This window comes from Zeus faber (genome assembly GCF_960531495.2).
Source record: "Zeus faber genome assembly, chromosome: 1".
Classification (NCBI taxonomy): Eukaryota; Metazoa; Chordata; class Actinopteri; order Zeiformes; family Zeidae; genus Zeus; species Zeus faber.
The window spans coordinates 28,919,773-28,989,406 of record NC_137193.1 but is presented as its reverse complement, the minus strand read 5'-3'; the positions used below and the strand labels follow the sequence as shown (position 1 = coordinate 28,989,406).

The window sequence follows — 69,634 nt, the reverse complement described above, 5'->3', positions numbered from 1 at the left end:
CGCCCGACTTCTTCTGCCCACGCTGGGCTCTCGCCTCCCGGGCCAGGATCTCAGAGACGTCCCTGGGCACCAGGTCGCCTGTGGAGCTCCTCCGGGACATCCTGGACGGGTCTCGGGAGCCCCTGGAGCTCCCAAGGTTGCTCAATCCAGTTCAAGGTCAGCAGGGGTGGTTCAAAACTCCACCCCACTCCACTCCACCCCACCCCTAGTCCCTCACACTCAGGTCCCTCTTTAGTTTTGGCCTCACTCTGTCTTTAACTTCTCTCGGTGTCAGTCATCGTCCGGGGCGATGATGAGATGCTCGGGGCCACGGCGAGCTCCATAGTCTGAGAGAGGGATCACAGTGAGAAGACGGGAGAGGTTAAGAAGCGAAGGGAAAGGCGTGAGAGAATGGAGAGTAATTACAATGGAGAGATTAATTTGGGGAAAAGCCGGAATTCATGAAGGATTAGCACTGAAAATGGACGGACGTGGAGCGGGCCCACGTCAATTGCTGGAACGCACTGTTGCAGAAGCGCCAGCGGGAAATGTTCCACCAGCATTCCCACAATGTTCTCCTAAAATATTTCGTTCTGTAGCCCCCCCCCCCCACACTCTCTTCTCCTTCTCCACCTCCTCCTCTTCTCTCTCTCTATTGTTCTTCAGTTATGTGCCGATGTACAGTACGGCACAAGCCCTGGAGAGAAGAGGAGCTACACTGAGTTTCTGCATGTGTGTGTGGACAACACACGTGGTTCACATCAGCAGAAACATATGTGTGTGTGTGTGTGTGTGTGTGTGTGTGTGCGTGTGTGTGTGTGTGTGTGTGCGTGTAATATGAAATTATACCTCAACTGTTAGAAATGAACTAAACAGGATACAAACTATAACAGGACATTGACTTGGAATGCATAGCTCACACACACACGCACACACACACACACACACACACACACACACACACACACACACACACACACACACACACACACACACACACACACACACACACACACACACACACACACACAAAATACACTCATATATTTTTAGTCTGGAGTGAAATGAAACACAACTTACCCTGCGTACTTGCTTTTGTCTTCTCCGCTTGTCTCTCTTCTCTGAACCCAGCCTGCTGTGAGTACGCCTGCCTGCCTGCCTGTGTGTGTGGGTGTGTGTGTGTGTGTGTGTGTGTGTGTGTGTGTGAATGGAGCTCCATGCATCTGTGAACACTCAGTCCCTCCCTCTGTGGGACAGCCAGCCTCTCCTCGCTTCTCCCCCTCACAGCACTGTCAGGGGTTAGCAGCAGAGCTATATTCTGGACGCTGGCCTGAGCAGATTTAGGGTTAGCCTCTGACTCTCATCACAAGCCGACTCACAAACTATCTCTCCGACCCAGAGAAGGAGGCAGAAGCTCTCCTTTCGTAGGCTCTCCTTGGCGAGGATCAAGGGCGGTCGCTCCCTTCTTCTCCCCCGAGGAGGGGAACCCCAGGGTGGGGAAGCGTTGCGTAAAGCTGGGAGAAAACAGAAACAGTTTTGACCTTTGACTTTGCCAGAAAAGCAATGGTACGCCGAGTACCCCCCGAAAATCTCACGCCTCGAAATTCATTGGCCACCATCCAGTTCCGTTAAGCTGTAGGCTCACTGTCTAGGTGTTCCTGTCGAGCGGACGGCATCATAAAACTTCTCAGGAGGGTCCAGTTGTAGGACATGAACGGTTAAGCCTGTAGGTGGGTGAGTCCTAATTTCAAAAGTGGAAACCCGACACCACTTGTTAAACCTGACAGACGGACGCGCACACATCATGCACATTTAGCCACGGCCAGACAGGTAGAGCTGGTCACAAGGGGCCCAATACCCGGAGGGCTCATCCAGCCAGAGTTTTGCTCAGGATTCTCAAACTTTCAAGACCAAACTTCTACATTTCACAAAGGATGGAGGACAAGAGAGAGAGAGAGAGAGAGAGAGAGAGAGACTTACATCATAGTTGTGTGTGTGTGTGTGTGTGTGTGTGTGTGTGTGTGTGTGTGTGTGTGTTTGGAAGTGTGAACTGGGGTTTTTGTTGGAAGTGGTGATGACATACAATGAGTGCGTGTATGTGTGTCCTGGGTCTGGCTCATCTGGTTTGAGTGTGGAATGGACTCTCCGGGGTAAGGGCTGGAGAGGAAAAATGATCTGGGGGGCGGGGGCGGGGGTGGGCGGTGGGGGGTTTGGGTGGCGGACACACCTGCGTCTACGGCCTTTAATACAGTTATTCTATGGGCAAACAGCGGACTTCATTTGACGTCAATTCCCCCTCATACGGGTTTTCCTCAAATTTGAACACACTTCACAGTAATTCATGTGCTTTGCTTTGGTTGGTCCACAGCTGAGCTATAGGTCTAACTGGTTGTCCAACTGCCCATCTGTTGAGGTTCCCGGACAGACTTGGTCGTACTTCACACGCCTCAGCTTCTTCTCGTCCTGGCCCCGCCAACTTTTTCAAGAGAGCAAAAGACAAACTTGATGATACGGTAATAGTATGGCGTGTATTGATAAGATAAAGCCTCTTTGAAATAGGTGGACCATAACTAATAATTATAACTTAAATAATAATAATCACCAAATAAGTCAGACATTAAAGGAGAGGGACCTGAGTCAAATAGAATCGATAAATAGCATCGATAGATAGATGGATTACAGAACCTTTATAGAAAGTTATATGTTAATAATCAAACCAAGAGTAAAATAATAAAACTAAAAGTCCAAGTGTATGAAAAATGAATCGGATCGGTACTCGCAGATAATTAAGGATTTAGGATCCAGAATCAGTTTGTAAAACATGTTCAAACTGTATATGACATAAAGTTCCATACATCAGCATCTTCCCCAACATGCGACAGACAATGGTTGGAAAGATGCAATCGTTGGCCAAATCCAAAATGTGCACATTATATTATATATATTGTTCATTAATCTGTACAATTTGGCAGTTATTAGATGTATACGTATATGCATTAGATGCATTTTATTTAATATAATTCACAGATTTGTGGGGGAAACAAATATAAATATGAAGCGCAAAATGAGGGGTTGCCTTGCAGGGGATTAGAGACTGACGTGAACGCAAGATTTCAGCCAAACTGTTCAACTACCGTTAAAGTTTTCCTCAAAACTGTGTTAGACAGTGAAACTGCTAAATGATTCAGTTTGTGTATGATGAGTTCTGATGCAGCTGTGTGTGTGTGTGTGTGTGTGTGTGTGTGTGTGTGTGTGTGTGTGTGTGTGTGTGTGTGTCCAGGGAGGGGCTAAATGAGTCATAGTTTAGTCCACTCAAGCCAAACAGATTGAAATGTTTTAGGGTTTCCATGACGATCCCATAGAAAACTGCCACCGAGAGGGAATAAGGATGTCTACGAGAGATGTGTGAGCACGGGCCTGAGCACATGTGTGTAAGTGTGTGTGTGTGTGTGTGTGTGTGTGTGTGTGTGTGTGTGTGTGTGTGTGTGTGTGTGTGTGTGTGTGTGTATTTGTGCCATAAAAGGTACAAAATAATTAACTAGCAGAACACTAGAGTATGAGTCTCCTGGGAAAGCATCCGATCCTCCCCTTCTCTCTCCCTCCCTCTCTTTTACTTGAACTTTACTTCAACCGTCCTCATACAACCTAAAAAGATAATGTCATAGCAAACGGCAAGTTAAGTCCCTTACAAATCCATGATAAAAACAAGGGCCACTACCTCCAAGGGCAATATGCGGTTACATTTACTGTGGACTTAGAGACGAAAGAAGGTTGTTTTTATGCTGCCGCAACCAGATGTGTTCACCCTGACGTTCACAATGGTTTCAAAAACGATTTCCAAATTCCGCACTCCCATAAGAGCGACGAGCTGCCGAAAGAGCCTGTGAATGTGGGTTTGTGTGCTTGTTTCGGGTCTCATGTGACTCAAAGGAGTGAGGCAACAGGGCAGGAAATCCAAACTGGCGATAGGATAAGCCCTCCTCTCCCGAACCGGCATTATCATTCCCGACCTGCCTTTGTCCCACGATGGACGCATTCTTTCTGCACCAGCGAGCGCCTCTCTCTCTCTCTCTCTCTCTCTCTCTCTCTCTCTCTCTCTCTCTCTCATCCCTCTCCTGTCTCGCCGTCAAAAAGACGAACAACAACGAAGCAACACTCTCCACGGGCAAACTTATATGTCTTAACGAACAACTCTGTTAATTGAGTCACGTCCCCTTTCAAACGTTTGAAAATGAAAGTCTTTACACCCGGGCTCCAAAAATCATTAGAACGTAGAAGACCGCAGACGAGCAGTTGAACGCGAGCATCCAGAACAAAAGAACTGTTCTTGGCAGTGGGCAGGACCATATTACACTCCCTGGGAAGTTATTTATGACACCTACCAACGGAGAAAGGAAGGTAAAGGGGGGCGGGGGCACACAGCAGGCTGTACTATAGAGGAGGCCAACATCGAGAGATTGACTGACCGTGATAGTTTTAGCACAAAGAGGTTGGTGGGAAAGAGGTTTCATGGTAGTACTCCAAACCGAATAAAGCCCTTTTTTATTAAATGTTGACAATAATCAAAATTCCACAATATTCGATTTAAAAAAAACCCAAAAACATTCCAATGCCATGACTTTCCATGTCCGCTGGCTCAGGGTTACCATTGTTGCCTCATAGCAAGAGGGTGGGTTCGAACCCAACGGGGACCTTTCCTGCTGATACCCTTGACCAGGGTATTGGCAGTAGCGCTGGAGTTGGTACCGTTGCCTCTTCCCAAATATGGAGAAATGCGAGGAGGAAGGTTAAGAAGCCAAACCTGTGATCCCTGTTCCGCACCACCCTCTCACCCTGGCCATGCCTCAGAACATTACTGTTGTAGTCCATCTGACTGGAGGGCGTTGTGGAGGTACTCCTTCCTTCAGCTATTACCCCAACAAGCTCCACAACACAACACCCAGAAGATGAGGGGCGGGGCTGATAAGGGGGTGTTGGGTCAAATTCATTAGCGGGGGAGAGAAAGCTGAAGCAGACATGGCATCGTAATCGGTATCGGGTGATCTGTTGGGCATCTGATTGTGACTATCAGTGTACTGAGGTTTAAGAGCCAGGGTCAAGAACTGGCTTTACACTTCAGGGGCAGGGTCCAGACTCCTCTTGGTTTGCCGTGTTGTAAAGACGTGTTGGCTGAGCAGAAGGTTGCCATGAAGAGACAAGACACTGAAGCTTGAGACGATACTTCTGGAAAGAAGGTAGTCTCTGTTCACCTTGATGCTGAACTTCCTGTTGAGGCCGGCACAGCCGTTGCGTCATGCAGGGAAGGACTGTAGCCGATTATCAGGCCAGAGGTAGGCCTTTAAACACACAAGTTGCTGGATCCAGCATGCCCCACATAATAATGCCACTCCAATTTACTTCGGCAATAGTCGTTCAGTGGGTTTTGGAGAAATGTTTGAACTGCCTTCCTGCAGTTAAGCGCAACCTTAGCAAAAGTTGATAAGCTGCGTTTGAGAATTTCATCTATAAAAGTGCCGTACAGTATATTCTACCAGTGACGTATCGCAGAATTGGTCAGATGATGTTTTTGTCAGACTAAAAGATCAAACCTCAAGCCTCAATTTCTGGCGTTGTTTCGATTATTGGTCTCAGCGTCATTATCTGTTGAATTCCCGCCGTCAACACAATCGCACAATTGGACCGTCACCATTACGGTAATTCAGTCTCAAAGGGAAGATCACCGATCGCTGGTGCACAAGGAGAGTCGAGAACGACAACACGGGGATGTCGGTGCGAGGAATGAAAATCAAGTGCCGATAAAGTATAGCGACGGCTGTGCGTTTTTATTGTGCCTGCGGGGAACGCTGTTGCCTTCGAGCGTGACAACGATCGGTGAGGGTGGTTTGCCGTCTTGCAAAGGCATTAGTCCAAAAAAAGTAAAGTGCACGTTTTCATCTTTTTTACCTCACAATTTTAGCACGCGCCGTCATTCCTCCATCTGTCTATCTGCAGAGCTGGACAGGTATGTCATTAACTTCCACACACAAACGACCACCTGCAAGAGCACACAGGCGCGCACACACACACACACACACACACACACACACACACACGCACACACACACACACACAAAATTAACCCATAATAAATAGCTCTTCCAGAGCATTCTATTGCTCTGGTTTTCATTTCTGACACTAAACCCTATAGCTGACCTTTACTTTGTTAAGCACATTTTTGTCTATTTCTCAAATTTACTGCTTTGCCGAGAAAATGAAGCGAGGTAGAGGTGGAAATGTAATGTTTGTTTCTGATGCTTTCTGGACGAATAGAAGAGGCAGGGGATTTTCCAGCTCAGGCCAGTGGCCTGCCGTCCATCAACATCATCGTTCAACCGCGTTTAGGTCTTTGTCTGGGCAAGTTGAAGCAGGTCTTGTAATAGTTTTATTGAGGGGATTAGATCTTTGCTCGAGAAAAGATGGAAAAGAGGGAAAAAGAGAGAGAAAATGAAAGAGACAAATGAGGTCTATGCACCAGATAACGATAAATGACAAAAAAAGGCTATTGCAGGGGCTTAGAGAGAGTAAGGCTGCAAGTATTGACTTGTTAAAAATATAAATATGAATATACTGTAGGTGGATATTTCTGTATGTGATGAATAATACTAATACTTTGATGACAAGTTACAGTGTTCTTATTACAGTGTTATAACAGTACTGTATATGCACAGTATACAAACAGCAATTACTAGATAAAAAAAAAAATTATGACAATCTTAATTGCTTCATTTTTTTTTCCTCAAACTGGAAGAAATTGCAGCAAAATGGCATCCAAACACTAAAAGGACACCAGGCCGACTATGTGGACTGCTCATGGAGCCCCTCTTGTACAATAATGCAATTTAGAGTTTACACGATGGTCGGAGCCAAAACACGCAAGCTGTACAGGGAACCATCTGGAAGGCTATCCATACGTGCACCCTGACACTCAAACACGCACGCACACACGCGCGCACACACAGAGTGGATACGCTTCAAATGGAAACCATCTTGGACTGTCTCAGGCAGCGAAGCCTTGGCATGAGGTTCAACTGAGCTACACATTGAGTGGGTCCAGTAAACCATTATCAAATTTGCTGCATATTTGGCTTGCCTTACATAGTGTGCTATATGCAGCACATACAGCCGGCCCATGTGTGCTGTAGGCCGCTATTGTGCAACAGGGTGGGTTTGAGGTAAAAGAACACTGAACATGTTATGATAAGGGTGAACTCCTGCTTCCCAAACATGAGATGAAGCTGGAATTCCGGGGAGGGTGTGGCTGCAGCTGGGTGTAGGACAAAAACACACTCACTTTTTCCATCTTTCCACTGTCCACCGCTGCATGCTCCTGTCCTCTGTCCCTCTCTATTTTTGTTTGTTTTCCCTCTCTCTCTGTTTTTACTCACTCCTGGGGATTGCTCCGATGAGACACTGACGTCACAGAAACAGGAAGACCGACGCGATCCCTTGTCACTTTAGCGATATTTAAAAAAAACTACACAATTGCTCCTGGATTGGAACAACAGAGGATAGAGGGATGAAGAGATGATAAGTTAATAAAAAAAAAAAAACATACGGAACAAACGTCATTCCACATGTGAAAGATGGCTTCGCTTTTGGCCAACATGCTGCATGATCAAGAGAAAATATGTCGCTGTTTGAAAAGTCATGAAGTGTAAATGCACCCATTAAGACTCAACTGTTAAACACCTACCGCCGAGAGAACCTCTCACCAAGATGCAGTTCCTTAAAAGGATGCAATCCTGCACAAACAGGCACACACACACACCAAATGACTCACTGCAGATGTGCGGTGCTCCCTGTTTGTACATTGTAATGGTGGGATCAGCCAGTGGACTGTGTGTCCAGTTAACCCAGTAAATCCTTCTACCAGCCCAGCCCGGCCCTCCGCCCTCCAGGGGTGCTTTCCCCTATCTAGCTTTAAAACGAGTCAAAAAATGACACACACACATACACACACACGCACGCACGCACGCACACACACACACTAACATACAAAAGTATCCCAAAATGGTACATAATACAATATAATATAATATAATTTGATATAATTTGATATAATATTAACCTATTTGGCCAACATGATGAGAAAGTCATGAAGAAAATATAAAATATACATACATACAGTATACTTTTTATATTATTATTATTATTATTATATTTGAATGAATTATTTTGATCAAAAATGTTATGAATTCATTTTGAAGAAATCATCCGTTGGCAGGCTGCACCAGGTGGGTCTCCCAGTGGTTTTGTTCAGCAACAGTAAAGAGAGTGACTGTTGACGGCTGTTTGGCTGAGCAGCCGTGACCTCATCTCTGCCAAACTCCTGTCATCCTTCATGTCATCTGCTTTCGTTCACAGGGTCTCGATGTGGGAACCAGGTTGCGGCAACGGCGGGAGGCTTACCGAATAATAAAGACACTTCAGAGAACGGATGACTGTTATTCCTAATATGGCACAACCCTATCCGACCCATTTTTCCACTCTATAAAAGTGTTTGAAAAAATTATTTGCTACATTGTTTTGAAACTATTACAGTGGTACCTCGACTTGTAATTCGTTCTATAGGAACGGTCGTATGTTAAAACAGTCGTATGTCGAAGCAATTTTTCCCATATAAATTATGAAATCATGAAGGGTGAAAATAAACAAAATTCACACCACAAACACAGTTAATATGGAAAAAATATCGATAAGCCACGAAGTACGTGCACACACGATGTAGGTCGCCCGCTGACTGACTGCTGACTGACTGCTGACTGACTGCTGACTGACTGCTGACTGGCCGCCGAGGCGCCAACTGCAAATTTCCATGGTCGTATCTTGGAGCAGTCGTAAGTAGATGCAGTCGTAAGTCGAGGTACCACTGTATACCCTTTCAGAGTAAATTTATAATCAGATCATACAGACTCTTGTCTTCTGAGGAAAATAGAATAATCTAATCCTCATCCGGCCTCAAAAACACATGGGCATTCAGCTCATGATATTACTGTACATAATACCATGAGTCGTTAAAAGCCAAACTTGGAGAAACAATGGGATGCTGATGGCAGTAAAAACTCACGAAGGCACTCTCTTTTACAAAAAGATAAACAGCTCATCAAGTCACTGTCATTAAAAGGCACTTAACCAGAGTGGGAGGGTGACGACACAGACACTCTCAAAGCAGATACAGGGCTTTTGAGAATGGTCGTCAGTTCAAAGCCCCACTGCCTGCTGGGACAGAAAAAGGAGCTTTGAGAAATACTACAATAGCTACCTGCGCCCTTGAGCACAGCACTTAACCGCCTGCTGGTCCTAGTGCAGCCATGTTACAGCTGCCAAAGGTGGGATGACCTTGGTTGGACTGGACGTGTACTGGGAATGTGTGGAGTTCCATGAAGCGTGTTGAAAGCAAGGCACGACTGGAAAATCCTTTCCAGAAGGAGATTCGTGGGGTTTTTCTTTTTTGCAGGAAAGTACTTCAATATTACTCCAGACAATGTTCAACGCCGCTTCCAATAGTGGAAATGGCAAAGCAAATTTTGACTCAAGAATACTGAATGGTCTATGGTTTCTAGGAGGAAACTGAATTTTGGTGTTGAGTTGGTCAGACATGTAAACAAGTAGAGAGCCTAAAAATAAAGAGAAGGAGAGAGAGAGAGCGGGAGTGTAAGAGAGAGGGAGTAGGAGGACATAAACAAAAGATTGTTCCGCAAAGTTTGCAGGGATTGTGCGGAGTGGAGCAGATATGCTTCAGCATGACAGTCCAGAACATGGTCATGGTCTCAGTGGGACATTCAGTCCTCAACCACGGCACCTCCCAAATATTTGGTCTCCTCTCTCCTCCTCCAACCATGAAAATGACCGAGACCCTCAAAGGGGGGTAGCTAAGGGTGTCGCTCTCTCACTCTCCTTCGCCTATCCCTCGGGATGTCTTAAAAACTGTTTGTGGGGGGTGAAACAGATCACCCCCCTGGACGAAGAATTAGCGCCTCTCTCATGAGGGGCTCGACTTGCCAAAACCGGAGAGTCACGGCGGTCGAAACATGGGCGGACTGCATGAGCGATGACATCAGAGAATCACCCGAGATCTCCTTCGCGGAAACACTGAATCGATGGTGCCAGAGACCTGAACTGACCTCACCGTCTAATAGAGGGTGAAGTGTAGAGCGCTGAGGTCGGTTGTGTAGACTCAGTCTCACAAGTCTCAGACGCAGTCGTGCCTGTTCCATGGAGTAAATTGGCTCTAACAGTGAGCTAGAGAATTGCCCGGTGCTCTATTGAAGAGTGCCTTATCATTCAATCCCAATGGCAGATTTGTAAGCCTGCGGCCAAGTGAGAGAATACCAGAAATGGAACAGAAGTAACGCATTGAACATTATCATATTATCACATTAGCATATTATCTGTGCCATCCAGAGAGATGATATGTATTTATATATGTGTAATAACGCGTTCTGTGCCATCTTAATCCCTGTTTGGACATTAATGTAGACAGAAAGTCTAGGTGGAAGGAGAGACTGCCATCAGACTGAAGAGCCTGTCAAAACAGAGATGTTATAATGCGCATAACAAACTTATGGAGAGTCAACAAAGCCGCTGGTCCTCACATGTGAGGACCTCTGGGTATGCTATTCTGCCATCTATCGGTGTTCCGTAGAATAATCCTGAATCCTAACAGACATTCCTAGAACCTCCTTCCCCATTTGTGTTCCTTAAAATTTAGCCATCACCTATTTGAATTATTGCCATTTGTCAACTTTGAATGTATGTATATCTTTGAATGTAACTTTGAATGTATGTACAAACATATATCCAAAAAGCACACACACACACACAGACGCGCGTGTGCACACACACACACACACACACACGCACACGCACACGCACACACACACACAAAGAGAGAGCAGAAGACCACCTGTGATCCGTTGTGCTGGGGTCAGAAGTTTATGGGGAAAACCAATCCTCCTATGTGGTGGGGGTGGGGGTCAGTCGTTAAAGTGCAGGGAGCTATTTAAAGACGGCTCGATAATGAAGAGGTATGAGCAAAATCTTGGAGCGGTGTCCTGCCTCAGCACGAACAAATGAACCACGACTCTCCCTTAGAGCAGCAGCTGAAATGGATGCTCCAAACTTTGTAATTTCTCGAACCCATTGGTATGAGAAAGGGGGTTTAGGGTTCTAAAATAGCCTTCGGCAGGTTACTTTCCTGCCCATTGTCATATTTGGATATTGGGAGTCTCTCTTTCGCTCTCACGCACATACAAAGAGAAAATAGCTTTGGAGAACAGCAACCATTCTGCATGGTAGACCACTACCCTATGGTAGACCCCATGGGAAGATAACAACAGCCAGGGAACCGTGGCTCTTCTTTCTCCCTGCCCCAGTGTTTATTAATACACCTAAACAAATTCGATGTCGCCATGGCCACGCATAGCTGCCCACTGACACGTTGAGAGAGGAGGCAGGCTCAGCGTAAGTCTACTCAGCCCACCCCTCTCCTGCACATTCTCTTCTGCCGCTGTCTTTGTCGACCTGCCTCCCTCCCCGCCTCACTGTTTTTATCCCATGGATGCCCAGCGAGAACGGAGAAGAAAAACAGATCTGCACCGAGAGGTAAGTTCCTGGAAGTTTTGACGTTGAGCGAATGGTAATGAGATGTTGAAGACTTGGGTTTGAGAAAGTTGGCGGGAAAAGTGTAGAAACGATAACAACTCCACCAGCTCTCAACTATGCACCTTTAAACCATCCGTCTGTGAGCACAATGGAAGTAATTGATCAAATAAGAGCAAATAGCAGGTCAGCCTAAGTTCAAAGTCTAGAAAGAGCTTGATTTTGTTTGTGGAAAAGATGGGAAAAAGTTGTTTTCAAAGTATGTGTCAAAAAATAGGCCACTGTCGCGAACTGTTGGATGGTGAGCGGTCGTAGGTATGTGCCTTGTTCCCATGCTGGCCTTCCGACAGGACAGCTGGTGTCTCTGCCCTGCCCTCCCATGGGTCCCGCTTTGTCATGCATGCCATGACAGCTTCCAATTCCTCTGCATTTGTGGTACATATGGGAAAGCCGAAGCTTGTTAATTCCAGAAGAAAACTAAGAAAATGGGCCTCTTTTTTTCAACCGAAAAGGTACAGAATAAAAAGTTACGTTACGCTATGAATGTATGAATAGTTTTTGGCCAGGAGGCAGCAAGTCACAGTTGTCTTACCTACTCTTTCTGCAATAGAGTAGGGATCTAATGGATGTTGGATGATACTATTGGGTCCAACTGATCAATTTGCTGCCAGAGATATTGTGGCCAGTTTTCAAGAGATAAAATAACAGCTACATTAATATCCAAGGGGTTAAATGAATACTTGTTTGGTTCCATGATATGTTTTGATAATGTGCCCTGTAATGTAATCCTTGTCATGCCACTCTGAGCTGTAGAGAGGCAAGGCGCCTATGCATGTTAGTAGTAGTGTCCCCATGCAGAGTGTACTGTATGTATGTAGAGTTACATTAGTGGTTACACAGCGCTTATGTGAATGTCATGGAGTGTGGATGTGCTGTGTGTGTGTGTACATGTTTGAATTTGTGCGGTTGCTTGGCAGACCACAACCCAACTTTTGGTAATTTCCAGTGAGGGCAGGCCAAGGCAGCTGTCAACAAGTAACATTCCCCTGGTGAGGTCTGCTTCTGCCCCACACTCCATGTCCCCTAAGTGCTAACGGCAACGACATAGCTCAAAGAGAGGTCCAGTATAATTACAACGATTCATCAGACGTGTCATCAAAGGCCAGGGCTGAGCATTTGTGACATTTTAAAAAGGATCATTAATGACCACAACCATCTTGTGTGTTTAATATACAACTGGCAAGTGTCACTTTAGTACTTTTATTTACATTGAAAATAAATTCTTCCCCTTAGAATTTCTCCAGTTTGTGAAATCAAATCTGGAAGAACTCAACACAAGTATAAATGTCTTGATAATAGTGATATGTTTTGCAGTATAAATCAATGGAGGACGAGTCGAACAACACCCCATCCAGAGAGTTTGAGCCTCTCTTCATCAAGGAGGACGATGGGGAGCAGGAGAGGGCTCCCAAGGAAGGAAGACGTGACTATAACACACAAACGCAATCTGGATTTTCATTCACGGAAGCACAGCTACGTCCATGCTCACAAATTCAGCCGTACCTGAGAGAGATGGACGACTTGCTGAAGAGCTGTGAGGGACTAACTGGCATCCCATTTGGCTCCCGTCTCTCTCCCGGTTACGTGGACACACAACTGGGCAGTCAAACTCACGTTCAACTGAAAGAGGAAGTTAGGACCGACGGGTGTAGAGTCACATCTCCTCAGCCATACCAACCCACAACCTACATTGACACGCGCATGGACAGTACTGGACCGGAGCTGGGACAGAACCATCAACGGGACATGAGCTCGCTCGCTAACAGGTGCGAAGGTACTCAACAAATGGAAATCGGCCTCACTTCAGCTGGCACCGAACTGAGTGACACTATGGAAGAGTACCAAAGCCAACTGTTGGGGATGCTTGCCATGCTTGAGAGCTGTATGGGAGAAACCGACATGGACTTTGACACACAAGAGTGCGCTACGGATGCGAACCACGAATACATACAAATCAGTAACCAGAGCCATGGCACCTACAGGACCACAAAAACTGAGCTCATAGAAAGTGGTGGGACAGCCAAATCAACCACAACGCACAACAGCGTAGAGGTGGGGGAAAGTTGTGCTACATGTGAAGGCCCAGGCAAACCCATGGTTATGTATGAGATGGGGGGACAGGAAAAGTTGAGGACTGAAATAGGGATTTGTGTGGACTTCAAAGCAGATTTTCTATCTGTAGAACCTCAGTTAACATTGTCAGATCCACAATTGCTGACAAACAAATCACAAAATGAAGCACCCAACTCTGAGGGGATGCACACAGAAAGCATGTGCACTGATGAAGAGACCCACAGTGGGAGAGGAAACATCGCCAAGATGGACATAGGAGACACTGACTTCCCTGCTGGAGCAAGACTAAAGGTAGAGATTGAGCTGACTCATCAGAATCCTGCTGCAGATGAATTCCTTGCACTGGGCTCTCAGATGGAGAAGTGCATCGAGGAAGTGGGGCACCTGGAGAGCAGGAGGGATGAACTGCTGGAGGAGGCCCTGGAGCTGAGGGAGCAGAAAGAGGAGAGAAGAAAGCCCGAGGGGAGCACGGGGGAGAAGGAGGCGACAGATGAAACAAACGACAGGAGTGGAAGGAAAGTGGCAGAGCTGATGGAGGTGCTGAAGAGGGAGGAGGAGCAGCGTAGAGAGGAGAGGAAGGTGGAGGTGAGCGCCCTGAGGGAGCGACGGTCAGAGGAGGAGAGGAGTGTGTGGAAGGTGAATCTAGAGAGGCAGGCCCTACAGGACGAGACCCTGAGGCTGAGGAGGAGGCTTTTTAGCGAGGCAAGGAGCTGCGCCCACACCCAGGTCATCCTGGCCAACAGGCAATGCGAGTTGGAGCAATATAAGGCCGAGGAGGTAGGAGAGCGATAAAGCTTTCACAACCACTTTAAAAGGCCTATGTTGCACTCATGAATTACTTGGTTTATCATTACTTTACCGTTTGCTTGAAATAAAACATGCACTAACTAGGGCAACATCAATTTCATAATTCTGCCGACTTCTCCCCATGGTCCAGGAGAGATTGCAGTCCCTGGTCCTCCAACTGGCTGACGAAGGCTCCCAGCTCCGCACCACCCAGACGGAGCAGCTTTCTGTCCTATGGACTCAGCTACATGCCCAGGCTACTGGCCAGACCTCCAACACCCAGGAGGAGCTCAACCAGTGCAGGAGGCATTCCTGTGGGGACATTCAGCAGTATCTGCAAGGTGGTCTGAAGGCCCTGGAGGACAGGTACTGTCTGTATTAGGAACATTGACTTTGCTCTGGTTAAAATGTTATTTTAAGTTGTTAAATCAAAAGAAACGTATTCAACTGTTATTCATTAACAATACATGGACTAAAACCTTGTAACAAAAAATTTCCATCTCGATGCTTAATATCCATGTCCTAGGTTTGAGCCTATGTTGATGGCCCTGCTGAAGAGGAGGGAGACTACAGCCGGAGCCATGGTGAAAGCAAGAGAGCAGGCTCAGGATCTCAAGGCCCAGCTGAGGCCCCTGATGGAGGAGCGCCAGAAGCTTGGGCTCCAGAGGGTCTGTCTGGAGGAGAAGCTTAAACTAATGCACATTCAGGGCAAAGAGCACATAGAGCAGTACAAGGTACGATTTGTCCCGTCTTTGCCCATTAGTGTTTGTATATGACTCCTGAAACATGCTATCCCATTTTGACAGGAGACAGTGTTCAGTCTTGAGGAGAGCAGCAGAGAGTTGAAGACAGAGTTTAGGCTTCAGAAAAGGAAAACCCAAAAGACGGAGGAGCTGAAAGACAACCTCACCAAACAACTTTTAGTTTACAGGTAAAACAATCTGAAATCTGATGTGATTATTCAGGATTAAGCAGACACTAGACACCTCAAAAGGGTTTATTTCCGTCATAGCCCTGACTGAAAATGTTTCCCTTTCCCCAGGGCTGCCATCGAGGATCACATGTGCGACCTTAAAGAGAAAACATGACTGCATATTTCTGATATAAATCAAACTAATTGTTTACTTAGCTTAGGTCTTTTGTTGACTACTTAGACAATTTGAGCACAGCCACATGAAAATAACTTTCGACCCATCAAGGGACAGTTCCTTAATGCAACGTGTCCAATACACAACAGAACACTGGCTTTCTGAACTACAGTTAAATATGAGCCAGCTGGCACAAGGGTTTTGTTATGAATAAAGGGTTTACGTTTTCATTCTAACCCGAGTGTTGCTGATGAGTTATAAAGTGAGCAAGAGACTGAAAAGAGGTTGGCGTACTTATAAGGGCAATGGGACCGACTGAAAGCCTGAACACTGGGACAGAAAGGAAGACTACATCGCACCAAACTCACACCAATAAAAGGTTGGATTGAATTCACGGTGTGACGAGGCATTTATAACTTTGCAAAATGCCTAAATTCTTTCGCACGGTGGTTTATGCACAAGTTCCTCGCTTACTGATGTATTAAGAACATCATGCATGCCGCTAGAAGTAACGGGAAATATTCACCGAAAAATTGATGGAATTATTTTTTATTAAGAATTCACTCACTGTACAATTGCAAAATATTGGACATATAAAAAGTTCAACTACAAATAAGCTACAACACAACATTTATCAGACACGAGCTATAGGAATACCTAGGATGTGGAGAAGTGTTATTAAAATGGACACTAATGCAGATGTTTCCTTTAGTTCTGACTCATCTGATCAGATATCAGGTTGTGTGACATTACAGGTAAGGCTGGTGTTATAATTTATACAACAATCAATTGGATGACATCAGACTTCAGGCCCCCCGCCTTTTTTTTCTTTTAATTTAAACCACAAGCTTGCACAGGCTGCTTGTACTTCACAAATCTTACTCATCGACTGAGGCCAAATTGCATTATTATATAAATTACATGGGCGAACCAATTTGATTTAGAAAAATACATATTCTATAACGTTGTACAAAAAGATGTGGCGGGCAGGAAGGGAAGAGGTTCCTTGGGTAATAAATTACTTGTTTTATCCTATGAGAGTTTTTCCACAGACAGTATTTAAAATAAGTCACCAGAGTTAAACATGAATACATCTTTCCTGTGTCTTGAGACACGAGCTGCCCCGCTGGTGGAGAGGAGCAGTGGGGAAGAGGTAGTTGAGCGACTCGATTGAGATGGCCCCTCGGCAGTGTATAAGAGGAGGAGGAGGGGGAGGAGGGTGAAGAGCAGAAAGAAATTGTAGACGTTACACTGTGGCTTCAGGGTCGGCTGAACCGTCGGGGTCCTCATCGTTGTAGATGTTCTCGGCCTATGGGGACAAGCAGTGTACGGTCACAAGAGTCTTCAACGCACCCCTTGACACAGATTAAGTAATTCACACATCAGCTACTGCTAGCATGGCTTCTAGTTGCAAATAACTTAGCCCGACACTATAATATTCAACAAATGCATATTGGATTTTGTACATGTAGGGGAGGCAATGGCTTTGTTTTCTAGCTCACCATTTGCCAGACTTGCATTATGTTGTCTTCAGACACGGAGCATATGACCCACGGCTCATTGGGGTTCCAGGAAAAATCTGAAATCTTGGCTGTGTGACCTCCGTGGATGAACTAGCCAAGAAAGAGGGGGGTAACATCACTCAAACCAAACCTTTAATTGTGTACCTCAAAATACTTGTACACTTTGTATTGAAAAACATTACATTTTAGGGCATCAACAAGTCTTACCAGTAGTTCAGGGGGGCCGTCCTCTGCATCCTCTGGTGATTGCTCCTCTCCAATTTTACTACATAAACAAAGAAACAAATCATGGTTTAACTATGAATATTACATGGCTGAAGTGATTCATTAGGAATAAAAAACAAAAAAACAAAAAAACAAAAAGAGGACACCCATCACAATAAAATCATTTAAGTTAACACAACTACATTAGTAGTTAAGTATGTAAGTACAATACAATTTTATCTTTGCCAGCATTACACATAAAAAAGTCAATTTAGTTAAATAAGCCTGACAGCAGAAAAAAAATTAATTTTTGTTTTAGCTTCCATTGTAATTTGTTCATACAAAAATCATATACCTGGTATCTGATGCATGTGTGATCACTTTTTGAATTTCAGCTTCTGTGTTGAACTAAAAAAAACCTAAAACTTCCAAGCAGTGATGATGCATATCTATACAAGCATGATTTGTGGAAGACTCAAATTACTTAAATTGCTTTCCATGGTATAGTGGGGGGAAAAAAAAAAAGAGCGATTATGTCAACATAAAATGTAATGTACATAACAAAACTATAAAGGAAGGAATCTCTGTATGTCTTTCGATTATCTCGACAACTGTTCATTGAACTACTTCACACTTCGCAGGTGTACTGCTGAAGACCCAAGGACATGAAGTGTCCAATTTGGTGCAATTTGGACACACGCGATAATAATAGCAATAAACAGCAACCCAGTGGGGCTCCAGGGCTCTGACGGAGTCACAAAGAGTGCCTTTCCCCGGTGTATGACTTTGACGGATGTTTCATCTTCCATTGTGGAACACAGGATGGAATCTTTGACACATTGTTAAACTGTTCCATTAAAATGAGTTAGAAAGTCGTACACTTTGAACGGGCATACACTAGTAAAATAAAATGTAAAATTTCAACAGTAAGTGAAATCATAACTAAGCATAAAATGTACAGAACAGCAATAGTTCTTGAATTAGAACGCAGGAACCATGACAGTATGAACCGACTGTGTCCGCTGTATACCTGAGGTCCCAGACATTGAGGCGGCGGTCAGTTCCACTTGAGGCGAGGATGGTCTCGTTATGAGGCGACCACTGGACCTGCAACAGCCCATCACAGAGCTTGAATCAGACCCATGTGAATAGTAGCAGGAGTGGATACAGGCAGGTTGACTACACACCACACTATTGAAACTCAGGTTATTCTGGTCGCCAACAGTGGTGGTGCAGCAATGCAACTGCATCTATTGGACAAAGATCTCTCATAGCACAAATATAAACTTGCTGAAATAGCATTTTGTACACTGTGGTATAAAAAGGGTGAAACTAAATTTGCCTCTTTGTGATTTTACTTTAAGCTCTCAGATTATTTTGTATGCAAAAGACAACAAATACTTCCATTCATTGTCCAGTCTAATAAAAGCTGCAAATATGTGTAGTGAGGCAAATCTCTCACCTGGAAAATCTCATCTTTGTGCGACTCGAACGAGTGCAACTTCAGTTTCAGGTTCCTCAGGTCCCAAAGGGCCACAGTCTGTTAACAAAGGACATACAATCCATCACTAAATTCCTGATGCTGAGCACCATCGTGGGTACTACAGCATGTGGCGGGGGGTGTTGCATTACCTTGTCTGCCGAACCCGTTGCGAGGATGAACTCGCTGTACGGGTTGAAGGACAGACAGTTGACCTCCGCCGTGTGGGCGTCCACGGCATGGCTGGGCTTGGACGTGTTGTTGGAGCGAGTATCCCAGCTTAAGAGAGACAGAAAAGAGAAAACATGAGCTGCAATGGAGAACAGCATCAACCATGGGACTAAAAACTCAACCCTACTGCACTCTTTACATCATGAGCTTCTGGTCGTCGGCAACAGAGCCAAAGAGGGACTCGTGCAGCAGGTGCCAGGAGACGTCCTCCACCACGGCGGTGTGGCCGGTGAAGATGGTCTTGGCGTCCACCACCTTCCCTTCTTTGGGTACTGCGCTGATGTCCCACAGACAGATCGTCTGCAGATGAAAGGCATGAGAATCCCAAGTCACAATTTTAGCCTAGTCTTTTGTGTTTACTTTATTCACATGCTGTCCGGAATCCCAACTATATTGACGGGAAAGATAATGAATGACAATTTTGTTCAGCCCTCACATGGTCATCTGAGGCACTGAGCAAGCAGCCAGACAGGTTGGGATTCCAGGAGAGTCCGTAGCCTTCTTTCTGGTGTCCTCGGAGACGCAGGTCAGGACGGCACTCGCCAGAAACATCTGTGGGTCACGGCAACAAAACAAAGAACGCCTATATGCTTTGACTTTAAATATAAACAGATACAGAGTGCCTGGAAGGAACTCCGCCTCTACCGCACGGATTTCACAACATCAACAACCGACATCTCTATCATGGGTCTGAGCCGCGTACCGGGTTTGGAGGGGTGCTTGGTGTAGTCGAACACCAGCACGTCTGACGTGGGTGTTTTGGTGGCGATGATGCAGGGGTTCTGGGGCATGTAGCGGGCACGGTTCACCTCTCCCTCGTGGCTGATCTTGATCTCGATCTCAATCTTGCCGCTCACGGAACCAAACCCTCCGAACTCTGTGACGAGGAAAATGAAAAAAGAAACTTGGCTAGAACTGTGAAATAAAGGGAGGTTTGCAGCCTCCGAGTAGTTTTTCCTCAGGCTATCAACATAATAGAAAAATGGTCACAACGAACCATATAGCTTTTTTAGTTGTGGTATTCTGGTACCTTTTCAAAAGTAATTAATGAGTATAAGTAATAATAAATAACTTGACATTTATCAACAATCTGGAAGTAGAGACAGTGGAGCAATTTCGACAGAGAAAAAGGTTTCGCACTTCGGGTTTCCATATGCCGTTTCACATTGTAAAACTGGTTTAAAATATATAGTAAGGTGCTTGGCATTGTGTTGGACACAGCAAAACCTGCCATTTTAAAAAGGACATGGAAACTCAATGTTTCATCCTCCCCACTAAATTATTTCTAAATAAATATCTTTTGAGTTTAAGGTTTCGGAATATAAATATTAATAACAAGTGTTTTACTGCACTGGGGAAAATTCATGTTTTGGACAAAGGAGAACAACATTAAAAAAAAGACATGAAATCACAACAAACTAACATTGCCATACAAGAACTGAATAAATAAGTGATGGTTTGTGTTGGCATGAAAACAATTTAAAGGGGACCTATTGTGCTCCCTTTTAAAGAAGTTAATATAGGTCTCTTAGGTCCCCAAAACATGTTTTTAAAGCTTTTTGCTGAAAATATCACACAGATTATGCACTCTAGCAATTTGAATATGCATCTATACAACCCTGCTCAAAAATGGGCTGTTTTGTGAGTGGAGTCACCCTGGATTCTGTGAGCCAATGGTGATTGAGCTTGACTATGGGTTATGTTGTATGAAGTATGTAAACTCTGAATGATTTCACCTTATCAGTCTACCAAAATTTGTTTCTGAACAAATTTGAGGCAGGAAATAAGCAAACTAGTTGCCGAATTTTCACTCATATTAGATGTACAAGGCCTTATTAAAAAGTTTGTTCCTACTGTACTTTGGTTGCCGTGCTCCAAGCTTGTGGGACACACCAGGACTCTGATGTGGGGATTTTTTGTTTCATGTAAATGTTGGAAAATAAAACAAATTACATCTATGATAAAAACACAATATTTTTTTTATTGGTTTTGTTTGGAGAAACGCACAGCGGAACACGTGCCACAGCCTATAGTTTACCGCATACATTTTTTTTTTTTTTTTAAATAAACAAAACAGAATTATTTTTTAAATACTTACATTTCCACCGTCTGCAGTTTCTTCTTTTAAAAGATTTGTTTGTTGAGTTACTCAGATGGGAGGCAGCTAATTAATTCTAATTCTACTGTGGGCCCTCTGACGTACTAAGGGATGAAAAATCTGAACGGGGTGTTTCAGGACATTTTTAGACAAAGGCTGACCACAAAAAAAAACAAAAAACAACTGAGTGGGTTGTCTTATTTCACAGATTGTGTGTCAGTAGAACCATCAGACCAAAATGTATGTGCACAAGCACTGAAAAAGTGAGTTTTTCTTAATAGGTCCCCTTTAATGTTATAGGCATTAGGTTTGGGAAACAGACTTAGCTGTTTTGAATTTGCCATCCCTCTCTAGAAGTCCATTAACTCTGACATTTTAACTAGAAACGTTATGGGTGCTCATGCCCACTTACCACCTTTCTCACTGTCGTAATGCGATGCGTCGAACTGGGCGTCGTCATTGGGCAGCTGGACGCTGGCGATGACCAGGTGGTTCTGTTCATCTGACGTGTGAGTACCCAACACTAGCCGATGGACGCTGTAATCCTTGCCCTCTGGCCTGAGAGGGGGAAGAAATACAAGGCTGTCAAATATTCAAATTCTTACCAATGACAACAATTAATAAGAACTACAAATATCTAAGCCTCCAATTGATCGCGCGTGTACCTGGAAACGTCGGGCAGCCACTGAGCTGTGAGACTGGGCCATTCCAGAGCGTGGGTCATGACCAGGTCGTAGAGAAAGGGTGTGTTCTTCTTCCATATTTTATACTCTTCGTTGATCACCCTCTCCTCCACCGCATCATCAAAAGCACCCACTGGAAAAGAAGACCAGCAACTCAACACATAACAGTCAGATAGATATTTCATTAGTGAGTGCTAAGTTTCACTCATTTTTTAGAGGGCGATTGCAGAGTTACAGCAGCACACATCTAAACAAGTGTGTGTGTGTGTGTGTGTATATATATATATATATATATATATATATATATATATATATATATATATAAATAAATAAAATCTCATTGTGATCTATGACGATAAGTGTTTATTTCCAGCCATGCTGGATTCAATTTACATTTCCCTGGCATAATTTGTCATAAAAGCGATTGTGTGAAATGTTTATTACGTTAAGATTTGACAAAACCTGGGGGAACATAACAGGTTTATCACATCACAACTATCACATATTTTTCCAATTACTTCTTATGCACTTCAGCACAAAAGGTTTTTTTTTTTTTTTTTTCCAAGGGATTGCAGCACTTAAATTTTCTGAGGATGAAATTCAAGCACCGGCGACCAGGTGAGAACCCTGCATTAAGCAGCGCCATAAAAAAATGTCAATATCAGACTAGACTGTTTATATGTATATATATATATATATATATATATATATATATACATATATACACACACATTTTTTTTTTATCTCTTCCTTTTCCACTCTATTGCTTACATTTGCGGCGTTACCAACGTTACCAACGTCGACTGCATTTGACGCCAAGGAACGCAAAAACGCAAAATGGCAACTGTTTTCACATCGATTCCTGACGGGTTCAGCTAGCCTTCTGTTAGCCCGCCGAGCTAACCGGCTAGCGAAAACCTTCGCGCAGTGGTAATTGTCCGCAACGACGCGAACTCGTTTGTCCTTCGCTGCCGTTACCTTCCTTGTCCGCCATTGCAGCGAACTTGAGCGGACGATGGACCGGCGAAGAGCGGGAAAAGCGGGGAAAAGCGGGTCGGACGCCTGCGTCTTCTGCGGCAGCCTTGTTCTGCCTCCGCCGCGTTCAGCCACACACGCTAAGCTAAGTGGCTAACTAGCTCCCGGTCGGCGACCCGATGTGGGCGCATTGGCGCGCTTGGTCCAAGCGAGCGGGGGGGGGGCGGGGGGGGGGGACCTGCAACCAATCAGAAGGCAGCTTGTTGGCTAGTGCCGTCCGTGAATTTATGTGATTAAACAATCGAGTAAAGTGCTCTCCTATTGGTCAGGCGGCCCCTCCTCGACTCGGGAGCCGCGGCCGTCGGGGCCGTCATGGCGTCCGTCCAACGTTTGTTTCTGTCGAAATGAATTATTTGGGCGGTAGAATTCAAAGTGTAGATCTCAAACAAAAAAAAAAAAAAATTCCAGAGCTAACTATTTTAAAATATAATTATTATGCCAGAGAAATGTAAACCGTCAATCACAAAAAAAAAAAAAAAATACTTAGGTCGAAATAATCGATTTGACAGAATACAAAGTGACAAACACACAGAATGCCTTGGCCCCTTTCCCCCCCCCCACGTTCATCGAGCTGGAACTGTTATTTCAGGTGTGAGTTGAAGACGAACTCGCTCACCCGCTCTATTGCCGGAGTGACTCGCGACGACCGACTCACCGACACGCCTCGTTCGGTACGAGCGCGTCGTTCGCGGGTCGCGCGTCACGGCGCGGCTCGTTCGCCCGCCGCGCGTCGGCGTTGTCGACGCGGCGTGTACGCGGGTGGGCGCTGCACAGCAAGAGCAGCCCCGCTTCGTTCGGCCAGTATGTCTGGTGCTGGTATGTCCCGGGTTCTGGAGATCCTCCGCTCGCTCTACGCGCACGTTGAAACCCTGGATGGGTTCGCTGGCGCCGTCGTGTATAGAGAAGGTCACCAACCGACTCTGGTCGAAGAGTCCGACTCGAGCCGCTTCAAATCTTTCGTCCGGGAAGTTTTGGTGTGCACCGATAAAGCGTTAGAGCAGGTGCCGAGCTGCAACCAGGTACGGTGGAAGAAGTTCTCGTCAAAAAAATGAGAGGCACGCCGCTGGTTTTGACGTCTATCCATCCGTTAGACCCGTGGTTGTCAACGTGAGGTCCGCGGACCCCCAGGGGGCTCCTGGCAAAACGATTAATAGTTCAGCATCAGCGTTATTTTATTTGTAAGAGGTTAGATCCGTTCGACCGTGTAGAATAATGACTGTTTTCATCCTATTCCCACTGTTATTTTCCTAACTATGGTATGGACAGATGTGGAGGTTTGGACTCAATTGTATCTAACAATGAAAATATCTTTAGGTCCCAGAGACCAAATCCTATCAAATGGCGTAATGCATTTCAAGTAGAGGGTCCTTGATGTGGAAAAAGGTTGGGAATCACTGCGTTAGAGCAAGTCGGTATTTAATTTGTTATTATGTTGTCGTCGTCCCCCTCCCCTCTTTTTTTTTTTTTTTTACGTCTACGTATTCTACAGATCTGCACCCTGCCCGAGCTCCTGGCTTTCATCCTGAACGGCCTCAAGCGCAAGAGAAAGAGAAATGTCCTGGCGCACGGCTATAGCTTTCTCTCCGTGGCCCAGGAGGAACGGGACGCCGACCAGTTCAAGTTCCAGAGCGAAGTCACGCAGAGCGCCGCCTACATCCACGGCAGCGACCTGTGGAGGAAAGTCTCCAAACGTCTGGGCACGGACATGACCAGGTACCTGCTGGAGAGCTGCGCCATGTTCGTGTCGGTCCCCCCCTCTTGTGCGTTCCAGGTGTGCGGAGCGCCCGTCTATGACCGGGTCTCCGTGGCAACGGGCTCTATGCTTTTCTGTCTTCGTCCGCGGCCCGGGAAAAACCCCGTCGGGAGGTCTTGCGCAGCGGGTTGGAAAAATAAACCAAAAGTCAGGACTTCTTTACAGACTATTTCAAGGACTCTTCACGGGAAAAGTGGCAAAAGAAAAAGGGACTCGATAGAAGAAGATGGAGTCGATTCGGGAAAGAGGATGCGAGTAGAGCCAGGTGGACTGGCAAAGGAAACCCTGCAGGGTTGCAGTGACACAGTGGGGAGTGAGCAGCGCCCCTTGGTGGCAGTTGTTGTTCCCAAGAAGCCAGTCGTGTGCAGCAGTAACGCCAAGCAGCCTGTTGAAATGTTTAGAACCACGCCTCCACTGGAGGCCGGGCCCAGCTGGAGATCGGGCCTTTTCCCGCCGCTTCCACCTTCCCAGTGCTTCATCCGAGCCCAGGGCATGATGTACAGCGGGAGGGGCATGCGTGGCTTTCTCCTGAACAGGAAGATAAACAGCGGAACCGAGGCTCCCAGGAGGCTGAAGGGGCAGGACCTGATGAGGATAGTCTTCTTTGAGGGTGTGTCGTATCTCAGAGGACAGACGAGGAAGCCTAAGAAACTTCCCCGTCGCTTTTTCAACAGCGTGCCTCTGTTTAACCAGCTGCTGCGGCGACACAGGGGGTGCGCCTATGGCAGGATCCTGCAGGATGTGTGCCCGTGGGTTGAGGCGGGAGGGGAAGGACCGGAACGGGGAGACTTGGGCTCCCTGCTGCCCCAACACTGTCCCCCCCAGCGGGTGTACCTCTTCATCAGGCAGTGCCTCTCCACCGTGGTCCCTTCGGAGCTGTGGGGATCGGACCGCAACAGGGTCACTTTTCTCACCAGGGTTAAGAGCCTTCTGCACAGTGGCAAATTTGAGCGTCTCTCATTGGCTGAAGTCATGTGGAAGATCAAGGTGAATGAGTGCGATTGGCTAAAGATCAGCAAAACGGGTGAGATTTTTTTTTTTTTTTTCCAGATATAAGTCCATACCAACTTCATCCACGGTCAGCTGAACCGCATTTGTTGCTCTTTAGGTCGTTCTCCGCCCAGCGAGCTTGCATATCGCACACGTGTGCTGGGGCAGTTCCTGGCCTGGCTGCTGGACGGATACGTTCTGGGTCTGGTCCGAGCTAGGTTCTACGTCACGGAGAGCATGGGGCATAAGAACTCTCTGAGGTTCTACAGACAACAAGTCTGGGCCAAGCTCCAGGAGTTGGCCTTCAGGTAAGCACGCGCTCACAGGCTTGAATGGTAAAGCCGTAAATACTCTATTATGAGAGCCAGCATTTTTTTTGGGAGAAGTTTGGAAAAAATCTCTGCTACGTCATTGATTGTCTCACACTGTTTCCTTCTTTATTGAGCTTCAGACTTTTTTTTATGGTTTTCTGACTTTGCTGTCAGCAAATGAAAAGAGAAATGTGAGCAACCTTCATAAATGGGGACTATACTGTAAAATATATGAGCTATGTCAGATATTTCCATGAAAGGAAATTGTAATATAAATGTTAGGCCAGCTGTAATTGGAAACAATCTGTCAAATTATTTTTTTAGGGCTCACATCTCCAAGGGCCAGCTGGAGGAGCTCACCCCGGCGCAGGTGGCGTCCCTCCCGAAAACCACCGTTATTTCACGCCTTCGCTTTATCCCAAAGGCGGGCGGCATGAGGCCGATCACGAGGGTCGTCGGAGCCGATGCCAAAACTAGGGTACTTGTCGAATCCTGTCGTGTTTGGATTTTTCGGTTGGAATTTGTTGTGTTCATGGGTTTGGGTTCCGTAGATTCACCAGGCGCAGGTGCGGGACCTACTGGAGGCACTGCGTGCGTGCGTGCACTCCAAGCCGTCGCTGCTGGGCTTCACGGTATGGGGCATGGCCGACATTCACAAGGCACTGAGCACATTGGCTGCTGCCCAGAAGGAGAAGCTGCAGCGCCTCTACTTTGTCAAAGTAAGGCTCTATCCCCGCCGACCCCAGCCCCGGGACTAGAGCTGTCACGATTCTTACATAATTGCCTGATCAAAATTATTCTAGCACATAGTGATCTTTTAGTAAAAATGTTAGATTTCACAATTATGTTCTGTCTATCTAAATTTAAGCAGAATTTCAAACCAATGTTAGAAATGTTGCAGTAAATAGAATGTGAATCAGGTGAATTTCCATAAGATGGGTTGAAATTCTACCCAAATTTCAATGTTACAATCTTCATTCACAATGCTAAGAAATGGCTCTTTTGCACAGGTATTGTATTATAACAAGTTTGATTTTATTCCTCTATTACAGTGCCATAAAATGAACAAAAAAATACTTATTTGTATGACAGTCAGTTAGTGATAAACTAGACTAAAATGTCATGATCATGACTGCCCTACCTAGGACTTGCTGTATAATTAATTTTAAAATATTTGTGTATTTGAGTAGCTGTACTATTGGGGCATAATCATCATAATTTCACATTATTTTCCATGCTTTCCCCTTGAAGTATTGTGTGCGTATTGTGTATTTCAGATGGATGTGAGCGGCGCCTTCGAGAGCCTCCCGCACGCCAAACTGATCGAGGTGATTGGCCAAACTCTGTCCCCGATCCAGAAAGAGCTGTTTGTGCTACGGCGCTATGCCAAGGTCTGGGCCGACACCCACGAAGGCCTGAAGAAGAGCTTCAACAGACAGGTATTCAACACACACACACACACACACACACACACACACACACACACACACACACACACACACACACACACACACACACACACACCTACCTACCCACCCAACACGCACACACTACATACTTCAAACTGTATTGCTTCAAGTTATTTGTGCACTTCTTAAAATTTTAAGTCAGATTTCATGGAGGACAACGAATCCATCAACATGAAAGGCTTGGCGATGTCATTGCAGCAAGAAGGCAAAGTTCACGATGCTATACTAGTGGAACAGGTGAGCGAGAGAGAGAGAGAGAGATTATTTTAGTTCAGGATGACATTATTCCAACGTCTCTTTACAATTCTCCTCTCCAGCAATTCTCCTCAGACCTTAATGGCCAAGAGGCCATGGAGTTCTTCACTCAAATGCTCACCAGCAGTGTTGTCAAATTTGGAAAAAGGTAATCCATCTGCTTGTTTTAGTTCTTTTGGTCTCCAGTTGTTACGATATTACAATTGCGAGGTTGTAATGCAACTGCACTTTTTTTTTTTTTTTTTTCAAAAAGTTAAATACCGAAAAAGAGATTCTTCTAGACCTATGCACTTTTATCATTTTACCTGGCTACCAATACAGTGCAGTCTATTTTTTTTTTATTGATTTATTTATGATCTAAACGGGAAGATTTAAATACAACAACAAATAAGACTATATCCATTCTTCCATTAAGAGAAGAGAGTAAATAAAACAAATTAAAGTAATAAAAAAGTACATTTGAATAATAATAATATACACCTTTTTTTTGGTTAAAAATAATGAGGAGGTTAAGCGAGATGCTATGATAAATTACGTGTTAATGATGAGGTAGAGTCTTTAGATTACTGGTATAAAGTATTATGGAACCCCATCTGGCCTTAAATTGAAGTGAGTGACCCCTTCAAGACTGTCCTACATGCTATCTGCTGGCCAGTGGTACAGTCTAATTTTTTTTTTTGGTTTCTGTGTCTTCCAGAACATTCCGTCAGCGCAGAGGGATCCCACAGGGTTCAGTCGTGTCCAGTCTCCTCTGCTGTCTCTGCTATGGCCACATGGAGAACCACCTGTTCAAGGGTACAACTCTGAATCGAGGGTAATCTTTGAAAACAGACTTTTAATTTTCTTTTACTTGATGTAGTGACCCATCGCTTAAGGTAGAGAGCAGTGTTTCACACTAATTTGTGTTCACCCTCTCGTCTCTCTCCGCATAGCTGCCTGATGAGACTTGTGGACGACTTCCTCTTGATCACCCCCGACCTCAACCAAGCGCAGACCTTCTTCAAGTAGGACTCCCCTCAACCCCTTTGAAATGTCCCTCACTTGATACCTTCCCTGCCTAGAGGGTTACAGTGTTCCCCTCCCTGTCCCCGTGCAGGGCCCTGTTTGCCGGGGTGAAGGACTACGGCCTCGTGGTTAACCCCCAGAAGGTGATGGTCAACTATCCGGTGTGTGGGGGCTTTGCCTCCCATCCCGACATCAGAATGCTGCCCCCTGGAGGCCTGTTTCCCTGGTGCGGGCTCCTCCTGGATACTTGCACGCTGGATGTGTATAAAGACTACTCCAGGTGATTTGTTTTATCCACCCACATGATAAAGAAAGCGTAAGCATCCGTATTTTTTAATAAAAAAATTATTTTATTGTAAGTTGGAAGAACGCGCCTTGTACTTTGGACCGTCTCATACAGAAATACCTTTACAGACAACTCCCAGACTGTTAGATGTGCTTATGTATGCTTAGGTAGCTATTGTGTTCAGTCTAGAACATATTGTGCGTAATCACCAGGTGCGTTGCATTGACATTTCACTGCATATACTGTATGTATGAAAGTATATATATGTATGTGATGAATAAACCTCTTGAATCTTGAATCTTCCTGATATATTTTGTTTGTAAAGCCATTACGTTTAGCCCCCTTTTGTCCCTTGAACTCGCAGCTATGCAGGCCTGTCCCTGCGGTACAGCTTCACTTTGGGCTTCTCCCGCTCGGCGGGACAACAGATGAGGAGGAAGCTGATGACCCTCCTCAAACTCAAATGCCACACCATCTTCCTGGACCTCAAGGTATGTGACAAAGAAAGGACTTTAAACAGCTTTTTTAGACTTTAGGCTTTTTTTTTTTTTTTTTTTTTTTAATACCAGTCTGTCACAATGTATGTCAGACCACCGTATTAGGTCTGCTGTTAGCTGGGCTGATCCTGGGGCACTAACAGAAAGACCCCAAATGCTTTGACTCCTGCTGTGCTGTTGTCTGGCATTGGTTTTTGTGTAGCAGACCCTTAATCAGCCTATTGAACAGAAAACACAACTTAGAGGTGGATGTCAGTTCCAGTGCTCATCACTCCTTCCAGTCGCCTCAAGAAAGAACTGTGTTTACGACCCACATCACACAATAAACAAAAAGTGATCTTCTGTCTATTAATGTCCCCTTGTAGACCAATTCCCTGAACGCGGTCTACAAGAACATCTACAAGCTGCTGTTGCTTCATGCATACAGGTAGAGTTGGCGTTTGCATTATCGCAGGTTTTTACAGCTTTTATATTACTTCAGCCAATGTCATCTATAAGTAGGTTGAGCGTTTGAGTGTAGATCTGCTAGTCAACAAGTACAGAATGAGTGGAAGATCCACAGATTCTCCACCTTGCGCCAAAACTTTACTGAATCCTGTCCTAAGCTGCGATTGCATTTTGTCCACAGCACTATCAACACACAGACGGAAGTAATTGACCCGGCCATTCTTGATTATCTGCCTCTACCAACACACTCAGTGAAATTTATTGTCTGCTCTCTGGAGATATAGAGCTGCAGTTCTAATAAGCACGACGGCTGTTGTCAACCCGATACCTGTTTCCACCAGCTCAACAACAAGGGGCGACCCCAAGAATTGGTATTATCTCACTGGCCACCGCTTTGTGTTTCCTATTTGTTGTTCTCAGGTTCCATGTGTGCGCTCAGAGTTTGCCCTTTGGCCAAGCAGTTGCCAAGAACCCCCTCTACTTTGTCCGTATGATTTGGGACATGGCCGATTACACCAACCAGCTCATCCGGCGCTGCAACAAAGGCAACGTCTTTACTTACTTCACTTAATTATTTTTTTACAAACTGAAATGCTTATTTATTTTTGCTGCTCTCTCTCTCTCTCTCTCTCTCTCTCTCTCTCTCTCTCTCTCTCTCTCTCTCTCTCTCTCTCTCTCTCTCTCTCTCTCTCTCTCTCTCTCTCTCTCTCTCTCTCTCTCTCTGCTTTTTGGGATCAGGAGTGGGTCTGGGCAGCGGGGAGCATACAGGCGTCCTCCAGAGGGAGGCGGTGGAGCTGCTCTTCTGTCTGTCTTTCATACTGGTGCTGTCCCGCCACCGCTCCCTCTACAGAGACATTCTCCCTCGTCTCCACAAGCGTATGTACTGTGTGTGTGTGTGTGTGTGTGTGCATTTATCCTAATTGGAGGTTGATAAATCACCGCTGAGAGGCGTAACACTAGAGTATCTTACACGTACTGCTTTTGCAATACACACATTATTACTCTCTGTGGGGGAAATCAGGATATTAAATGAATATGACATGATGGCACTTAATTAAATCTCTCTTCATATCATCCATTATAAACCTCTGTGGTATGTTTCTTATCTTTAAAAAAAAAAAAAAAAACGATATATTTTTTTTTATTTCTTTTTTGCAGACATTTACATAGGATTATATATATTTTCTCATTCATATCTAATAACAGCCATGTCTCTTTTTGTTCATTTTTATTCATGTTGTGGACACATGCTCCATAAAGAATGTGCAATTATGTGAATGATGTGCCACAGAAACATGTTTGAATATCAGAACATTCATCAATAAGTAATATATTTTCTTTGGGTGTATAAACCTAAGATTTTTCACTTCTCTTGAACTCACACATCAGCATTTCTCAATCAAAAAGAAACCTCTCTATCCCAAATAAGAGCTCCAGTATCAGCTCACTGCTCCGCAATCACCTTTAAACATACCCCCAGGTGAGATTAGAGTCCAGTCGAGTTTCCAGCTCGTTACATTTTATTATATGTGTGGGAGGGGGAGGGGGGGGTATCAACATTTTGTTTTCTACTTACTCTGCAATCCCCACTACAGGGAAGCGGTGTCTGGAGCGGCTTCTGGGAGACATGAGGCTGGCCAGGGTCAGACAGGCCACGAACCCCAGGGTCCCAGAGGAGTTCCTGGCCATCCACACCTGAACACCCCCAGCCCAGCCTCTCCTGCAGCGCACAGTACCACGCACCACACACCACAGGCGCTCCCCTCTCTGGCCCAGTGTCACCGCTGTCTTTTATGCATTGTTTGCACACAGACATTATGGTGCTTATACTGCTGGACCAAACTTCTGTTTATTTGCCGCTGAACTGAAAGTACCTGAGGCCTTCTCCTGAAGTGTATTGCTGTGGGCTCATCACATTCCAATAAAAGGTTATACATTGACATTTTCTCTTAAGAGGACATTGGAGTACAGAAGAAAGAGTTTTTAGAGGAAATGGGTAAGTCTTATTTCAGAGTAAATTTCAAATGTAAATAAATTTACAAAAGACTTTTTTTTTTTTTTTTTTTTCCTAGAAAGGACTTTCAGTTTAACTCCATTTGACCCCTATCATTTATTGAAACACCTTTCCCTCTTTATCCTCATGTTGGTTTTATTTATTTTTGTGTGTCCAGGTTTACCGAAAGCAGACTTTCTAATGCTCCGTGAGAAAAGGGACAAATAACACAAGTAAAATACTTGGTAGTGATGGAGAAACGGGTCAGAACATGGGAGCGTCAAAACAAATTTGCACTCAGGTGATTTAAAAGCCTTTAGTGATAAGCAGCAGTTGTAAACAATCGCAACAATCAGGCTCGTTTCGTTCCACTATTGTTTACCCTCTGCCTGGACTTTGATTCATCCTTTCAATAAGGAAGAGTGCTGTTATCATCAAAAAGCAAACTGTTGCGCAGTCTTTTAACAACCGTCTCACAGCACACGTAGATTATTTATAAATGTACATGGAGGAAATGCTTGGTTTTTCATCACGATGACTCATTATGTACAAGAAAAGGAAGTATTTTAACAGTACCACATTTTTTGGGTGCTTCACTGCATCACTGATGTCATGTCCCATGAAACAATGAAAATAAATCTTCCACTTGAGTCTTCCACTTGGTTCTCTAATCTGCCAACATTGCAAGGTAAAAGTAGAAATTCTAAGCCTAGTACTTATTACAGCTAGAATTAGGTGAATGTTAACAGTATAAAAAAAAAAGTATTATTTTTTTAGATTTATTTAGACTTGTTCTTTCATTAGAACAGAACACTGATTTTTTTTGTCTTCGCACTATTATTTTATTGCTTAATCTTTGGATGCCGGTAATTCAAATGTTGCGTTCGAGAAAACCAGAATGCTCCAAGTTATGTGATGGTTCTACATGGACGAAGAAAATAACCTTTAAGAATCAAACCTTTCATGGTTATAATATTAAAGACACTTAACCCCCTAAGTGCTCCCCGGGCGCCGCTATCTGGCAACCCACTGCTCCTAGGTACCTCAGTTCCTAAGGTTGGGTAAAATGCAGAGAAATGCATTTTGTTGCCTCAGTACTTGTACTCTGTGCAATTGAAATTAGTTTAATCTATTAACGTATTGTAACCGATTTGCAATGGTATGGATAAAATGATCATTTGGCATCGTAGAGACTTCCCATTTCAGTCTATTAATGTCAGTAACCACTGAGTGTTTACATCCTTCTGTTCTCATGTCTCGATCTCATATCCGTCGTTGGCGTACGTATCGATGCCGTGGCGAGCATCACCAATGAACACCTTCTTTACTCCACAGCAAATCAGTCGGTAGATGGCGACCAGCGGGATGGAGATCACTGGCACCACAGAGATGATTATGATGATGGCGAATACCCAGTCTGGGTACTGCTTCATCTCGGTCTCTGGAAATTTGTCCTACATCAAAACATGAAACAGATTCTATTCACCAGAACAATGGATCCCAACCTTTTTCATATCAAGGAGCCTCAATTTGATAAGGCATTAGGCCATGGACTTCACTTGATAAGATTTTGTCTGTAGTACCCAAAACTCAAGAACATTTTTGTTGTTGGAGGATTTAGCCCAGACTTCCCTACTTGTCTATACTAAAGTTAGATAGACAACAGTAAAACTATCATCCAAACAGGCAGGTAATGTGATTTGATTGTACAGCCCCAAAAGACCCCCTTGCCTGACTTACATAGCCAGGGTCCCAGGCAGGATACGATGGCCTATCCTGTGCTTGAATAATCACGTAGGCGAAGAGCACCACAACGAGCATTAAAGGACTGATAACCATCCAGCATGCCTTCCAGAAGATGTTGGGCCTCCTCCCAGTCATAAAGAGGATGTCATCACTAAAGCTGTAAAGAGGCACAGTAGCAGGTATTGACCATTACAGATTACGATGTCTCTCTTTGCCAAGTACTTTTTGGCAAAACTTAATTTAAATTGTTCGTCACTATGATCTGATAATGCTGAATATTGTGATGAGATTGGTTCAGATTGCTGGGTGATTTGGCCTAAAAATAAAGTTTTACATTTTTTTCAAACCTATGGAGAATTTAAGAACTAAACCTCGATTTTTTTCGGTTTTTCTCTAAACAAACTAAAAAGACCAAGGCAACATTTAATTACATATTTTCTTAATCAACACAATAAAAACAAATGACATTTCCAAGTAGTCAAGGGCATGTGGCAGTAAAAAATAATAACAGCACCACTTGGTTGTCATTTTTGTGCAAAGAATTTTTTAAATCAAATTTTTAAAAATGTCTCGTAGGCCATTCCTGAAAAAAAAATACAATAAATGATGATAATAAAATGAATAATAAAATAAATACTCTCAAAGAAAATGCCATCCCCTTAACTTTCTAGGAAGTTGGCTAAAGGTTTTTCACCCGTCTAGTGCCTCTGGCTTGACCACCCCTGCAGTTAATGTTTGGAGCCCCTTAGATCAGGGTTTCTCACACTTTTTGGATGGCAACCCCGAAAAAAAATCAAAGTCTCGTGACCCTGTCATTCCGACTTGCCCATGTTCGGTCTAACAACAGTACAAACTCCGTGGAGTTGGCGCCACCCATGTGATAACAATCACTGTAGTGCGTGCTGCGTTTGTGCCGGGAAAATGATTATTTGTGCCGTGTGTATTATGGTTTTTGATATATTTAATAGTATGCTGAAATAATGTCATGAGCTGTTTTATGTAACTTTCCATCCCCTCATCATTCCATATCGCTCAAAGATAGTGTGGGGCAGTCCTGAATTTTGACCAATTGAAGCTTGTAAATTTAAATATACATTTATATCAGAGTGACATTTATTCCCATGCACGCTGTGCAGAGAGTCAGTGCAGAAACAGCAGCTGCAAATGTCTCCTCTCCTCTGCGGCGTCTGGGACAGGAGTGGGAGAGTAAGATGCTATGGTTACAGTAGAGCTCTGCGCAGTCTTGGGCGCGCACACACACACAGCCAGGTCCCATCTCCGCAGATCCATTCCTCCTTGCTGATTCATACACACACCCCGAGAGACTGTGTCACAGACCCCGTGACTAAATTTCCACACTCTTACGGAAAATGTAGCCTATACAGTTATTCAATGGGCATCTACTGAATAATTTAACAGAAAAATTATTTCTGAAAAAAAATGCGGAGTCTAGAACTTTTTTTTGCTTAATCGCGGTTTTGTGGTTCAGCCATTTCACAAACTGTAGGAAAGTAAAAATGCTAATTATTCACTTAAATCTCAAAAATCACCCAGCACTAGTTTAGAGATTTCCATATTAAGCTGACCAACCTTAAGAGTTGGCAATTGCACATCGTGTTCTGACAGTGTCCAAATTGTTGTTAACAGATAACACCAGGACTGTTTTTTTTTTGGTTTTTTAGTTTTTTCACCAAAACAACTTGGTGATTGATGTTACTGCCAGACCGGGTGAGGAGAATAGCTTACTTGCTCATGCCGTAAAAGTAAATCACTCCGATCAACTCAAAGAATGCGATGATGAGCAGAGGTACAGAGCCCACGTAGCTGTTGAAGATCTCCAGCCAGTAGTTTCCCGAGCCCAAGGTGAAGACCAGAGCCACTGAGAAGGACACCACACAGACTATCGCTGGGGAAGGAAGATAAGAAGGCACGTCTTACACAATGTGCTTAACCCCTTCTGTTCACTTCTATCTAGTTTCCACTGATGGCACCAGACAAATGATTCTGGGAAATGTTCCTTCATCCTGGTGCTCATGTACCCGTGAGGAGCTCGTTCGGGATCCACGTCGGCAGTATGTGCAGGTCGTTGATTGGCGTGAGGATGCCCTGTATGTTGCCAAACATAGAGGAAAGGCCCAAGCTGAAGAGCATGACGAAAAACAGCACGGCCCATACCTGAGAGCCCGGCATCTCTATCACCGCCTCGGTGAACACAATGAACGCCAGGCCTGTCCCTGATGCACTCTGGGGGAGGAGGAGAAAATATTTTATACATGGGGAATAGGAGAGAAGGCAATGTTCTACCGAAAAGAACACAAAGTTATACCTGGTCCAGGAATGTTTGGAGGTCACAGTGCCTCAGCTTCAGCTCAGAGACCGCAGATGTGTTTGTCCCATTTAGGAATTCAAGCCACTGGTCATAGTTGTCCACTGTCATGTTCTGGTCTCCAATGTCGAACCGGTTGGTCAGAGCTAAAATGTTGCTGAGGTTGGAAAAGAAGATCTATTTTTTTTTCATGCCTCGTTGACATTCGTTGGCTACAAATCAAAATGAAATCCCTGAATTTTCACATGAGCTGTGAGATGGACATACCTCTCAAGACAAGAGTTGTAGTTAGAGGACGCTTTGAAGCCCAGAATGGAAAATATCGGGATGGAGGCATACAGAGATGTAGCACTATTTATAATACCCACCAGAACAGCATCCCTTTCGCAGTCGTTCCTGATACCAATAGGACATAAAATATCAGCTCATGTACTCACATCTCACGGTATAATGACGATCGATATTGGAGCTTGAAGTGTTAACATAAAAAAAACCCCAAAAAAACAGTTGACCCACTTCTGGGGATTGTAGCTGGAGAACGCGATGAGACCTCCGAAAGCCAGCGAAAGGGAGAAGAAGATCTGAGTGGCGGCATCCAGCCACACTTGGGGGTCCTTCAGCACCTTCCACTGGGAGAACGACAGAATGTCAGTAATAGCCCTACCTTCATTGTGGCCCGCTAGGGAACATGTGCGAGAGGGACAAATGACGGAACACACGTCAGGAGTGAAGAGGTAGAGCAGTCCGTCCGTCGCGCCAGGGAGAGTGAGGCCACGGACCAGGAAGATCGTCAGAACCAGGTAAGGGAATGTGGCCGTCACGTACACGGCCTAGAAAAAAATAAAAACTCAGTCACTCCAGGATGGAAACCACAATGCTTAAGAAGTAAACGGCAAGTCAACTAACGTCAAACTAACGCCACCCACCTTTCCGATGGTCTCAATGCCTCTGATGAAGCAGATGTAGACCACACACCAGGCGGTGGCCAGGCTAATGACCATCCACCACTGCAGGGAGCCGCTGATCTCGATGTCCGACGTGACGTTCAGGGTCTGGCGGTACCAGAAGTAGTTGACCGGCGTGCTTTCCACACACTCCTCATCGTAGGCTGTTTATAATGGGACACAAAACTAAGTATACCTCACAACTCACCTCCATTGTCCATTTATATGAATATATTTGACATGCTTCATTTAGGACAGTCTAAAAGTCTATCTGAAAACCCAATGGACCCGGCCAACAGGAGCAGGGGGAAGTGCCGTTTCCCTCCACCTGTGAGGTTGTCATTGAGCGGACACTGGCTCCAGGGCAGCGGCTCTTGGAAGGAATGGAAGAAGTACCAAAGCACCCAGGCCAGGATGGTGTTGTAAAACATGCCCACCAAAAAGGACACCAACATGGAGGCTATGCCTGCGTACACAAGAAGTCCAGTCCGTATCAGTATTCATGGTAAATCCTTTTCTATTTGTTAGTGCAGGCAATTTGGTAATAATTGAAATAGCTAAATCTCAGAAAGGTCTTTTTCTATTATACCTGTAAGAAATTGACTTCGCACTGGTGAAACATTTACAATTTCCTGGCAGTTCTTGGCAAGTTCTGGCAATTTACCAGCCAAATCTTGGCAACTTTTTCTATTTATTTAACATTCGCAATCTCTAATCTAAAACAAATAATTACATGAAAAAATGGCACCGCAGCCAGGTGTCTGTAGCTGCTGGACTTATTTCGATCAGAGCAGCGACTAGAGTTTGTGAGTTTATGTCACGTTACATATTACATTTATCTTCATGTTTATCCCAGATGAACCCACCTACTCCTCCCAGAAAAGGGGAAATGGAGTTCCAAACACCAATGCTGCCTGTGCGGAGCCGCTGTCCGATGGCCAGCTCCAGGTAGAGCAGTGGAATGCCCTCAAATACCAAGGCTATCAGGTAAGGAATGAGGAAGGCACCTGGAGAGATGTGGGGTCAGGGGGGTTACAACTCTGCAAAGAATAGACTCTCTTGTCCTCAATGTCAGGCTTCCCGTAAGGGGAGAACATAATATTAAGTCAAGTTCTGAACAGGCTGATATGAATATCAGAATATATACGATAACAATATTTGTATTTTGCTTTTAAATCAACTGATCAGATACTGATCAGCAAATGCTGGCCAGTATCTTGCCTTGTTTTCCCTTTACGGGAGGTGGGCATCTTGATAAGCCAACCCATTTCAAAGGCAAGATTTCTGGCAAGACATTTAAGCCTTTATTCATTTTGACTCAGAAATTAAACCCATTATAATTCGGGCTAATAATTCAATTGTTGTTGTTAGATTTTCAGTTCTAACTGGTAAGAATGACAAAGTCTAACATGTAAAAAAAATGTTGGTATCAGATGTGACATATTTGACATCAATAATTACATTTTTATATCAGGAATAATATTTATTTGTGTACTTTCTGATATCAATAATACCCGAATTCTGAATTACCCCATCAGGGGATCGATAAAGGACTATATTACCTTATCTTACATCTATGATATGAAGAGTCAATTTTCTATATATCGAGAATTTACCTTTTCTTTTCCAATTAAAATGTAATATCAACCCTATGGATTTTAACTGACTAAAATGTAAACTCTTAAATAGAGTATTTCAACAATTAGTATTTTTAATGTCAATGAATTTCAATTCAACCATATAAATACTACTTTTTAGTGAGTTAAAAAAATGAAAGCTAGCAGGTCTTTGCATAAATGAATCTTAACTGTAGGCGATAAGAAACAATAACACTTTATTAATGCCCAATGTGAAATCCAGAAAACGTTCCTAACCCTAAAATGTTGGATTAGTCAGGGGTTGCATGGGGGGCTTCACTTGTCAGCACTGATTATTAACTTTCCTGGGTTCGGCTGTTTACCCAGCCAAACCATTACCTGGACCTATATGATTTTGTTTACCGAGGGTTGGAGACATCACTGGGTGATGGGTGGCTATGAGGAATTATATCAAGCTCATTTGTCTGTTTTGAGGTAACCCTATTTAATGTAAACGATCACATAGACTTACAGCATATCCTGAAGACGGTCATTTCCTGTGTGGAATAGGATAGCTTGACCTCCATCACTTGCCCATCACAAGGTAGTTTGTTAAAATGACGACTCCAATGCTGTTTTGGCCATTACCTCACAAAACACTTCAGCAAATTAAGTTTATCTATCAGATCAGAATTTTCTCTCACCAACACCAGAAGAGGGTACAGATTTAGGCGGTTACAAAAGCAACTCGTCAGTTGAAGGCATTTTTCCCTTAAGTTTGTATCAAATATATCAAAGTTATTGAATAAATAAATAAATATTAAATGTATAACTATTTATTTGCAACTTTACTTGCAACTTACCTCCTCCATAAATTTGGCACAGGTAGGGAAAACGCCAGACATTCCCCAGTCCTACGGCAAACCCAATACAAGTGAGGAGATATTGGGCTTTGTTGTCCCATTTGGGACGCTCATCCGCCTCACTGGAGTCCACCGTTTTCGCCATGCTGAGATGGGTGTTGTTCAGATACTTTGGCCAAATACCAAGATATGGCACCCACAGTACTGCTGATACCCACTGTAAAATTAGCCGTTAGAGTAAGGTTACCGCAGCTTGTGATTTACTCCAATGGATTGTTCTTTTTTTTTTTTTTTTTTCCTTCCTGTTTTCAAGCCACTCAATTTAGCTTTTGATTTTGTCTCAGCTTGGCTCTCCCAGCGAAAAGCAGAGTGGCTCGGTCTAAATGATGTGCAGAGCTTTTCTCCCTCTCTCCCTCCTCTTTGCTCCTTCTGAGTGGGTTGTCCTCTGATGCTCTCTCCATGCTTCTTCATACTTGAGCACTTGCCTCTGGGATGTTTTTTATTGGTCCAGTCAGTCAGAGTATTTATTGGCTTAAGCTGCCGCTAAGTAGAGGGACATGAGCGGGACACAATGCTGCCTCTGTTTGTTTAGAATGGGACCATACCATCCCCAGGTTAATGGATAACCAGGTGATGCTGGCAAAGTCTTAACGAGACCCAACGCAGGATGCGCCAGTCAATTACAGCAAAACCACGATATGGACAGTTTCATTCCTTGTAAAAAAAAAAAAAGGCCTCCTATCATTTACCATGAAATGCAATGTCCCTCACAGAAATACGAAAGAGGCAAAGTACATGCTTTTGCTGCACAGCAGTACCAATAAACTCAGAGCACATTATTGAATGATGCTGTTCTTCTGCTTATATTGTAGCAATATAGCAATAACATCTTCGACTTATTTAATTATTTACCCGAAAAGGCAGATTTGAATTGGATATAGCAACAACTAACAATATGATTCAAAGATTTAAGCCACCTCCTGATAAAACAAAAATGTAATGGTTTAATATAATTTTCCACAAGTCCTATATTAGATTCTATGGATTCTATAATACTTTTATCAGCAATGACCACCCGATAGGACTGTATTTGTATTAACAAAGAGCATAAAAGTAAAGTAATGGGTTTACTTGTAATTCTTTGGAGCTGTCACTAAAGACAACAAATGAAGAGTGAATAAAAGGCTTTTGAAGGGGGATACAAAGTTCATTATGACAGGCATTACATCAGGTGAATCATCGCCTCTAGTGTTGACAAGCCAGAGATGAGGGCCGGTGAAGTGCCACGAATTCCACAAATATTAATATGCCATTTAAAGGCAGAAGGGAGGCGCAGCTGACATGGAAGCTGCATTCAGAGGATTCATTGTGAAGTTCTTTGGAAAGTCCCGCTGCCCGGCCACTCGGCCGTCTCGACTATGTGTCGACAGCGCAGGTCTCGTTGACGTCAGGGTTGGTGCCGTTGCGGTGGAGGTCAGAGCATTTTTGCCTCCCCCTCGCACAGCATATCAGTTGGTACAGAGCCACGAGGGGGATGGGTGCGACGGGCAGCGCCGAGAGGAGGATGATGATGGCGAACACCCAGTCCGGGTACGGCGTCGCATCCGTTTGCGGGAAGTCCGCCTGAGAAAACGTAATTTGGTCAGCGTACTGTCTACTGCCTCCAACAACTAAAAGTGTCATGGATGTGTCACCGGATGTGGCCTTACATAGTTGGGGTTCCATGCAGGGTAGGTTGGGTGCGTGTCCAACTGGACCGCAACGTAGGCCACAAACACCACCAGGAGCATCAGGGGACTTATGACCATCCAGCACACCTTCCAGAAGATGTTGGGCTTCCTCCCATTCATTTCTTGGAGGTCCTCACCGAAGCTACAATGCAGAAGGGGAACAACCACAGAATTGTGTGTAAGTCAGGGAAAGGAGTCCCAACAGAACAGTCCAAGGGAGGGAAAACAAGTGGCGTTACCGTGTCAGTCCGTACACGTAGACCACCCCGGTGACCTCAAAGAATGCGATGATGAGGAACGGTACAGAGCCCACGTAGCCATTGAAGATTTCCAACCAGTAGTTTCCCGAACCCATGGTAAAGATCAGAGACAGCACGAAAGCTACCAAGCAAACTATGGCTAAAACAGAGAAAGTGAATGGGTTAAAATATGCAGACTATAGACTACATAATATAGATTGATTTTATATATTGTTGTAATCCCTAACAAACCTTATGAGAAAATTAAAGCCCTGCTGATGACATTGCTAAAAGCAAAACTGAAAACATATGCACTGTAGGCATTGAGACGTAATGGACCAAGAGCTGACCTGTGAAGAGTTCTTTGGCAAGACACTTTGGCACCAGGTTCAGTTCGTAAAGCGGGTTAAGGACACCTTCCAAATTTCCAAACATTGACGAGAGGCCCAAACTGAAGAGCATGACGAAGAACAGCACAGCCCATACCTGAGAGCCCGGCATCTTGACCACCGCCTCGGTGAACACAATAAATGCCAGGCCTGTTCCTGATGCGCTCTAGGGGTGGGAGAGAGGGAGACAGAGAGAGCGAGAGAGAGAGAATACACGTTACCCCGCACTGATGAGGAACAGAGCCCTCGAACAGAGGACGAGGAACAGAGCGTCCCCGGGTGCGCAGGCAACGGGCCCTGGCGCGTGCGGAGTGAGGACAGGGCCCCGTCACCGGGTGTGCATGGAGCTGAGGGAACCCCCACCCTCCCCACCAGGCTGCACGCCACTCCAGCACCGCCCCAAGCCGGCTTCTGAAACTGGAGGAGTGCATCGGCTCCCCGCCACAGACCGGGCTGATGCGCGGAAAGCGAAACATTTCATGGTCCCTGAGTGAGCAGAAACCATGTAATGCCCCCCATGGTGTTTCACCCTGACCTTCATATCCTGGTCCTACTCCGGGGAGCTGAGCAACATGAGCACCTGTCCCCGCAACGACTGCACGTCTCAGCTCCTCTTCCTTACACCTGAGCTGGAGGCTTTTAAATGGGCTGACTATCTTACAGAAAAACGAGGCAGTGACATTACGTATACACGGGGGTGACACCAGAAATAACCACCCTGGTGGAGGGCAGCACCAGCGGCGACACCTGCACAAACAGGCCGCACTCCACCAAGACGCCGCACTCCACCGGTCGGGCCATGTAGCGCTCCTCATTGAGGAACGCCACCACTGCCTCACTCATGCGGGAGGCGAAGGAGGGGCCCGACCTCTTGGGCCACAACCCACTCAACGCACACGCCCGGGTCCGATGCCAACAAACAACATAACTCAACAATAAACCTCATAAAGTTCAAAGTTACACAAAAACAACTACAACATGAATACACAACAGAAAAAAAAAGACAGAAAAACAGTATCAGGCTTAAAGTATGTGGAACAAATAAATTGTTTAAAACGCCCTGAGCTCACACACGTCCGACTCCTCAGAGAGAGAGAGAGAGAGAGAGGGGGGGGGGGGGAGAGGGAGGGGTAATGAGGTAGCTTGAAAAGATATAATGCTTAACTGGAAAGGGAGGAGGTTTAGGGGTATTTGTTCTCGAGTGAGATAAACACAGTACATTCCTGACGCCTGATGCAAATTGTACTCCCTCCCCGTCCAATCTTAAAATGCTACCTGGCAGAGATTCTCAGATAGAAACCTTTGAATACAAGACATGTTGAAAGTGTAAGAACAAATATGAAGTCCTCTGAGACATAAAAACAAACTGTAAAAATGTAATGGATGTAATTGGTAAACGTAAAAAGTAAACATTATGGGAGACAGTATTTCCATATTCACGTCACATATTTAGAGTGATATTCTTTGCTATTTCACCGCAAATAGAGCGTTTTGAAGGTTTTCTGCAGTGCAAGTGGTAGGATGTTTTTTTGTCTCAATTCTTCGTTCTATTTTCATTAAAGAGACAGCAAGGTTTTTAGGGCATACTATACATTATAAATAAAGTGATGGATTTTGTTATTTATATTTGAACTCAACACTGCCGATTTTTTTTTAATCAATATTTGGCTATGAGGAAGCATTTGTCTCAAATCGTCCAAGGCCTTGCTGTGGGGTCCAGCACCCCAGCTTGGAAATCCCTGATATTGATATTAATAGTGAATACATCATTTTTTGCCACAGTGTACAAAAATTGTTTGTCAAGTATTTTTTTAATATTTGTAAGCCACAATACCTGGTCCAGGAACGTTTGAAAGTCGCAATGCCTCAGCTTCAGCTTAGAGACCGCAACCGGGTCCGTCCGATTCAGGTATTGAAGCCACTGGTCGTAGTTGTCCACGGTTATGTTCTGGTCCCCAATGTCAAAGAGGTTGGTCAGAGCTAAAATGTTCCTGCAGGTAACAGAGCGGCAGAATTGCTTTTTTCAAAGTGTCAACAACGATTGGAGAGCGCCGTAAATCGCATTACGCTCGCAGACATACAGTACCTGTCAAGGCAGGCGTTGTAGTTGGTGGTGGCTTTGAATCCAAGGATGGCGAAGACGGAGATGGAAGCGTAGAGGGATGTGGCGCTGTTTATCAGCCCAACCACCACCGCATCTTTCTCACAGTCATTACTGATGAGGTCCGCCGAAAAGAGGAGAGGAAAGATATCAGAACGGAAACCTGTTTCGTCACCAACTACATGAAGTTAATAAGTAAATAAAAGATTCTAAAGATTTCTGGCTGTGACCTGAAGGGGACATTTTGCTGGAACTTTATACAATTCTTTGCTGCATTGTGACTGCTAACTGTCTAATATCAGATACGGACTTTGGGGGATTGTAGCTGGAGAAGACGATGAGGCCTCCGAAAGCCACAGAGAGGGAGAAGAAGATCTGGGTGGCAGCGTCCAACCACACCCGGGGGTTCTTCAGAATCTCCCACTGGGGGAGAAATGACACCGTGCTTTCACATGCCGACAGAGCCATGGTCAACAGCCACCATCATCCTGAGCTCAGTAACAACACAAAAAGTCATGCTGATACTGAAGAACACACTGCTTCTAATACAAACCTAATCTTCATTCCAACACTGATGTTGCAATAGTAATTATCCAACTGAAGGCTGTACACTTGTACAACTGCTATTACTGATACAAGGACGTAATACATCAACAGTGATTCTCGGCTTTAAACTTGGTGGACACCTGCATGTAGACTTCTGCACAAATGTCTGTACGGTACATTGTCACATTATACTTGGGTTCAAATCAAGCAGTATTTACATCAGGGGTGAAGAGGTAGACCAGCCCGTCAGTGGCTCCGGGCAGAGTCAGAGCCCGCACCAGGAAGATTGTCAGCACAACGTATGGGAATATGACCGTCACGTACACCACCTGACGGACATATTGAATGTGGATCAAATCAGTTTTGCAGCACCATCCGAAGATAGTGCATTATGAGAATGATGAGCACCAAAATGGGTTGGAACTTGGAAGAAAGAACTTGTTGGGTTTCTTATTCTGGTATCCATACCAAGGAACGATCACGCGGAATGTATTTTCTGATACACTCTCTTTATTCTTTGACATAATGCTGGAAAAGCATCAGTCGCCATTGTTCATTCGGACATACCCTCAAACCCCCCCATAGGTGCACGTGACTTAGAACCAACATGTATTTCTTTACTCAAAACCTCTGGTCGTAAACCATGTTATATGGGAGCACAAATAATCTAACAGATGAGAGCGCTTCCTTGAACAGAACTTCTTACTGTGTCTCCCCCAGCTGGCTGATTTCTGTAACTACAATTTTAAACCCACCCTGCAACGTAATAAGATGTAAAGAAAGGCCATCTTCTGAGGCATTCTTTTACTTTACCTTGTTCTTAGTAATGTCTGCCCTTGTGCTCTTTTTATCAAGTCACTGGCGTGTAAAATAACGTTAAAGGTGCAGAAAAACTCTTTCCATCTTCCATTCATCTTTCCGCCTTTCTTTCCATCTATTCTCGTACCCATATCCTGGTTACACTCTATCGTTCTGAGCAGCTCCTGCTTGAATATTTTTAACTATTCTTCCAATGTGGCTTTAAAATGCACCTGTGTATTGTGTTATAATGAATGATGATTCTATTGTGTTCTCCTCAACTGAATTGCGGTAGCAGGAACAAACACTTAGAATTGAGTGACTCTCAGTGATGTGCAGGCCCTAAAATGATACAACAGGCAAGAAAATTCCAAGTGGATATTCGCATAGCACAATATGTTTTCATTTTACATAATCTTTACTGTGGATTAATACGACTGTGCCACCCACCTTTCCGATGGTCTCGATGCCCCTGATGAAGCAGATGTAGACCACGCACCAGGCGGTGGCCAGGCAGATGACAATCCACCACTGCAGAGAGCCGCTGATCTCGATGTCCGGAGTGATGTTCAGGGTCTCGCGGTACCAGAAGTAGTTGACCGACGTGCATTCCCCACACTCCTTGTTGTAGGCTGTTCATAACCGGACACAAAGCATACCTCCAAACTCTCCACAAATGTCCTATTATACTGTACATGCATTGGTCCAAGAGAACCAGATGCGTGCGCTCCATGCTTGTTATTGTAGTGTTTTGAGATATATCTATTTATATATAGTATTATATATACAGAGTAATTGATATAAAGAATGGTTGAATGGTTTTCATTTGCTGGGCAAAAATGTTATTTTCAAATGGAATACCAATATAATCCTTAAATTAAACCCTGTAGGTTGAACATTGCTGCGTATGAATTGAAGAAGCAGTGTGTGCAACATAAGCCACAGGCCGATAAGTACTATGGACTTTTCCCCCTGAGGAGACTTGAAAGGATCTTCCAACCTGTGTAGTTGTCAATGAGGGGGCACTGGCTCCAGGGCAGGGGGTCTTGGAAGGAGTTGAACAAGTACCACAGAACCCAGGCCACAATAGTGTTATAAAACAAACACACCAAGAAGGAAACCACCATGGAGGAAACACCTGTACAAAGAAAAAAAAAAAGCATTATTGATATGTGCTATAGCAATAAGATCAGATTGAAGCATGCACACGGCTCCCTAAAATGCATCAATTGAATGTGGGCGAGGACTTATTTTAACCCCACTTAATACTAAAAAAGATGTTATTTTGATGTGTATTAATATTGATGTGATTTTGATGTGATTAATATTATTATCTGTGACAAGCTGTCACAGATAATAATATAATTGATAATAATAATAATATAATATAATTGATAATAATAATAATAATTGTTTTTTATTCTTATGTCTTTGTTAGTGCAGAGAATTAGGTTATAATTAAAATAGTTGAATCTCAAAATAGTATTTTCCGAGAGAATTTGAACAAACATACAATCAATTTAGTTCACCCTGGGAGAACATTTACATTTTCCTTGCAATTCTCTGCAACTTCTGACAACGGCATAACCAAAAATGTTGCTTACACAGGCTTGTTTGTATATATTTATTTAACATTTGCAATCTCTAACCCACCAACTCCGCCCAGAAAAGGTGAGATGGTCTTCCAGACACCGATGCTGCCCATGCGGAGCCGCTGTCCGATGGCCATCTCCAGGTAGAGCAGTGGAATGCCCTCAAAGACCAAGGCTATCAGGTAAGGAATGAGGAAGGCACCTGGAGGTCAGAGAGCGCTCAATGAGTAATTCTAGTGTCGATTGTAAGGTCAACACCACACGCTGGGGACAAACGTGCCCAAATATTCATTTGAATAGCGGCTGCCTTTAAGCGTGTGGCGTTCTTCAATTTTCCTCCTAATTCAATTTTAACTTTTATTCTAATTTTAAATTACATTACATCATCATTTAGCAGACACTTTTGTTCAAAGCGACTTACAATTATTTATACACCGATGGAGAAATTAGGGGTTAAGTGTCTTGCTCAAGGATACTTCAGCATACTAGCAGGAGGTGCCTGGGATCTAACCGACAACCTTTAGATTACTAGACTAGACGACCCACTCTACCTCCTGACCTACTGGCCACTATAAATGCACTATTAAATAAACACTCAAGGAGAAAATTACCTCAAAGAATCTAAGGCCATATACAGTAGTTTCTTAAAACCATTTTCAAGTGTATAACGCCTCTCACCTCCTCCGTGGATCTGGCACAGGTAGGGAAAACGCCACACATTGCCGACACCTACAGCAAATCCAATGCAGGACAACAGGTACTCGGCTTTGTTGGCCCACTTGGGCCTCTCTTCTTTGGTCTCGGAGCCCCTTGAATTAGACATCCTTATTCTGCTTTAGACACAGTCCAGTGGACCGGGAAGGTAGGAACAAAAATTTGTTTGGCTTCCACACTGTGGAAATATACCAAGGCGAAAGATTAGTTTAATGGATAACCTGGCAGTGGCCAACTGCTGCAATGCCCTACACATAGGAGCCAATGGAACACAGGCACTATCAATAAAAGAGTATAGTAATTGCCAGTGGAGGGTTTATATATATGGCACATATTATCGTTTAATCGAATGTATTCTCGAGTTTTAACTACATAATACAAAAGTTGAGGGAGTAACGGCAAAGTGATTAGGAACTCATATGAGTAAATTCATACCTTTAAAGATCACAAACATAAGTATGCCTCCTAAATTTGACATTCCAATGAGTGACTCTAAAAGTAGGTAAATGCAATGAGTAACCAATAATCGAAGAATCTCGACAAGCTTTGGCATAAAACATGGAGGATGTACAGAAATGAAAGTTAAAAAAAACAGTACTCTGGTAATAGTATTATACTCTGGTATAAGTATTTTTTATTTAACACTATCCAGTTACAGGCGAATGGAATGAAAGAGAGGGGTTTATGTTCAAATACAGTGGTGTCATATAAGTATATAGTTCCCTAAAGTAGAATGACTGAAGAGACCTACAGATATTTGAAAATTGTTGTTGAGTACAATCAAGCAAAGTTACCCATGGTCCACCCATGAAGATAGGTGCATCCTGTTACTTCGTATAAGCAATAAATGTAACTCTAATTAGAGTTGGGGGTATAAATCTATAAATCTATAAATCTATAAATCTATAAATAGGAGAATGACTATGTCAAGCATCAGATAACACTCAAAAAAGATAGCTAATGAGAAGTTACATTCACATCAAATCCCCATGATAGCTTAAATACAGGCACAAAAAAATACTTCTTATTAGTTTGACATGTCACCAGTGGTGGGAAAAAGTACTGGAAATCCAAACATGAGTAAAAGTAGATGTGTATTTTACTAAAAAACTACTCTGGTCAAAGTAAAAGTCACTTATTAGAATACTACGTGACTAAAAGTCCTTAAGTAGCTGGTATTAAAGGTACTTCAGTATCAAAAGTAATTAAATTGTATTCAATGTAAATCAAAAGTAAATGGAAAGAAAGCCTGTAAAGCCTGCCAATATTTATGTATTTTTGCATAAGAGGCACTTCATTCAGAAAGACGTGTCTCTCACTTTGCCATAAGAAAACATTTGTTGTAAATGTGGCTTGGGTGTTGGTCTCCATCAGTCTTACAGAGGCAGGTGCAAATGCAGAGGCAGGTGCAGGTGCAGGTGGGGCAGCATCACCGTTGGAGGAGGCTGTCGCTGAGGGTATGGCTCTCCAACAGGCTGCTTGGTTGTGTCTCTGGGACCTGACTGTGCTTGTTCAGTAGCAGTGGCGCAGAAACGAAACTTAACACGGGCAGGGTTGCCAGGTCTCCATGTATTTTTACTTTGTTACTTCACACCACTGCATGTCACCCAACGCTACGGGACGATCCCCACTTTGGGTTGTGTTCTGTTCCTGCTGCAGATGACATAGACCAGCCTGCACAAGGCGTAGACCGGCACGGTGAGACAGGGGATGCCGGCTAAAACCACGATCACCACGTTGACCCATGAGGGGAACGTTGCCGATGCCAGGGAGGGGAAATCATCCTGTAAACCGCCAAAAAGGGACAGAATTAAGCATTATTAAGTGGCGCAAGAACTGAAAGGCGTCATGTATGGCAAGCTGTTTTAACATTTAATCCATAGTACTTACATTTTAGTTACTAGTTTCTATTCCAACAGTTTTAGTTTTACTAGTTAAAATGTATTATGTACTAGTACTTATTTGTTAGATACGAGTAACTATTCCAATTGTCACTAGTAACTGTGATGTCATTTCTAACTATTACAATGTTTCTAGAAACAATTTAGACAATTTTGTAACTGAATCCAATGGGGCGCTGTGGTTCAGATATCAAATATTTGCCTCTGACTAGTATCTATTATGATTGTTACTAGTATCTTTTGCAATGTTACTAGTTTCTTAAAATGTAATACTAGTACTTCTTCATTAGTGACTAGTGCCTTTTCCCGTTGTTACTAGTAACATTTTTATTTTTACTAAGAACATGCTAAATTAAACTTTCAACAAGCTGTTTTGATGAGAAATCTTTAATGATGTGTAAAACATACATTGTTACTGGTTAAACAAAAAATGTTACCAGTAACGGCAAGAAAAGGCACTAGTCACGAATGAATAAATACTAGTACTCAATTAATAGTGAGTACATTGCAATAGATACTAGTAACAATCGCAATAGGTACTTGGAGGAAAATATTTGATATCTCAAACATGGAGCCTTCTTCCGCGCAATTAACACCCCACATCCTCCCGGAGTCAATTGTTTTTTTTTATAATTATTATGACAAAATCATCAAAATTGCTATGAGAAAATTTTTGAATAGCTAAATGAGTAATAGAACCTAATACATTTTGACTAATACAACGAAAACACGCAGTTACTAGTGACTGTTAGAATCGCAACTAGTTACTAAAATACAAGCAACTTTTAAAAAGTGACTAGTTTATCTAGTTAGTCCTATGGATTAAATGTTAAAATGCCTCGCCATATTCAAAAGTCATGAACTTGTTAACTTACAGAGTTGGGGTCCCAGACTAAGTAGGAGAGCTCCTCTTGAACTTTGGTCACCAGGTAAAAGAGTAAGATAACCAGGACTATTAGAGGGCTGATTAGCCGCCATGTGGCCTGCCAGTAAATGGAGGGCTTATGTCCAATCATGAATTCCAGGTCCTTATTAAATCTAGGTCATAGGGAAGGCACCTTCAATACAATTTTCAACACATGGCATTCACATGACTGGAATCATTCAATGTAATTACATCAAAAAAGGATGATGAGGTTTACTTTCACTTAACAACCTGTCAATGCCGTAGATGTAAACGACCGCTATCATCTCAAAGAAGGCGATGGTGAGCAGGGGAAGTGAGCCGGCAAAGCTGTCAAACAGAGCCAGCCAGTAATTCCCTGAGCCCTGTGCGAACAGGATGGCCATCACAAAGGACACAATGCATATTATACCTGAAATACAGGGATACGGACACACGGACACAGATTCACTTTGAAATATTATGAACAAAATGTCCACCAACGAGCAGTTAATAGAGGTTCAGTAAAAATATATTTCCCACCAATTAACACTCCATGGGGCCACTTCTTAGGTAGAATATTAAGGTCCTTTAAGGGAACCACGACTCCCTCAATGGTACCAAACATGGTGGAGAGCCCCAGGCAGAAGAGCATGACGAAGAAGAGGATGGACCAAAGAGGAGAGACAGGCATCTTGGTAATGGCCTCAGTGAACACGATGAAGGCCAAACCTGTTCCCTCCACACCCTGGAGAAACATGTGGTTATCAACGGGACAATGTAGAAAGGTAGAATACGGATAACAATGACATACAGGCTCACAGCTCAATTACCTCACTGAGCAGTCTTTGCATGTCACAAACTTTGAGATCCAATCGACCAACAACATCCGGGTAAGTGCTGTTGAAATGGTTGACAGCTGACTTGTAATTGTCGACAGCGATGCTGTCTTCAGGGAGCTCAAATTGATTCAGCAGAGTCTGAATGTTCCTTGAAGAACATGCGGTAGAGTGCAAATTGTCAACGTTGTTTGTTATTTCAGTCAACCATGTAAAACCATGAGGTTAGCATGAAAGTACAGCTATATAAACTCACCCACTGATGCAGTCGTCGTATTTCTCAGTCGCCCTGAAGCCGATGATGGAGTAGATGACTGTGGCGGCATAGACCGATGTGCAACCAGTGACGGCAGACAGAATTATAGCATCTTGTTCGCAGTTGTTGCTTTAAAAAGAGCAGCATGATAAAAGAAAATATGTTTGCTTCACTTGAGTATACAGTTATTGACTGCAAAGCATGGTAATTGATTTGAAAAGCCGGTCCCATACTGAACAGGGTTGTAGCTGGAGAAGGAGATGAGTCCTCCCCACGCCAGTCCAAAAGAGTAGAAGACCTGAGCCCCCGCGTCCAGCCAAGTGGTCGGACTCATCAGCTCATTCACCTTAAAGGGTCACACGTTCAGATTAGTTTCCACGTGCTGCTGCACGGAAAGCAAACAAGGGATTTGAGAATGTGTGCGTATTGGAGCTGCTATCTTCGCACAGAGGTTCAGAACATACATCCGGTGTGAAGAGGAACTGAATTCCACTCAGGGCGCCCTTAAGAGTCAGGCCACGGATCAGGAAGATGGCCAGCACAAAGTAGGGAAGGGTGGATGTGATGTACACTGCCTGAGGTAATAATTTATAAGGAATGTATCAACTTAATTTGTATGGACAGGAAGAGCAAGTGAGTGCATTCATACTTTACGATACTGATACTGACCTTGCCGGTAGATTTGATACCCCTGATGCAGCAGACGCAGAGGACTGCCCAGGCAGCTATAAGACACAGCGCGATCTGCCACTGGATTCCACCAGAGTCAGATATGGTCGCCGTGCTATTCAGGGTCACTCGATACCAAAAGTAATCCACCGGGGAGCTCCTTTCACACTCTGGAACAAAGCCTGCCGTTGTGGAATAATTATACTGTGTGTCTGCTCATGTTGTAGACAATCAGGCAAGATAGCTGCTTAAGTCTGCATGTATGTATGCAAGTGCATGGGGAAATGTTCGAGAGTTTGTGGGCGTGGATACCTGTGCCATTGTCATTAAGCGGACACTGGCTCCAAGGCAGGGGGTCCTGAAAAGAGTTGAACAGGTACCACATAATCCAGGCGATGATGGTGTTGTAGTAGAGTCCAATCAGAAAAGATACCACCATTGAAGCTATACCTGAATATGAGAATATGAATGAATCATGGTTGGTCCCGGTACCCAAGAAGAGAAATCCTGGTGTCATGAATGACTGCCAGACCAGTAGCCTCGACATCCCACAGCAAGATAACTCTGGAAACCCACTTGAGACGCTGGTGGAGCTAATCCCTGGACCCCCTGCAGTTTGCTCACTTTTGAAAAAAGCGATTGATTTGTGAGACTCATCACTTACCCACTCCAGTCAGATAGGGGCTGATGGCGTGCCACACTCCTACACTGCCCTTCCTGAGACGCTGGCCTATGGCAAACTCCATCAGAAGAAGTGGTGTTCCCTCCAGCACCAGCAGGATTAGGAAGGGAATCATGAATGCTCCTGAAACACGCAGAGGCTGTCAGTCGCCATGTCAGGACTGATCTTCCAAAAGTTTTCAGACTTAAAAGTTTGAGTCTTGAACTTTTTTTTAATGTTGAAATGGGTAGTTTTGCTGCGATGGTGGGGTTGTTTGTTATTATTTAAGTCATGTAAAGTGCACTTTCAACTGTTCATGGTTATTTGAATGAATACCAAGCTTTTTTGAATTGAAAGGTTTTCACAGTTTACTGTCTTTGAATTTGACATTATTTGATGTATTTATGTTTCTTTGTTTCAAGTTAATCTCATACAATCCATTCAGGAGATCAACGTTTTTTTGTTAATATCAAAGGTAAATAGAAAACTAAAGGCTAAACATTTTAGACAAGAAAGGAATTATGCTGGCCAAAAGAAACATTTTTTATTTAATTAGAATTTAGTGACAATGAGTTCCACAGAAACTAAAATGGGTCTAATTGCCCTACGCTAATGCAGCCAGATGGCTGAAATAATATTTTAATATAAAAAACATATTTTTGGAAAATCAAATTTGAAACTTAAACTTAAACAATGCAAATTCGTTTTTTTCCACATTTTTCAAATGACCCACACATTGACAGACATTCTATTGTCCTATTCTTTGACAGTGAAATGCTCTTTTAGCAGGTACAGTGATATTCACATACGACGGGTCTGTTTAATTGCAGTATCCCGTTGAACTCACGTTGTTGTTGTACTTCTCTCAGCAATCAATAAGATAAACGGTTCCATAGTCAACACCTGAAAGTGCTGCACTATAAATCATTAATAGCATGTAACAATGTATTTACCACCCATTCTGTTAATGAATGCTAGTTTTCAGACAATTCATCACAGAAATTGTATTTTCTGTGATTAATTATTATCTTCATTTTTTATTTTAGGGTTTGTACTCATGCTTTTATTCCACTACATTATAAAGCAAATATCTATTTTACTATAAGAAATATATATATATATATATATATATAGGAGTACTTTTACTCAAGTACTGTACTTGAATAACATTTGGGGTATTTGTACTGTAGTTCAATTTTAGGGTTTGTACTCTGCTTTTATTCTACTATATTTTAAAATAAATATCTATTTTTAACTACACGGCTCCACTAACATGTGCAAATAGGTATACATTTATTAAATACTAAAAAATAAATAGAATAAGACAGCTAGAGTGTGCTGTAGAGCAGTTTACACATATTAAGTACATGCCACGAGTACTTAACACAGTTATCTATTCATTCATTTGTTGATGTATGTATTTACTACGTCATTCGGCTCATTTATTTGTGGTTCGTGTATTCTCTTATTTGTCAATGTGTTTCTTAGGACCGTGCGTGTGCTCCGTTCTACCTCCTCCGTGGCTCTGGCACAGGTAGGGGAAGCGCCACACGTTTCCCAGGCCGATGCAGAAGCCGACGCAGGTGAGCAGGTACTGGGCCTTGTTGTCCCACTGGGGCTTGTCCGCGGCCTCCGCCTCCCCCAGCCGCTCCAGCTCCTCGTGGGAGGGGATCCGCTCGTCCAGGCCCCGATTCGGAACGACCAGCTTCATGGTGGTCCGGGATCTGAGTGGCAAGTTAGTGTATGTGTGTGTGTGTGTGTGTCCCTCCGTCGAGTGACCGGTAGGACAGCAGCAGATCAATATGTAAACTCCAGTTGTGGGCGTTTCGGAACGGCTGGAACCCGCTTCCACTGGCGTTGGTGCCCCCGCCGCCGCCCGCAGAAGCAGTTCAACCGATACGTTTGAAGTTTCGAACCGATAAGCGCTTACGTTAGGAAACCGAGTAACATAAATACGTGATCCTAAATAAAAACACCGTTTTTGTGTTTTTTTTTTGTCTGGTTCGGCATTGTTTTGCGTCTTTAATTAACAAAACTGGTTCCAGTGCATTTTATTATATTATTTTAAATGATATTGTTATGTTTACAATGAATACTCGCTGTTATTCCTAGGGAGGAGGGGGGCGCCCCCCCCATGGTTCCCGTGCCGGTTTTCCTGTATTTTTATTTTAGATGTACTTATTTTCGTTAGGCTCCTACATTTATGAAACGGGGGGGAAAAAAAAAAGGTCAACACAATCAAACCGAACGACACAAAGGCTCTGCCTCACGCACGTCCCCCCCGTCGCTTCCCCTCGCAATGGGACTGAAAACAGGATATTTAAAACAAAACCAAGAAGAAGAAGAAAAAAAAGTGTATAATAAAATCCTGCACTTCTGCAACGGCAATACTTTCTCACGCACTCTCCGAGGCGCCACGGAGCCTTTTCAACGGTGTGGTTGTGAATATCGCTGGAGAATACTTTAAACTCCGGTAGACTTTCCACCGTTGAGTCCACGTACGTCCAGTGGCCACCAGCCGCGCGGCATTTGTGCTTTTGTAAAGAGGGAGATCCATTGAAATGTCAACTGAACTTTGTGTTCGTCTTCATATCTATTAATGAGGCTGAAGTTCAGTAAAGCAAAGCTCATAATGAGCGTTTTATTCTGGTAAAGCTTATATTTTCTTTAATTACAGGCAAAGTTACCTGGAGCAGTGTTTTAATGGTTTTTTTTTGTTTGTTTTCACTTTAAAGTTAAACAAACAAACAAAAAATGTGTGTGTGTATATGTATATACATTTTTTTTTAAATCTTATTTTATATCTTTATATAAAACCTGGTCAATTACAATGTTTTTGTTGTACTCTGTACAGGCAAATTCACCTGGAGCCAATAGAAGATAATTGCTTGTTTTTCTCTCTTAAAGGTTTGTTATTATTATCATTATTTATAAAAATTTTTCTGAAGCCTATAGCGATATATAGCCTATAGGCCAATAGAATAGCCTTTACAAACGTTTGTTCATTCTTTTAAATTTAAATTGAAAGATATAAAATAATACAAAATAAAATAAATGTATTTAATTTTGTTACTTAAAAACTTAAATAAATTCTATCTATTGTCAGTGTATGGGCAACAATTGCAATTTCAAGGCAAATAACACAGACATTGAAAGAATAGGCCAATAATGGTGCGCAAAATATATCACATAGCCATGACCGATCTTACAAAGAACCAAAGCTTTAGGAAATCTAGCACATTTCCAGAAGGCTATGATGTAACTCCCGTACTGCCTTAACACCCTAACACCATTTCAGCCATTCTGTAGAATATTCACCCAGGCCAAAGGTTTTCTTATATGTGGCAATCACACACAATGCAAGCTTTATTTATACTGTGTAGTCATTGCAACGAAAAGATCCAATACTTACAATTACCCAGAAGCCGTGCCTCAAAGTTCTCAGGCCTACAATTTCCCTGAAATTAATTACAAAAACAAAAATTGTTTCAAAGAAAAAAAAACCATACATTTTTTTAATTAAAAAAACATGTTATCATTTATTTTGAAAGAATTAAAACAAAATATTTTTCACAACGTAAAATGACAGTGCTTCTGCAGTTGGAATAAACATTCTTGAAAGTTGACAGAATGTACGCTATTTTACATACATTACAGTGTTTAAAGATGATAATGCCATTTCCATTTTACAATGTACATTACATTTCCATTACATATTTTAATTCATGAGTCAGGAGAAATAATGACATTTTTGATCGACTTGACGTAAAATTAAACATGGCTGTAAAATTATGTCAGCAAACAAAGGACAAGCTAAAAAATTCAAATGTGTTTTTCTTTTCTTTTTTTAAACAAATGTACAGGGCATGGTGAAAAACAACAACATAAGAGCAACAATAACATGAGCCCATCTGTGCCCATATATCAGATTGTGTCAATGAAATGTGTTTTACATTCATTTCTCACTCATTTGTACTTTAGCGGTAACTGTGTCGAGCTTGAACGCACTATTGCTCTCCTTTTTGCAGCACTTGTTGCATATGAGTTTGTAGAGGGCGAACATTGGGATGGACAGACAGGGTACTCCAGCCAGGATGAAAATAATAAAGTAGATCCAGTCAGGGAATGCACGGGGAGCCAGAGCCGGGAACTCCTCCTGTGGATAAAGATATGTGTCAGAATTAAAAGCCATTTGTATTTCACATAATTGGCGTGCATTTATAACATAAAACTTTATTAATCCTGGAGGGAAATACTGAAATAATTTATTCTCTCAATTTATGGCTAATTTAAAATACTCACCGCTTCCTGGTCCCAGCACAAGTAGGTGATGTTTTTGGTGACTTGCGTAACGAAGTAGAAAACAAAGATCACAGCCATGATAAGTGGGCTGACGACCCGCCACGTGACCTGCCAGAACATGTTGGGCTTGTGGCCGATCATAAACTCGATGTCCTTATTAAACCTGTTGATGATCGCACAGGAAGGAAAGAGATTTGTGTCTTGACATGCGGCCGCCACCGCAAAAAAGGCGGATTACGGTTATCATGTGTTTTCGTGCTTGTCATTTGCTTGGCCTACCTGTCTACGCCGTATATGTAGATAACGGAAACCATCTCACAGAAGGCGATGACCAGGAGGGGGATAGAGCCTGCAAAGCCATCAAAAAGAGCCAACCAGTAGTTCCCCGAGCGCTGGGCGAAGATGAGGCCAATGAGGAGGGAGATCAAGCATGTCAGACCTGTAAATACATGCGTTAAAAATGGTTAAACTGGTTTGTCTCAATAAGCAAGGAAATCATTATAACAAACACATACAACGTTCAAAAGTTCATCAGTCCTTAAGTATTACCTGTCAAAACCTCTTTGGGCCATGTTTTCGGAAGAATTTTGAGGTCCTGCAGTGGAACCACAACTCCCTCGATGTTCCCAAACATGGTGGAGAGCCCCAGGCAGAAGAGCATGACGAAGAAGAGGACAGCCCATAGAGGAGAGACGGGCATCTTGATGATGGCCTCTGTGAACACGATGAAGGCCAAGCCAGTACCTTCAACCCCCTAAAAGAAAAATACGGAAAATATAGATAAATATTCTTTTCATTCGATTTCTAACAGGATTTTACTCTGTGATGCTGAATTCAGATTCAAATACTCTGTGTATCTACCTGACTGAGAAAAGACTGAATGTCACAGTATTCAAGATCCAGGCCTTGAACGATAAGGGGACTGGTCTTGTTGAAGTAGGTCAGCGTATCGTTGTAGTTGCTTTCTGTAATGTTCTCGGGGTAATTGAAGGCATTTGTGAGCTCCAAGATGTTACTGCAAAAAGAAAATACATGGTGGTCATTGCTATCAGTTTAAAAGCATTGCCATGGTTTATTACTTTGACCAAAAACCATGTGTGCCAGTTTTGCCTATAATACACCACTCAAGTGGCGTGTTCAGGGACCTCCGGCACACGGACACAGAAGACGAGGCTGAGACACCAGTTTATTTTAGAGAGTGGGCTAGTTGGAAGAAGCCCAGGAGCAGATAGAGATGACAAGTGCTCCTCTCTCTTGAGTGTGTGGGGATAGGGGGTTTAACCTGTTGTTCGTTAGACCAACCAATGAGCTACAGGTATGCAGCCCCTCTGATCCTGGGTCCCTAATAACCTAGATCCAGGTCAGGTGTGGCTGCTCAAACCACACCATCCCCACACACACTCTAGAGAGAGCAGACCTTGTCATGACACATCTCTATCTGCTCCTGGGCTTATCTAACTAGCCCACTCTCTACAATAAACTGGTGTCTACAACCCCGTCTTCTGTGTATCTGTGCCGGAGGTCCCTGAACACGCCAGGAGGCCCCAGCACCAGCCCTCTCCAGACTGGCAGCAGCTGCACCCAGGGGGTCCGACGGGGGACTGGGGTAGAAGCAGCCGCAGCAACCACCACAAGTCACCTCTGTCAGCTAGCTTCTCCGCCGAGCAGCCACCGCCGGGACCATCCAACAGCCAGGCCGCCCCTCCAAGCAGCCCCTGCAACAGCCAAGCCTGGCCATGCTCCACCAGCCAACACAGCAGTTCGAGGTCCCACGCTCCGGAAGAGAGGAGGCGAGTCTGCATCCCCTGGAAGGGGATCAGTTAATTTTTTTCTGGACATTTGTTGGTTTAAGGTATGGGAACCCTGTTTCAGAGTCCAGTAACTCTATCTCCTAGTCTGTATTTGAGGCGTTTTCTTTTATTTTTTCCTCTCTGCTTGTTTGGAGGCGGGGGGGAGGCTCTGGCCAAGCCTTCTCCCTGGCGTCAGTTTGGTGTCGGGGGTATGTGGTGTGGGGATGGTGTGGTTTGAGCAGCTACACCTGACCTGGATCTAGGTAATTGGGGACCCAGCATCAGAGTGGCTGCAAACCTGTTGCTCGTTGGTTGGTCTCACGAGCAGCAGGTAAAACCCCCATCCACACACTCACTCAAGAGATAGGAGTCCTGTCATGACCTGTGTTCATCTGCTCCAGGGCTTGTTCTATCAAGTCCCCTCTCCACAATAAACTTGTGTGTTTTCTACAACCCCGTCTTCTTCGTCTCTGTGCCGGAGGTCCCTGAACATGCCACTTGGGTGGCGCGTGGTAGGTGAAACTCTCACACCATGGATGGTGTACATATACACTTTTCCCCTTATAGTGTGAATGAGAGGCATTATGAACTTACTGTGCCATGCAATCGTCATATTTCTGTGTGGCCCTGAAGCCAATGATGGAGTAGATGACAGTTGCTGAGTAGACCGACGTGCAGCCATTGATGATAGAGATGATAACGGCATCCTGTTCACAGTTGTTGCTATCGGAGATGACAACAAGGGAAAAAAATCACTTGGAGGTAGAAGTGTTGAATAGAAGGTTCCACGTCACAATGATAGATACTTACTGTATCGAGTTGTAGCTGGAAAAGGAGATGAGCCCTCCAAAGGCCAAGGAGAAGGAGTAGAAGACCTGGGCTCCTGCATCTAACCACGTTGTTGGGTTCATGAGTTCATTGATCTGATGGAGAGTAGATAAGCAAAGCAATGGAGAGCGATATCAATGTCAACAACTTAGATAGAGCCTGATGTTTTTCATTCTAATAGGTAAATCCTATGATTCCTATGGTCTCTATGGTGAGAGATCAGTGTTTACATCCGGCGTGAAGAGAAACTTGATTCCAGCCACAGAGCCTTTGAGAGTCAGTCCCCGAACGAGGAAGATGGTGAGCACAACATACGGCAGTGTGGAGGTGATGTAGACGGCCTGAGAGATGGGGAGGGAGCAAATATAAAGCAGTCTTAAACACATGTGTAGACGGACACAGGCTAACATGACTAAGCTAGCCCACGTCATTCATGAGAACGGCATTGTGTGTTTTGACTTTTCAGACCTTTCCGGAGGTCTCAATGCCCCGGATGCAGCAGATGTAGAGCACCGTCCAGGCAGCCACCAGCGCCATCACTATCCACCACTGAAGACCTCCGGCATCGTCTATGGAAGTGGAGGTGTTTAAAGTCTCTCTGTACCAGAAGTAATCCACTGTGCTGCTCTCCGCACACTCCGAGACCAGGCCTGCAGGGGGGGAAATGGAGAATGTGTGTGAATTAAGATCATAAAATTACCATACTGAATGTGATTGAGTTTGAAGCTCTCTTCCTGCCTTGGGATGCTGAATGAGATCTGAAAAAACGACTTCCAGCTGTTCCCAAAAACCAATATCCTGAACCGAAAAGGACATACCTGTCTTGTTGGCATTGAGAGGGCATTGACTCCATGGCAGCGGATCCTGGAAGGAGTTGAAGAGGTACCACATGATCCAGGCCATGATGGTGTTGTAGTACACACCCACAAGGAACGAGGCCATCCCAGATGCAATACCTGTTGGCAATGGCAAGACAAACCCGAGGTAAGACCACCATGGCACCCTGGCTTCATCTCACGTGAGCTAACTTTCACTGTTCCAAAGTTTTGGTTTTACTCACCGACACCAGTTAGGTAAGGGTTAATGGATCTCCAGACTCCCACGCTTCCCTTTCGGAGGCGCTGGCCAATGGCAAACTCTAAATGGAGCAGGGGGATTCCCTCCAAAACCAACAGGATGAGGAACGGGATCATGAACGCACCTGCAAGCACAGTCTTTATAGTTCACCAAAAATGCTCAAACTAAAAATGAATTAACTTTTCTATCCTCAGGAGACACAAAATAGCTAATTAATTCTACCAATACACAAAACAAATACACTTATACACTGATAAAATGTTCTATGAGAAAGACATTTAAATTAAACAAAATAAAAGTAGTTTCGTCTACAGTTTAGTCTAAATGTCTCACAATTTGCATCTAGTCAATAATTACCCTGTGGTGTTTCATTTGTTCTCTCTGGAGTTTCATTAATGGTAAACCACAAGTAGTAGCTTTAATTTCTAAGAAAACCCCATGTGGTTTTTGACAAAGAAAGTGTTTGGAACTCAGGCATCTTGAGGTAACCGATTGGAAGATTTAAAAAGAAAAAGCCTCTGTCTTATTGCACAAGTAAAATTTGAAGTCTTTAAGTACTGTACACTGGTCTTGGATGAGTAAATTCAGTATTTCTGCACTCAATGGGGGAAAAATGGCCGAAACTCTTAACTTCTCACAAAGAACAACTACTTTTTTGCCTTAAAATAACTAAATCAATGGATTTACAATTAAATTACTTTGTATTTCATGTTAGTCTCCTTGTGGTTGTGGTTGAGTCAAACTCTTGGAATGTGCAGATGGTCTAGGCCAGGACTATTAACAACTGGTGGTTAAATATCCATTATTATTAATGCATACCTTTGAATAAATTTGAAGATTAGCGATGAACCATAAAGTATTTCCATACATTTTGGGAATACCAAAAACAAAATAGTCGTGCTACACGCTCAACAATGAAAATCTTTCTCAGGCCCCTAAGCCGTGAACATGTTGAAAATGTATCCAACACCCAAAAGAATGCAGCTGAGTTGCCTCGATGTTGGTAAATGAGTCTGAGAATGTAATACAACACCCCTATGTACATTTTCCTACCTCCGCCGTGGCTCTGACAGAGGTAAGGGAACCTCCAGACGTTGCCCAGTCCCACGCAGAAGCCCACGCAGGTGAGCAGGTATTGGGCTTTGTTGTCCCATTTAGGCCGGTCACCAGCCTCCTCCTTCTCCATCTTCTCCAGCTCCTCGAGGGAGGGGATCCGCTCGTCCAGACCCGGGTTGGGTAACTTCAATTTCATGGCTGCTGGTAAGTTTCACTCCACACTGTATAATTGCTTTGTATTCTATGGTAATATTCAGCACTTTTAATCCAGTCACTTTTGTGGTTGCTCAGTCTCTGACTCTATTTCTCCTGACGAAATGTAAAAAAGGTCTCGATCTGTTTCAATGCAACGTTCACCCGGGTCCCTGCGACTGATGCATAAAAATAATGTCTTCTTTCAAGGGCACTGCAGAAGACATTTATGCTGACCTTTGGCGCCTCGGTGGGAGTTATCTGCGGCTCTCCGTCACAGCCTATAAGTTATTATGTGCTGTCAGCACGTTTCAATGGAGTACAGGTGCCACCGCCAGCACTTTGTTTTTAACTACAAGATGACTCATCAACTACTACATCAATTACATGTGCCATAATAAGCATTAGATAATCTACACAAAGTTACAATGGATGAAGCGTCACGATACATAAATACATTTTTAGTGGTGGCACTCGAAGGCTAAAAAGGTGTTTACACCATGGGTCGTTTACGGAACAATTTCTATGCCATATCTGTCACAGGAAGGCTCATGTTAAGGACAAGTAGTGATCTTTTCCATTAAAGCTTATCTTGACTATTCTAAGCTATCTTGACCAAGCCCATGTCGAGTCCTTGAGAAAATCTGATTGTTTTATGAGGATGTCCTATTACATATTTTCTGTTGGCATTCAAAGGCAGTGGGGTCTGCAAATTGTATCAGATCTCAAAAGGAATATTTTTTCCTCTGTCATATAATTAACATAGAAAATACATTTCAAAAATGGATTTCCTTGTATCTTGTGGAAATTTGCGAAAAATTCACCCTCTGTGCCAGACAGCTGAGTAACTCTTATGAGCGCTCGTAACTCTTATCAGTGTTCATCGATGATTAACTGATGAGAGACTCTGCTCTTGTATGGACTATTTAATTGACTTTCAGTCGACACGGAAGCATGTGAGGCAGGTTTCAATGATATCTACCAGTGACCATGTTATCAATGTGTTTCTTGCCATGTACAGATAGGCAGTTAAACTTCCATTCAGTGGGCCTCATTCACGAACAGTGCATGTGGCAGTTTCGCCTACCACACGCCACCCAGGGGTGTTTTCAGGGACCTCCGGCACTAAGACACAGACGACGGGGTTTCCCACAGTTTATTGTAGAGAGTGGGCTATTTGCAGAAATAATTTGCTATAAGCAGATGGACACGAGAGAGAAGGGCTCATGAGAAGGGCTCCTCTCCTGAGTGTGTGTGTGTGTGGATGGGGGCTTTACCTGTTGCCCGTTAGACCAACCAACGAAAAACAGGTGTACAGCCACATTAATCCTGGGCACCAATTACCTCGACGCAGGACAGGTGTGGCTGCTCAAACCACTTCATCCCCACGTCACAGTGCACATGAACAAAATTGTGCGTCCACGCGGTTTAGGGAAAAATTTGGAATCCAACAATATTTTCTCACTTGAATTTGTTCTTACTTTAGAAGAAAATTTTGAATTGCCTCCGACCAACCGCAACTCGCCGCAATGGGCCCACTCGAAATGACCATGTCAAAGTCCTCCATTGGCTTCCTCACCACAAGCGCCAACGGCCTTCATGCAATTAATAAATAGAAAAAAAGAACTTTTATACCAACATATGCAGGTGTTTAGGAACACATGTGGTCGATACGCACACATCATTATCCAGTTCTGACATTGCGTATCCAGCTCTTTTGTGCACAAAGTAAAAACATTTTCACGCACATATTCGTGAATGAGGCCCAATGACAAAGTAGTGCAAAAATGTCCCTAGTACACAGAACACGGCGTTTTAAATCATCAATAGCACTTGAATATCCTCAATACAGCAGTAGAAGGAACCCTTCTTAAACTCCATATGTCATTTTTTCTGTAAATATCCAAAAAGAGCTACCCCCTATGTACCTCTCCCACCCAGATCAAAGTAAGTCAAACCCCCAGAAACCAAGTTTTCCACCTGTGGATTTAATAATATTAATCAGCATTATAAAGCATTTAACATCCGATTTCATTTTAAAATGGTTTTACCAGTTCAGTCAAATCCTATTTCAAAGCTTTTAATTACATAAGTAGTAACGTTTTATGCATTGCCCACTAAATTTCCGTATTCGATTGTTATCTTTTCAATGTTGTAAAAGCTCACTGTGTTTGGACTTGTGCTGTATTGAACAATTAAATGTTCCGTTTAACACATTTTAGAGATAAGAGATAAGATCTCTCTACCTCCATAATATGGATAATATATCACAACAATGAACAGATCCATTCTGAAGGTTGACTGGCAAGGAAAAGATAACCACGACCATGATTGGGGGATTATAACTATAATTTATCTGCAAAGCAACACAATAAAACCCGTAACAGGTCTATAGAATCCAGGTGCGATAAAACAAAAGGGAAATATACAAACGATCATACGGTAATAAACACAAGCTTTCATCATCAGTTGTTGAGCCTTCAAGCCATGGTTATTAAATAATTTACTTGTTTAAATGAGAAATCTCTGAACTTTCATTGTGGCTGCAATGCAGAGATTGTATTGCACTTGTTATCCGGGGTGCTTTTTCTGCAACAGCATCTCTTGAGCAGTCTGTATAACGCCGTTCCTGGAACCATGAGGCTTGGAACCCCAGCCAGGAGGAGGATGATCACGTAGACCCAGCTGGGATAGAGCAGCACCTCCAACTTGGGGAAATCATCCTATGGACACCCAAAATGTACAGATTTTCGTTTGTTTTTAACATTGAGTCAACAGCTATTTATTGCTTCCCATACCGAGCTGGGATCCCAGGCGATGTATGTCGGACTGGCACTGACTTTGGTGATAAAGTAGAAAATAAAGATGACGAGGACAACCAAGGGGCTGACCACCCTCCAGGTGACCTGCCAGAAGATGTTGGGCTTGTGTCCGATCATAAACTCAATGTCCTCGTTGAACCTGTAAAAAGTAAATAGTATAATTGAACCTCATGAATCACCTCATACTCCTATGTTATGTTAAACTTCCTTGAAAGCAGGGTCTACCTGTCTATTCCATATAGGTAGGCTACTGCCATCATCTCACAGAAGGCAATCACCAGCAGGGGAATGGAGCCAGCAAAGCTGTCAAACAACGCCAACCAGTAGCTGCCAGACCGCAAGGCAAAGATTTGTGCAATCAAGACGGATGTCAGGCATACGATTCCTGAAAATGCCCAAACGTTTTGTTATTTTCAAAGCTTCCCCATCAAAAGCCTTCCTGTTACTCAGTGGACGATTACTTTAACCGGTGTGGCAATTACCCGTGAGGACCTCTTTGGTCCACGTCTTGGGGACGATCTTCATGTCCTGCAAGGGGACCACCACTCCTTCTACGCTGCCAAACATGGTGGAGAGCCCCAGGCAGAAGAGCATGATGAAGAAGAGGACGGACCAGAGAGGGGAGAAGGGCATCTTGGTGATGGCCTCCGTGAAGACGATGAAGGCCAGGCCCGTTCCCTCCACGCCCTGGAGAAAGACCGTTTTATGAGCAGCACGAAGACCAAACACATTTCACAGAGATAGCAAAAGGGATTCGTGTTGACCACAATCAAATGTGTTCCTTAGAAGATTTGGGACCCTACATCGCTGAGGAAAGTCTGTAGGTTGCAGGTGTTGAGGTCCAGTCCCCGTATGATCTCCGACCCGGAGGCAGTGCTGTTCAGTATCTCCAAAGTTGTGTCGTAGCTTCCTTGTGTGATATTTCCTTCGGGGAGCTCAAAGGCGTTCAGTAGTGCAATTATGTTTCTGGAAGTGGAAATGAAGGGAGGCAGGCTCACAAAAAAATCTCACATTTCTATAGTTTGAGATTGTGAGCACATACTCATTGATGCAGTCGGTAAATCGCTCTGTGGCCCTGAAGCCGATGATGGAGTAGATAACAGTGGCAGCGAAGATAGAAGTACAGCCATTGATAACAGAGATGATAACAGCGTCCTGTTCGCAGTTGTTGCTGGAAGGAAAAAAGAGATAACGAAAATATAAACTATTCTCCAAGTCAAAGTTTTTAAGTCATAAAACACTAAAATTCTATGTATTTCTCCAAAGCGGACACTGGGAGGGAAAATATGACAGACACCACATGCCATATATTCCTCAAAGTCAGCAACAAAAACATCATGCAGCTGCCTCATAGTTTCAACTTACTGCACAGAGTTGTAGCTGGAGAAGGAGATGAGACCTCCGAATCCCAAAGAGAAAGAGTAGAAGACTTGGGCACCTGCATCCAACCACGTGGATGGATTCATCAACTCATCCAGCTAAAATCATTTAAAAAAATGATCAACAGAGTTGAATTGTTTTTACGCCAATAACCAGGAAAGATAAATGAAGTTAGTTATGGTTTACGCACGTCAGGTGTGAAGAGGAACTTGATTCCCTCCAAAGAGCCTTTGAGGGTCAAGCCTCTGATGAGGAAGATGGTGAGGACCACGTACGGTAGCGTGGAGGTGATGTAGACAGCCTTGATTTAAAAAAAAAAAAAGGAAAGGAAACTATTGTTTTATCTTTCTGCTATAATAGGTGATCATTTAAAAGTGTTCTTTGAAACATATTTGCAGCTTTTCCTACTTTGCCAGTGGACTCAATGCCTCTAATGCAGCAAATGTACAACACGGTCCAGGCGGCGAGGAGACAAAGCACTATCCACCACTGCAGACCCCCAGACTCCTCGATGGCCGTTGAAGTGTTCAGCGTCTCTCTGTACCAGAAGTAGTCCACTGCAGAGCTGTGTTTGCATTCCGAGACTGGAGCTACATTGGGTGAAAGCAGAGTGACATTTAGACCAGATCGGAGAAGGTTATAATGGAATGTCCATTGAGAGGCTTGAGAAGACGCACAGGCCCACCTGTAAGGTTGTCATTGGGCGGACACTGGCTCCACGGCAGGGGGCTCTGGAAGGAGTTGAAGAAGTACCACATCACCCAGGCAATGATTGTGTTGTAGTACATGCCCACTAGGAAAGACACCAGCATGGAGGAAATCCCTGTGGGCCGCACATACTGTCGATGAACACATTGGCCTTTATCTGGGTCCTTTTGTACATCTCACACCCCCGACTCCTTCATTGACAACCGAGCCCTTCTCGGATTTTACCACTCACCGACGCCAGCCAGGTAAGGGTTGATGGCGGTCCAGACACCAACACTGCCTTTCCTGAGACGCTGACCAATGGCAAACTCCAGGTGCAACAGCGGGATGCCCTCCAGGACCAGAAGGATAAGGAATGGGATCATAAACGCTCCTGGGGAACGCACCACGGAGAATAACCATGAGAGAAGACTGATCACTAGCATGATTCGGTCCCTTTTCACAGCAGCTTGTGTGTCATCTCACAACCTGACAAAAGTATTAAGATACAGACACTCCCTTTCCCACAGTGGTATGAAGCATGTTTGTGACACCGTGTAGACTCAGTCAGAAGAGAATACAGTTTACAGTTCTTATAGCAGTGAGTTGTTCTTATTAAAGAACATAGCAAGGAAAGCCATTAAGACCTTACAGTCGAATACTTTCCCATTGGTATCGGTGACTCTGTAACGATAGCCTCTGTTCAATATCGTTTTTGAGGTTTGTCCCATTTCTCCCAACCGATCTTTGTCTGGTTGAATGCTGTCTACATCTTATCGCCCATGATTAAAGGTAATCTGGAGATCATTTATTATCTCCCTTATCACGTACGATGGTGCAGGTGAGATCAGCACTGAGGCGAAAGTTCACTGGGCTCTAGAATTCCTTTGAGGTAGCACTAATTTGTTTTATTCTCTCGTCTTACCTATTTCTAGCTTTTCTGTTGTTCCCACTTTCTTTCATGAATCATGCTTGTATACAGTCGTGTCACTGATTTAATGATTGCGATGGCAGTTTAATTCTAAATCGATCTAGCGACGAGCAGGATTGCAGCCATCGATGGGCCGCCGCCCAGGGCAACGCCCGTCACAGATAAATGGAAGAAGTTCAGGGGTCATGTCACACCGCTGTTGTAAATCATATTGAAATATTAACAATGCTGAACCAGACAACAACCACCTGTGTGTCACAATAACAGAATAAGCAAACCTCCTTTGGTTTCCGTACACTAATCAGTACCATTATTGCTTTGATTCATTATTTATTCCATTTTAGCGTTTATTTTTATTACGTCGTAGTCTTGAGTTCTGAGTCTTGTTTCAAACTTGAATAATAATGCTATTACAAAAATCATCAATTTATAAAGCGAGACGCCTTGTTCTTTTTAGGAGGCTTACAATTTTTATCACTTATTTTTAGTCATGGATTAGCCAGACAGCGTAAACCTTGTGTATATCATTTTCCTCCATCAGTCGGCGGTTCCATCCTACGTACAGGCAATTTTAGTGGGATGCAGCCATACGCATGTACGTTAATATTTAACCTGGCTCACTCTTTAAGTGCACATATTAACTTCTAAATGGCCCATTATGGTTTTATATTGGAACATAATTGCAAACCCCCCCGCCCCCCATCCACCAACACACACACACACACACACACACACTCTCACACACACACACAACGTGTGACAAATCTACACAACATATAAAAAATTATACCAAAAAATGCATTGAATGCTGTGCCAGTGGATGCACTTTTTGCGACTTGGTGGTCTTTGACTTACTAACTACCCTTCTTACTCACTAACTAGCTTTTTTTACCAATTGACAGACGAGTTAACATCCAGAGCAGCCTACCTCCGCCGTGGCTCTGACAGAGGTAAGGGAACCTCCAGACGTTGCCCAGTCCCACGCAGAAGCCCACGCAGGTGAGCAGGTATTGGGCTTTGTTGTCCCATTTGGGTCGGTCCCCAGCCTCCTCCTTCTCCATCTTCTCCAGCTCCTGAAGGGAGGGGATCCGCTCGTCCAGACCCGGGTTAGGAAGCACCAGCCGCATGCTGACTTCAGATTCTTATCAGACCGATGGTTTTTTGTCTGTGAAGCCGATTTAAATTCAGGCGATATAGGTTTTTTGTACGACTGCAGAGGAGTCAGGAGTCCTAGTCGGATGACGCAGATGTAATGTATGTGACTGCCCTTGTCATGACTCCACCTTTTCGTATGTATCACTGAGGTCCTGTGATCTGGGAGATGGGAATAGGCTGGCGCTTAACATGTCTGCCAATAATTGATAGTGTTTGGATCCGCCAACGACACTCGATTTAAACAACTCAAGTGGGCACACGTTCACAGGGATGGGTATAATTTAAACGAAATGGATTTGATATCAAAATTGTAATTTTTCTGTCAATTTCGTTTTTTTTTTCATTTAAGATGAATGCCATTTCTTGGAAATGCCAGACTAAAACTTACTCTGAATACCAACTTGTAATGCAGGGAATTTTTGTACAGTATATAAACTACTACACTCGAATAATTCTCAAATACTAACATTTTGGTGGAACTAGTATTCAGCGCAGAGTTCAGGACGGAATGGAGCTTGTGATAAAAAACTATCCCGAACTGATAGGTATGCATATTATCGCCCAATAAGTAAAACAATATCCTCTAGTAATTTATTTATGATATGAAATAGTGCTGATTTTATTACAACATATTATTATATTGGCTTAAAGACCAATGGGTTGAAAACTGTTGGGATGAGACTTTTTTTGAAAGGTAGAAGATAGGTGATGAAATGAGTGCTAGTAGCCCCACAATAAAATGCACACTCAGAAA

The 69,634-nt window shown here is 43.7% G+C and overlaps 8 protein-coding genes across 10 annotated transcripts in view; 2 read left to right on the top strand and 6 right to left on the bottom strand.

Moving 5' to 3' along the window:
• Window positions 1-100, bottom strand: part of nhsl3 (NHS like 3) — a gene marked incomplete at its 5' end in the record, with an annotated part of 32,694 nt that extends 32,594 nt beyond the window's left edge. Inside the window, one exon of the mRNA XM_080020707.1 lies at window positions 1-100. This exon is cut by the window's left edge and continues 168 nt beyond it. Coding sequence (XP_079876833.1) covers window positions 1-100 — 100 coding nt within the window.
• An 11,413-nt stretch (window positions 101-11,513) lies between these two features.
• Window positions 11,514-16,016, top strand: sync (syncoilin, intermediate filament protein). Of its 2 annotated transcripts, none has more exons than XM_080000310.1 (6): window positions 11,514-11,622; window positions 12,994-14,337; window positions 14,690-14,904; window positions 15,065-15,272; window positions 15,345-15,469; window positions 15,581-16,016. In XM_080000310.1, exons 1-6 carry the CDS (start codon window positions 11,575-11,577, stop codon window positions 15,624-15,626), a joined length of 1,986 nt encoding a protein of 661 aa, XP_079856436.1. In that variant the 5' UTR covers window positions 11,514-11,574; the 3' UTR covers window positions 15,627-16,016. The 2 variants fall into 2 exon arrangements, with proteins under 2 accessions (XP_079856436.1, XP_079856435.1); XM_080000309.1 differs by having other exon boundaries at window positions 12,994-14,529.
• A 143-nt stretch (window positions 16,017-16,159) lies between these two features.
• Window positions 16,160-22,998, bottom strand: rbbp4 (retinoblastoma binding protein 4). Of its 2 annotated transcripts, none has more exons than XM_080000328.1 (12): window positions 22,824-22,998; window positions 21,828-21,978; window positions 21,575-21,720; window positions 19,768-19,941; window positions 19,501-19,616; window positions 19,204-19,364; window positions 18,986-19,112; window positions 18,816-18,893; window positions 18,384-18,460; window positions 17,357-17,414; window positions 17,129-17,239; window positions 16,160-16,935 (listed from the first exon to the last, which is right to left on the bottom strand). In XM_080000328.1, the coding sequence occupies exons 1-12, from the start codon at window positions 22,837-22,839 to the stop codon at window positions 16,873-16,875; spliced, it is 1,278 nt and encodes a 425-aa protein (XP_079856454.1). In that variant the 5' UTR covers window positions 22,840-22,998; the 3' UTR covers window positions 16,160-16,872. The 2 variants fall into 2 exon arrangements, with proteins under 2 accessions (XP_079856454.1, XP_079856455.1); XM_080000329.1 differs by having other exon boundaries at window positions 21,578-21,720.
• Window positions 22,999-23,683: 685 nt separating this feature from the next.
• tert (telomerase reverse transcriptase) lies at window positions 23,684-32,490 on the top strand (the record flags this gene model as incomplete). Its single annotated transcript, XM_080013060.1, has 16 exons — window positions 23,684-23,899; window positions 24,370-25,657; window positions 25,742-25,931; window positions 26,259-26,412; window positions 26,486-26,653; window positions 27,212-27,373; window positions 27,542-27,640; window positions 27,721-27,806; window positions 28,356-28,472; window positions 28,591-28,662; window positions 28,755-28,943; window positions 29,314-29,440; window positions 29,812-29,873; window positions 30,314-30,438; window positions 30,632-30,769; window positions 31,489-32,490. The coding sequence occupies 16 exons, from the start codon at window positions 23,684-23,686 to the stop codon at window positions 31,590-31,592; spliced, it is 3,297 nt and encodes a 1,098-aa protein (XP_079869186.1). The 3' UTR covers window positions 31,593-32,490.
• A 646-nt stretch (window positions 32,491-33,136) lies between these two features.
• On the bottom strand, window positions 33,137-39,487 carry LOC307245152 (sodium-dependent neutral amino acid transporter B(0)AT3-like; the record flags this gene model as incomplete). Its single annotated transcript, XM_080020583.1, has 12 exons — window positions 33,137-33,340; window positions 33,627-33,789; window positions 35,379-35,538; window positions 35,672-35,876; window positions 35,959-36,115; window positions 36,226-36,354; window positions 36,475-36,587; window positions 36,678-36,788; window positions 36,885-37,066; window positions 37,231-37,368; window positions 37,769-37,909; window positions 39,343-39,487. The coding sequence occupies 12 exons, from the start codon at window positions 39,485-39,487 to the stop codon at window positions 33,137-33,139; spliced, it is 1,848 nt and encodes a 615-aa protein (XP_079876709.1).
• A 1,271-nt stretch (window positions 39,488-40,758) lies between these two features.
• Window positions 40,759-54,371, bottom strand: LOC307245056 (sodium-dependent neutral amino acid transporter B(0)AT1-like; the record flags this gene model as incomplete). The annotated part of the gene is made up of 12 exons (XM_080020466.1): window positions 40,759-40,965; window positions 41,052-41,214; window positions 41,312-41,471; window positions 41,662-41,866; window positions 43,535-43,691; window positions 43,787-43,915; window positions 44,112-44,224; window positions 44,566-44,676; window positions 45,596-45,777; window positions 46,146-46,283; window positions 46,799-46,939; window positions 54,173-54,371. 12 exons carry the CDS (start codon window positions 54,369-54,371, stop codon window positions 40,759-40,761), a joined length of 1,905 nt encoding a protein of 634 aa, XP_079876592.1.
• Window positions 54,372-56,615: 2,244 nt separating this feature from the next.
• LOC307238102 (sodium-dependent neutral amino acid transporter B(0)AT1-like) lies at window positions 56,616-61,909 on the bottom strand (the record flags this gene model as incomplete). The annotated part of the gene is made up of 12 exons (XM_080010958.1): window positions 56,616-56,816; window positions 56,963-57,125; window positions 57,242-57,401; window positions 57,512-57,716; window positions 57,824-57,977; window positions 59,347-59,475; window positions 59,563-59,675; window positions 59,811-59,921; window positions 60,049-60,230; window positions 60,399-60,536; window positions 60,641-60,781; window positions 61,711-61,909. 12 exons carry the CDS (start codon window positions 61,907-61,909, stop codon window positions 56,616-56,618), a joined length of 1,896 nt encoding a protein of 631 aa, XP_079867084.1.
• Window positions 61,910-64,439: 2,530 nt separating this feature from the next.
• LOC307244950 (sodium-dependent neutral amino acid transporter B(0)AT1-like) lies at window positions 64,440-68,852 on the bottom strand (the record flags this gene model as incomplete). Its single annotated transcript, XM_080020357.1, has 12 exons — window positions 64,440-64,628; window positions 64,704-64,866; window positions 64,953-65,112; window positions 65,210-65,414; window positions 65,531-65,693; window positions 65,770-65,898; window positions 66,093-66,205; window positions 66,298-66,408; window positions 66,516-66,697; window positions 66,793-66,930; window positions 67,048-67,188; window positions 68,654-68,852. 12 exons carry the CDS (start codon window positions 68,850-68,852, stop codon window positions 64,440-64,442), a joined length of 1,893 nt encoding a protein of 630 aa, XP_079876483.1.
• Between the last annotated feature and the right edge of the window lie 782 nt (window positions 68,853-69,634).

Excerpts from the sequence above, each read along its gene's own strand:
- sync (XM_080000309.1), top strand. The coding sequence starts at position 11,575 with ATGGATGCCCAGCGAGAACGGAGAAGAAAAACAGATCTGCACCGAGAG. Across the intron at positions 11,623-12,993 it reads AAACAGATCTGCACCGAGAG|TATAAATCAATGGAGGACGA; the intron begins GTAAGTTCCTGG and ends TATGTTTTGCAG. Across the intron at positions 14,905-15,064 it reads CTGAAGGCCCTGGAGGACAG|GTTTGAGCCTATGTTGATGG; the intron begins GTACTGTCTGTA and ends TCCATGTCCTAG.
- rbbp4 (XM_080000328.1), bottom strand. Across the intron at positions 19,365-19,500 it reads TCAGTGCCTCAGATGACCAT|ACGATCTGTCTGTGGGACAT; the intron begins GTGAGGGCTGAA and ends TTTCATCTGCAG. Across the intron at positions 19,113-19,203 it reads GACGACCAGAAGCTCATGAT|CTGGGATACTCGCTCCAACA; the intron begins GTAAAGAGTGCA and ends GTCTCTCTTAAG.